The following is a 72,089-nucleotide window of genomic DNA, read 5'->3' on the forward strand; positions in this document are numbered from 1 at the left end:
AAATAACAAATACTCGCAACCCACGTGTTAAAGGGGTTGTCAATCTCTTTCGGGTTACGGTGCCAAAAATTGGTGCGTGGACGGGAGAAAGTTGTAATAGATTGAGTAAATAGATCACAAATAAAATAAAGTGCAACAAAGTATTTTTGTATTTTTGGTTTTGTAGATCTGAAAATAAATGCAAGAAAAAAGTAGCTCGCAAAGGCAAATAATATGAGAAAGAGACCCGGGGGCCGTAGGTTTCACTAGTGGCTTCTCTCGAGAAAAATAGCAAACGGTGGGTGAACAAATTACTACCGGGCAATTGATAGAACTTCAAATACTCATGAAGATATCCAGGCAATGATCATTACATAGGCATCACGTCCAAGATTAATAGACCGATTTCTGCCTGCATCTACTATTATTACTCCACACACCGACCGCTATCCATCATGCATCTAGTGTATTAAGTTCATGGAGAAATGGAGTAATGCAATAAGAACGATGACATGATGTAGACAAGATCTATTTATATAGAGATAGACCCCATCGTTTTATCCTTAGTAGCAACGATACATACGTGTCGGTTCCCTTTCTGTCACTGAGATCAAGCACCGTAAGATCGAACCCACTACAAAGCACCTCTTCCCATTGAAAGATAAATAGATCAAGTTGGCCAAACAAAACCCAAATATCGAAGAAGGAATACGATGCTATAAGAGATCATGCATAAAAGAGATCAAAGAAACTCAAATACTTTCATGGATATAAAAAGAGATAGATCTGATAATAAACTCAAAGTTCATCGAATCCCAACAAACACACCGCAAAAGAGTTACATCACATGGATCTCCAAGAGACCATTGTATTGAGAATCAAGAGAGAAAGAGGAAGCCATCTAGCTACTAACTACGGAACCGAAGGTCTACAAAGAACTACTCATGCATCATCAGAGAGGCACCAATGGAGGTGGTGAACCCCATCCGAGATGGTGTCTAGATTGGATCTGGTGGTTCTGGACTCTGTGGCAGCTGGATGAATATTTCATCGACTCCCCTAGGGTTTCTGGAATATTGGGGGTATTTATAGAGCAAAGAGGCGGTCCTGTCCCCCGGACTGCCTCTTTGCTCTATAAATACCCCCAATTTTCCAGAAACCTCCTGGTGCGCCCTGGTGGGTTGTGCTCTCCTCGAAGCACCCCCAGGCGCAGCCAGGGCCCATTACATTCCTTCTGGTCCATAAAAAATCTCCGTAAAGTTTCATGGCATTTGGACTCCGTTTGATATTCATTTTCTGCGATGTAAAAAACATGGAAAAAACAACAACTGGCACTTGGCACCATGTCAATAGGCTAGTACCAAAAATGATATAAAATGACTATAAAATGATTATAAAACATCCAAGATTGATAATATAACAGCATGGAACAATAAAAAAAATTATAGATACGTTGGAGACGTATCAGCATCCCCAAGCTTAACTCCTACTCGTCCTCGAGTAGGGAAGTGATAAAAACATAATTTTTGATGTGGAATGCTGCCTAACATGTCATATCATATTCTTTTCTTTATAGCATGGACATTTGGACTTTTATATTGTTCAAAGCAATAGTCTAGTTTTGACATGATAATTTAAATACTCAAGCATATCAACAAGCAACCATGTCTTTCAAAATATCAACGCTAAAATAAGTTATCCCTAGCCCATGATGCTCAACCATTGATCCATTCATGAAACACACTCACATATTAGCTACACTCAATACTCAAGTACGATCATATTGCCTCCTAGTTGGTGCTTTTATAAGAGAAGATGGAGACTCAAATTCAAAATAAAAATTGCATAAAGTAAAAGAAAGGCCCTTCATAGAGGGAAGTAGGGACTTGTAGAGGTGCCAGAGCATAGAGCGAAAAACTTGGAGATAAAAACATTTTGGGAGGTGTATCCATCCCACCAACGAAAACGACTTAGAGTTCCCAATACTTTCCATGCTTAGATATATCATAGGCGGCCCCCAAACAGAAAATAAAGTTTATTCTTTTTTCCACCATACTGTCACTTTCCATGGCTAACCGTATCCACGGGTGCCCTCCATACCAACACTTTCCAAGGAATTTATTATTTGACAACATAAAGTAAATTCATTTTTTTTCATTTCGGGACTGGGCATCCCTAATACCTTTGCCTTACTCTCGTGCAATGACAAGTGAATAAACACTCATATTGAGAATAACACATCTAGCATGGAAAATATTAGCCACCCCTCACCGCTCCGCGAGTGAAATGAACACACAAAAGAGAAATTTATTTTGAAAATTAGAGATGGCACATACAAATTTGCTTAGAACGACAATAGAATACCACATATAGGTAGATATAGTGGACTCATGTGGCAAAACTGGGTTAAAGGTTTTTGGATGCACAAGTAGAGATCATACTTAGTGCAAAATAAGGCTAGCAAAAGATTGAGAAGCGACCAACCAAGAAACGAAAAATCTCATAAGCGAGTATTAAGCATAACTAACACCAAATAATGCACCACAAGTAGGATATAATTTCATTGCATAACTATTGACTTTCATGCTTGCATAGGGAATCACAAACCTTAACACCAATATTCTTACTAAAGCATAATTACTCATCAAGATAACTCACATATCACATCATCATATCTCAAAACTATTACTAAGAATCAAGTTTATTTTGTCCAATGATCTTCATGAAAGTTTTTATTATATCCTTATTGGATATCTATCACTTTGGACTAATTTTCATATGTTGCTTTTCATAAGCTCAAACAAATATAAGTGAAGATCATGAGCATAATTTTTCTTTCTCTCAAATTAATTTAAGTGAAGCAAGAGAGAATCTCTTGAAAATTTTACTAACTCTCAAATAAATCTAAGTGAAGCAAGAGAGCATTTATTCAAAAATACTAAGAACACCATGCTCAAAAAGATATAAGTGAAGCACTAGAGCAAGTCCATAGCTCATAAAAGATTTAAGTGAAGCAAAGAGAGCAATTCTAACAGGTCATGACATAATTTTGGCTCTCTCAAATAGGTGTGTCTAACAAGGGATCAAGACTTAAAACACAAAGTAAAACAAGCAAAGACTCGTATCATACAAGACACTCCAAGCAAAACACATAGTATGTGATGAATAAAAATATAGCTTTGAGTAAAATACCGATGATCGTTAGAAGAAAGAGGGGATGCCACTCGGGGGCATCCCAAAGCTTAGTTGGTTGCTCATTTTTGGATAATAGCTTGGGATGCCGAGGCATCCCCAAGCTTAGGCTCTTCTACTCCTTATTCCTTCATCCATCGTAAGATAACCCAAAACTTGAAAACTTCAATCACACAAAACTAAACAAAACCTTCGTGAGATCCATTAGTATAAGATAATAAATCACTACTATAAGTGTTGTATCAAACCAATTCATATTTTGTTCTTGCATTATATCTATTGTATTCCAATTTTTATATGGCAAAAACTCATCAAAGAAAACCATAGAGCCATCAAAATAAGCACACAACACAAAGAAAACAGAATATGTCAAAACAGAACAGTCTGTAGCAATCTGACTATTTCGAATACTTCTGTAACTCCAAAAATTCTAAAAAATTAGGATGACCTGAGAAATTTTTATATTGATCTACTTCAAGTGTAATGGGTATTTTATCGCTCTTTGGTAAAAAAATGATAATTATTTTCGCGAGCGCAAAAGTTTCTGTTTTTTTTCCAGCAAGATCAAACAACTATCACCCAAGAAGATCCTAAAGGCTTTACTTGGCATAAACACTAATTAAAACATAAAAAACACAATCATAACAGTAGCATAACTGTGCTGACACTCAAAAACAGGAAGCAAAAAGAAAAAATAAATTTTATTCATTGGGTTGCCTCCCGACAAGCGCCATAGTTTTACGCCCTTAGCTAGGCATAAAGCAAGGATCTAAATTTTGTCATCTTTGGTTCGAGATCCATAAGATGCCCTCATGATTGATTCATATGTTTAGTAAAAGATTTATTTTGTTCATAAGCATGGGGTGAATTTATCATGGATTGCAACAAAGAAATACAATCAATCGAAGAGCAACTATCATAATTAAAGTCTTTGTAATCCGAAAGAGTGGGCACATCACTAGCTAAAGTTTTGACCTCTTCAAACCCACTTTTATCAATTTTCTCAACAAGATTTTCACCCTTCGAATCATTGGGACGCCTTCTAGCTAAAGTTGACTCTTCTCCAGTCCCTTTTTCATCAATACTAACTTTACTAAACAAGGAACCAATAGAAGAAACACCAATCATTTTAAGATCTTCATCACTTTTGCGAAAGAAATCACTAGAAAACGCTTTTTCTAAAAAAAATCTCTTTTTGCTCTAAGCATAGCAGCTATTTTCTTACTTTCATCCATAGAAACATAAAGAGCTTTAATTGATTCATCAACTTTAGGCACAGAAATTTTCATCTTGAGATTTTCCACATCATGAGCAATTCTATCAACACTTCTAGACAAATTATCAATCTTACTCAACTTTTCTTCTATGGAAGTGTTGAAAACTTTTTGCGTATTGATATCTTTTTATATTATTATCAAGATGAGAGGTATTCCTATTATTATTATTAGACTGATTTCCATAGGAATTACCATAATTATTAGAGGAGTTACTAGGAAAGACCTAGGATTAAAATTACCTCTATAAGCATTGTTATTGAAATTATTTTGAGCGATAAAATTCACATCTATGACATCACCATTTTGCTAAATCGAAGTAGACAAAGGCATATCATTAAAATCAATAGGAGCACTTCTACTAGCAACCAATTTCACAAGAGCATCAACTTTTTCACTCAAAGAAGAAATTTCTTCAACCGAATTAACTTTTTTACTAGTAGGAGCTCTTTCGGTATGCCATTGTGAATAATTTGCCATAATATTATCAAGAAATTTAGTGGATCCACCCAAAGTAATTTTCATAAAAGTACCACCCACGGCGGAATCTAAAAGATTATGAGAAACAAAATTCAACCCCGCATAAAATTTTTGTATGATCATCCAAAGATTTAACCCATGAGTTGGGCAATTCCTTAGCATCCTTTTCATCCTTTCCCAAGATTGTGCAACATGCTCATGTTCAAGTTGCATGAAATTCATGATATGGGTTCTAAGGGAAATAATTTTTGCAGGCAGAAAATACTTAGTGATAAAAGCATCTTTGCACTTATTCCAAGAATCGATACTATTGCGAGGCAAAGAAGAGAACCAATTTTTTCCAGAATCACGCAAGGAAAACGGAAATAATTTCATCTTCACCACATCATTGTCCACATCTTTTTTCTTTTGCATATCGCATAATTCTACGAAGGTATTAAGATGGGACGCGGCTGATACGTCTCCAACGTATCTATAATTTTTGATTGCTCCATGCTATATTATCTGCTGTTTTGGACATTATTGTGCTTTATTATCTACTTTTATATTATTTTTGGGACTAACCTATTAACCGGAGGCCCAGCTCAGAATTGCTGTGTTTTGCCTGTTTTAGGGTTTCGAAGAAAAGGAATATCAAACGGAGTCCAAACGGAATGAAACCTTCGGGAACGTGATTTTCTCACCGAATACAACTCAGGAGACTTGGACCCTACGTCAAGCCAGCTAACAGGAGCCCACAAGGTAGGGGGCGCGCCTACCCCCCCAAGCGCGCCCTCCACCCTCGTGGGGTCCCTGTTGCTCCACCGACGTACTTCTTCCTCCTATATATACCTACGTACCCCCAAACGATCAGAACCGGAGCCAAAACCCTAATTCCACCACCGTAACTTTCTGTATCCACAAGATCCCATCTTGGGGCCTGTTCCGGAGCTCCGCCGGAGGGGGCATCGATCACGGAGGGCTTCTACATCAACACCATAGCCTCTCCGATGAAGTGTGAGTAGTTTACTTCAGACCTACGAGTCCATAGTTAGTAGCTAGATGGCTTCTTCTCTCTTTTTGGATCTCAATACAATGTTCTCCCCCTCTCTTGTGGAGATCTATATGATGTAATCTTATTTTTGTGGTGTGTTTGTTGAGACCGGTGAATTGTGGGTTTATGATCAAGTCTATCTATGAATAATATTTGAATCTTCTTTGAATTCTTTTATGTATGATTGGTTATCTTTGCAAGTCTCTTCGAATTATCAGTTTGGTTTGGCCTACTAGATTGATCTTTCTTGCAATGGGAGAAGTGCTTAGCTTTGGGTTCAATCTTGCGGTGTCCTTTCTCGGTGACAATAAGGGCAGCAAGGCACATATTGTATTGTTGCCATCGAGGATAACAAGATGGGGTTTTCATCATATTGCATGAGTCTATCCCTCTACATCATGTCATCTTGCTTAAGGCGTTACTCTGTTTTTAATCTAATACTCTAGATGCATGCTGGATAGCGGTTGATGAGTGGAGTAATAGTAGTAGATGCAGGCAGGAGTCGGTCTACTTGTCTCGTACATGATGCCTATATACATGATCATACCTAGATATTCTCATAACTATGCTCAATTCTGTCAATTGCTCAACAGTAATTTGTTCACCCACTGTAGAATACTTATGCTCTCGCGAGAAGCCACTAGTGAAACCTATGGCGCCCGAGTCTATCTTTATCATATCAATATCCTACTACTTAGTTATTTACTTTGCTAATTTACTTTGCTTTTTTTTTTACTTTGCATCTTTATCATAAAAATACCAAAAATATTATCTTATCATATCTATCAGATCTCACTCTCGTAAGTGGCCCTATAGGGATTGACAACCCCTATTTTGGTTGCGAGGATTTATTTGTTTTGTGTAGGTACGAGGGACTCGCCCGTAGCCTCCTACTGGATTGATACCTTGGTTCTCAAAAACTGAGGGAAATACTTACGCTACTTTGCTGCATCATCCCTTCCTCTTCGGGGAAGACCAACGCAGTGCTAAAAGAGGTAGCAAGAAGGATTTCTGGCGCCGTTGCCGGGGAGGTCTATGGAAAAGTCAACATACCAAGTACCCATCACATACCCTTATCTCCTGCATTACATTATTTGCCATTTGCCTCTCGTTTCCTCTCCCCCCAATTCACCCTTGCCGTTTTATTCGCCCTCTCTCTCTCTCTATCCTCCCTCTCTTTCTCTATTTGCCCTTTTTGTCCGCTTGCTTTTTGTTTGCTTGTGTGTTAGTTTGCTTGTTTGTCGCGATGGCTCAAGATAATACTAAATTGTGTGACTTCACCAATACCAACAACAATTATTTTATTAGCACTCTGATTGCTCCTCTTACCGATGCTGAATCTTGTGAAATTAATACTGCTTTACTAAATCTTGTCATGAAAGATCCGTTCTCTGGCCTTCCTAGTGAAGATGCCGCTACCCATCTTAATAGCTTCGTTGATTTGTGTGACATGCAAAAGAAGAAAGATGTGGATAATGATATTGTTAAATTGAAGCTATTTCCTTTTTCGCTTAGAGATCGTGCTAAAGCTTGGTTTTCGTCTTTGCCTAAAAATAGTATTGATTCATGGAACAAGTGCAAAGATGCTTTTATCTCTAAAATCATCTCTCTTAGAAACGATATTATGAACTTTAAGCAACTTGATCATGAACATGTTGCACAAGCTTGGGAGAGAATGAAATTAATGATACGTAATTGCCCTACTCATGGTTTAAACTTGTGGATGATTATACACAATTTTTATGCCGGATTGAATTTTGCTTCTAGAAATCTTTTAGATTCGGCCGCGGGAGGCACTTTTATGGAAATCACCTTAGGAGAAGCTACTATACTCCTAGATAATATTATGGTTAATTATTCTCAATGGCATACTGAAAGATCTACTAATAAAAAGGTGCATGCGATAGAAGAAATTAATGTTTTGAGTGGATAGATGGATGAACTTATGAAATTATTTGCTAATAAGAGTGTTTCTTCTGATCCTAATGATATGACCTTGTCTACTTTGATTGCGAATAATAATGAATCTATGGATGTGAATTTTGTTGGTAGGAACAATTTTGGTAATAATGCGTATAGAGGAAATTTCAATCCTAGGCCTTATCCTAGTAATCCCTCTAATAATTATGGTAATTCCTACAACAATTATTATGGAAATTATAATAAGATGCCCTCTGATTTTGATTCTAATATTAAATAATTTATTACTTCGCAAAAGAATTTTAATGCTATGATTGAAGAAAAATTGCTTAAGATTGATGATTTGGCTAGGAACGTTGATAGAATTGCTCTTGATGTTGATTCTTTGAAACTTAGATCTATTCCTCCTAAGCATGATATCAATGAGTCTCTCAAAGCCATGAGAATTTCCATTGACGAGTGCAAAGAAAGAACCGCTAGGATGCGTGCTAAGAAAGATGCCTTTATAAAAGCGTGTTCTTCTAGTTCCTATGAAAATAATGATGAAGATCTAAAAGTTATTGATGTGTCCCTTATTAAATCTTTGTTTTGCAATATAAATCTTGATAATGATGGGACTGAACATGATCCACCTTTACCTAGAAGGCGTTCCAAGAATTCTGAATCTTTTGGCCTTGATGCTAAATTTGATAAAAGTAGGATTGAAGATATTAAAACCCTAGATGTTGCTAAACCCACTATTATGGATTTCAAGGAATTTAACTATGAGAATTGCTCTTTGATTGATTGTATTTCCTTGTTGCAATCTGTGCTAAATTCTCCTGATGCTTATAGTCAAAATAAAACGTTTACTAAACATATCGTTGATGCCTTGATGCAATCTTATGAAGAAAAACTTGAATTAGAAGTTTCTATCCCTAGAAAACTTTATGATGAGTGGGAACCAACTATTAAAATTAAAATTAAAGATCATGAATGCTATGTTTATGTGATTTGGGTGCTAGTGTTTCCACGATTCCAAAGACTTTGTGTGATATGTTAGGTTTCCGTGATTTTGATGATTGCTCTCTAAACTTGCACCTTGCGGATTCCACTATTAAGAAACCTATGGGAAGAATTAATAATGTTCTTATTGTTGAAAATAGGAATTATGTGCCCATAGATTTTATTGTTCTTGACATAGATTGCAATCCTTCATGTCCTATTATTCTTGGTAGACCTTTCCTTAGAACGATTGGTGCAATTATTGATATGAAGGAAGGAAATATTAGATTCCAAATTCCGTTAAGGAAAGGCATGGAACACTTTCCTAGAAAGAAAATTAAATTACATTATGAATCTATCATGAGAGCCACTTATGGATTGCCTACCAAAGATGGCAATACCTAGATCTATTCGTGCTTGTTATGCCTAGCTAGGGGCGTTAAACAATAGCGCTTGTTGGGAGGCAACCCAATTTTATTTTTATTCCTTGATTTTTTCCCCTGCTTACTAATAAATAAATTATTTAGCCTCTGTTTTTGTTGTGTTTAATTAGTGTTTGTGCCAAGTAGAACCGTTGGGAAGACTTGGGGAAAGTCTTGTTGAACTTGCTGTAAAAAAACAGAAACTTTAGCGCTCACGAGAACTGCTGCCATTTTTACTTGGAGAGTGATATTTAGTTAATTCTTTTTGCATATGATTAATAGATAAATTCCCCACGTCCAGAAATTTATTTTAGAATTTTTGCTGTTCCACATCTTGCGCTAGCTACAGATTACTACAGGCTGTTCTGTTTTTGACAGATTCTGTTTTGCGTGTGTTGTTTGCTTATTTTGATGAATCTATGGCTAGTAAAATAGTTTATGAACCATAGAGAAGTTGGAATACAGTAGGTATAACACCAATATAAATAAAGAATGAGTTCAGTACAGTACCTTGAAGTGGTCTTTTGTTTTCTTTCGCTAACGGAGCTCACGAGTTTTCTACTTTAAGTTTTGTGTTGTGAAGTTTTCAAGTTTTGGGTAAAGATTTGATGGATTATGGAACAAGGAGTGGCAAGAGCCTAATCTTGGGGATGCCCATGGCACCCCCAAGATAATCTAAGGACATCTAAAATCCAAAGCTTGGGGATGCCCCGAAAGGCATCCCCTCTTTCGTCTACTTCTATCGGTAACTTTACTTGGAGCTATATTTTTATTTACCACATGATATGTGTTTTACTTGGAGCGTCTTGTATGATTTGAGTATTTATTTGTTAGTTTACCACAATAATCCTTGCTGTACACACCTTTTGAGAGATCCATACATGATTTGGAATTTGTTAGAATACTCTATGTGCTTCGCTTATATCTTTTGAGTTATATAATTTTGCTCTAGTGCTTCACTTATATCTTTTAGAGCACGGTGGTGGATTTGTTTTATAGAAACTATTGATCTCTCATGATTCACTTAGATTATTTTGAGAGTCTTAATAGCATGGTAATTTGCTTAGAATCATAATAGGCTTGGTATGCAAGATTAATAATAAAACTTTCTTATGAGTGTGTTGAATACTAAGAGAAGTTTGATGCTTGATGATTGTTTTGAGACATGGAGGTAATAATATCAAAGTCGTGCTAGTTGAGTAGTTGTGAAATTGAGAAATACTTGTGTTGAAGTTTGCAAGTCCCGTAGCATGCACGTATGGTAAACGTTATGCAACAAATTTGAAACATGAGGTGTTATTTGATTGTCTTCCTTATGAGTGGCGATCGGGGACGAGCGATGGTCTTTTCCTACCAATCTATCCCCCTAGGAGCATGCACGTAGTACCGAGGTTTTTGATGACTTGTAGATTTTTTGCAATAAGTATGTGAGTTCTTTATGACTAATGTTGAGTCCATGGATTATACACACTCTCACCCTTCCATCCTTGCTAGCCTCTTCGGTACTGTGCATTGCCCTTTCTCACATTGGGAGTTGGCGCAAACTTCGCCGGTGCATCCAAACCCCGTGATATGATATGCTCTTTCACACATAAACCTCCTTATATCTTCCTCAAAACAGCCACCATACCTACCTATTATGGCATTTCCATAGCCATTCCGAGATATATTGCCATGCATCTTTCCATCATTTCGTTCATCATGACACATTCATCATTGTCATATTGCTTAGCATGATCATGTAGTTGACATAGTAATTGTGGCGAAGCCACCGCTCATAATTCTTTCATACATGTCACTCTTTGTTCATTGCATATCCCGGTACACCGCCGGAGGCATTCATATAGAGTCATCTTTTGTTCTAGTATCGAGTTGTAATCATTGAGTTGTAAATAAATAGAAGTGTGATGATCATCATTTTCTAGAGCATTGTCCCAAGTGAGGAATATAAAAAAAGAGGAAAGGCCATAAAAAAAAGAGAAGGCCCCCCCAAAAAGGGAGAAAGGCCATAAAAAAGGCCCAAAAAAATGAGAGAAAAAGAGAGAAGGGACAATGTTACTATCCTTTGCCACACTTGTGCTTCAAAGTATGATACGTCTCCGTCGTATCTACTTTTCCAAACACTTTTGCCCTTGTTTTGGACTCTAACTTGTATGATTTGAATGGAACTAACCCAGACTGACGCTGTTTTCAGCAGAATTGCCATGGTGTTGTTTTATGTGCAGAAAACAAATATTCTCGGAATGACCTGAAACTCCACGGAACATCATAGAAAAAATAATAAAAAATCCTCGCCAAAGATGAAGACTAGGGGGCCCACACCCTATCCACAAGGGTGGGGGGCATCCCCCCTAGGGTGCGCCCCTACCTCGTAGGCCCCCTGGATGCCCTCCGACGCCAACTCCAACTCTATATATTTGCTTTCGGAGAGAAAAAAATCAGGGAGAAGAAATCATCGCATTTTACGATACGGAGCCGCCGCCAAGCCCTAAAACCTCTCGGGAGGGCTAATCTGGAGTCCGTTCGGGGCTCCGGAGAGGGGGATTCGTCGCTGTCGTCATCATCAACCATCCTCCATCACCAATTTCATGATGCTCACCGCCGTGCGTGAGTAATTCCATTGTAGGCTTGCTGGACGGTGATGGGTTGGATGAGATTTATCATGTAATCGAGTTAGTTTTGTTAGGGTTTGATCCCTAGTATCCATTATGTTCTGAGATTGATTTTGCTATGACTTTGCTATGCTTAATGCTTGTCACTAGGGCCCGAGTGCCATGATTTCAGATCTGAACCTATTATGTTTTCATGAATATATGTGAGTTCTTGATCCTATCTTGCAAGTCTATAGTCACCTACTATGTGTTATGATCCGGCAACCCCGAAGTGACAATAATCGGGACCACTCCCGGTGATGACCATAGTTTGAGGAGTTCATGTATTCACTATGTGCTAATGCTTTGTTCCGGTTCTCTATTAAAAGGAGGCCTTAATATCCCTTAGTTTCCAATAGGACCCCGCTGCCACGGGAGGGTAGGACAAAAGATGTCATGCAAGTTCTTTTCCATAAGCACGTATGACTATATACGGAATACATGCCTACATTACATTGATGAATTGGAGCTAGTTCTGTGTCACCCTATGTTATGACTGTTACATGATGAACCGCATCCGGCATAATTATCCATCACTGATCCGGTGCCTACGAGTTTTCCATATACTGGTTTACGCTTATTTACTTTCCCGCTGCTACTGTTACAATCACTACAAAATACCAAAAACATTACTTTTGCTGTCTTTACTTTTGTTGCTGCTACCACCACTATCATATTACTTTGCTACTAAACACTTTGCTGTAGATACTAAGTTTCTAGGTGTGGTTGAATTGACAACTCAGCTGCTAATATTTGAGAATATTCTTTGGCTCCCCTTGTGTCGAATCAATAAATTTGGGTTGAATACTCTACCCTCGAAAGTTGTTGCGATCCCCTATACTTGTGGGTTATCAAGACCAATTTCTGGTGCCGTTGCCGGGGAGCATAGCTCTATTCTTTGAGTCACTTGGGATTTATATCTGCTGGACACTATGAAGAACTTGAGAGATCCAAAAACCAAGATTTATCCCTCAACTATGAGGGGAGGTAAGGAATTGCCATCTAGCTCTGCACTTGATTCACCTTCTGTTATGAGTAAGTTTGCGACACCTACACCTGCTTCTGCTATTCGTTCTGATATGTCGCATGTTATTGATGATGCCACTTCTGCTATGCATGATACTTATGATGAAACTGCATCTATGCCTGATACTACTGCGCCCCTTGGTGAATTTCTTGATGAACAAATTGCTAGGGCTAGAGAAAAAGAAATTATTGAATTTGAATACGATGATGATAGTGATGATGAAAATATGCCTGTTATTCCTGAGGGCTATCTTTTTGATATGGAATCTTCTGCCGCTATTTTAGCTTGCAAATTTAGATATGTGCTCAAGAGGTTATTAGTTAAATGGAACAAAGAATCACTTAGAGATAAAATGAAACCTGACCCTGCTTTTGCTACTTGACCTATATGTGTTCCTGATAAGGATTATGAATTCTCTGTTGATCCTGATATAATTACTTTGGTGGAATTTGATCCATTTTATGGCTATGAATCTGAAATTGTTGTGGCACATCTTGCTAAGTTAAATGATATAGCTACCTTGTTCACTAATGATGAGAGATCGCGTTACTTTTATATACTCAAAATATTTCCGATCTCATTAAAGGATGATGCTAAGATATGGTTTAATTCTCTTGATCCTGGTTGGGTGCGTAGTCCCCAGGATATGATTTATTACTTCTCTGCTAAATATTTCCCTGCTCATAAGAAACAAGCTGCTTTGAGGGAAATATACAACTTCGTGCAAATTAAAGAAGAGAGTCTCCCACAAGCTTGGGGGAGGCTTCTCAAGTTACTTAATGCTTTGCCTGATCATCCTCTTAAGAAACCCGAAATACTTGATATCTTGTATAATGGACTAATCGATGCTTCCAGAGATTACCTGGATAGTTGTGCTGGTTCTCTTTTCAGGGAAAGAACACGGGATGAAGCTAAAATTCTATTGAATAATATGTTGACAAATGAAAATAATTGGACACCTCCTAAGCCAACTCCTGCTCCAATTACTGAGCCTATTCCTAAACCAACTCCGAAGAAGAGAGGTATTCTATTCCTCAGTCCCGAAGATATGCAAGAGGCAAAGAAATCTATGAAAGAAAAAGGTATTAAAGCTGAAGACATTAAGAATTTACCTCCTATTGAAGAAATACATGGTCTTAATATACTGCCTGTTGAAGAAACATTTGATCTTAATTCTTTATTTACTGAAGAACCTCCTGATCCCGATATCCCGACACAGGTAGTAAAGGTAAATTCTCTCTATAGATACGATAAAGCTGAAGTCCCTCCTACTAAAATTGCTAGTCAGTGCTTGGATGAGTTTGATAACTTTATGTTTAAGCAAGACGACTTCAATGCTTATTTTGGTAGACAATTAAAAGAAAATGCTTATATGATTAGACGCTTGGGTGATTATATGGCTAATATTAAAGGTGAACTTAAACTTGTTAGCAAACATGCTTCTATGGTTACCACTCAAGTAGAACAAGTACTTAAGGCTCAAAAAGAAGTGCTTGATGAAATGAATAGTAAGAAAAATGATTATGCTGTTAGAGTGGCTACTAGAACTGGTAAAATGACTCAGGAACCTTTTTATCCTGAAGGCCACCCTAAGAGAATCGAGCAAGATTCTCAAAGAAATAATATTGATGTTCCTAGTTCTTCTAAAAAGAAGAAAAAGAAAAATGATAGAACTGTGCAAACTTCTAGTGAACCTATTGCTGAACCACCTGATAATCCAAATGATATATATGTCTGATGCTGAAACACAATCTGGTAATGAACATGAACCTAGTGAAAATATTAATGATGATGTTCATGATGATGCTCAACCTAGTAATGACAATGATGTAGAAATTGAACCTGCTGGTGATCTTGATAAGCCACAATCAAAGAATCAACGTTATGATAAAAGAGACTTTGTTGCTAGGAAACATGGTAAAGAAAGGGAACCTTGGGTTCAGAAACCCATGCCTTTTCCTCCAAAACCATCCAAGAAAAAGGATGATGAAGATTTTGAGCGCTTTGCTGAAATGATTAGGCCTATCTTTTTGCGTATGCGATTAACTGATGTGCTCAAAACAAATCCTTATGCTAAATAGATGAAGGATATCATTACTAATAAAAGAAAGATACCGAAAGCTGAGATTTCCACCATGCTTGCTAATTATACTTTTAAGGGTGGAATACCAAAGAAACTTGGAGACCCCGGAGTACCTACTATACCTTGCTCCATTAAAAGAAATTATATTAAAACTGCTTTATGTGATCTTGGAGCCGGTGTTAGTGTCATGCCTCTCTCTTTATATCGCAGACTTGACTTGAATAAGCTGACACCTACTGAAATATCTTTGCAAATGGCTGATAAATCAACTGCTATACCTGTCGGTATTTGTGAGGATGTACCTGTTGTGGTTGCAAACGTTACTATTTTAATGGACTTTGTTATACTTGATATTCCCGAGGATGATAGTATGTCTATTATTCTTGGAAGACCTTTTCTTAATACTGCAGGGGTTGTTATTGATTGCAACAAAGGCAATGTCACTTTTCATGTTAATGGTAATGAGCATACGGTACACTTTCCGAGGAAACAACCTCAAGTTCATAGTATCAACTCCATTGGAAAAATTCCATCGATTATAATTGGAGGTTTTGAATTCCCTCTTCCTACTGTCAAAAAGAAATATGATATACTTATTATAGGGGATGTGCATATCCCCGTTGAGGTAACTTAGTGTTATTCGAAATTTCTCCGGTTTCATGATTATCGGAATGAGTTTGTTAACAAGACTTGATCAACCTTGTTAGTGGATTCTTTTTGATGAGCATGAGATGGATGAAACTAGAAGCACAAACTTCTGTACCCTCTCTATACTTTCTGTTAATTAGTAGAAATAAAGTAAAAATAGTATTTTTCTGTCTGTTTCCTGACTTATTCGTGCAATATAAAAATATCCCGAAAATAAAAGTCATCAGAATGCCATGCCAATTTAATATGATTTTTCGGGAATATTTGAGGATTTACTGTGCAAAAATTACCGCGAGAGGAGCTGCCACCTGGCCACAAGGGTGGTGGGCGCGCCCCCCCCTCTAGGGCGCGCCCCTGCCTCGTGGGCCCACGGTGGCCCTCCTCCACTTATCCCAGCACCCATCTTCTTCCTCTGTCTCACACAAACCCGAAAAACCAACTCAAGCATGAGTTCCAGCCACTTTTGCTGTGATTTTCGATCTCCTTGCTCAAAACACCTCTCGCAAAACTGCTTGGGGAGATTGTTCCTTGGTATGTGACTCCTCCATTGGTCCAATTAGTTTTTGGTCTAGTGCTTTATTCTTTGCAAAATTGTGCTGCATAGGTGACCCTGTTCTTGATCTTGCATATCAAATTTATATGGTCAAAGGTAGTTTTGATGCATGATATAGGCCCTAGGCACTTTTAGGAGTAGTTGCTATCAATATTATTGAGTTTGGTTTACTTTTATTTTGAAGTTACTAAAAATTTCAGATTTTTTTTAGAAAATGATGAGGAGATTATTGAGGGGCTCATCGAGCCAAAGCTCGAAGGAAAAGGCACCAAAGCCTAAGTATAATTTGCCGCGCACCACGGAGATTCGGGCGTGTGAATGGCCTTCTGATGATTTCTTGAGAGCAGCCGGTATCTATGAAGATTTTCATGAATTGGCTCACAATGCAGGCCTCACCGCTTTCCTCCACGACCAATACGATCAGTATCTCTTACTCACAAATACCTTTGTGTAAAACTTTCATTTTCATTCTAGGAACTCACCACCTACAGTGGAGTTTCATTTATATGATGAGCATAAGGAGATGTCACTTTATGATTTTTGTCGGATTTGTTTAGTCCCTTTTGAGGGCAAGACGGAAGAACCACATCATGATGATGTGGTTGGGTTTATTGATACTATCACTGTAGGAGAAACTAGGAAGGTTTCCGATGCACGAATCACTAGCATACATTTTCCTGTTTTACGTTACTTTGCATTATTTGCTAGTCGTTGTTTAATTGGACGCGAAAACTGTGGAAACCTTAGTATCCCTGATATAATTATTCCGCTCCATGGTTTATACAGTGATAACACTTTTAGTATGGGCGGTATTATTGCTAGACGGTTAAGTATGAACCGTACCAAAGGCCCCATCTTTGGAGGCATCTATGCTACACGCCTAGCCGTACATTTTAACATACCTATTAGGCATGCTGAGAAAGAAGAAAAGGTGCTGCCCCGTGTTTATCTAGATCATAAAAGTATGGTGGCACATGATTTTATTGTTAAGAATAGGGCAGGAGAGCTTAAATATCAATTGTTCTTTAACAAACATCATCCTGGGACAATTATCCTGCCTGCTCCTTCTTTGTTTGATTTGACTGTAGGCACGTACCTTTTTCTGTTGACGGCTATTCACGCCTACCGGAACCCTGCACCAGCCGAGGAGCCAGAACCGGAACCACAATTTGATCCTTCATGGCAGTCTAACTATCAGTGGGATCCGGAGATGATTGCCATCCAGTGGCAATCGGAGCCTTCTTCTTCCTCATCGCAGTACGACCCCAACAACTATTATTATGGATATCAGTCAGGCCAGCCGTGGCAATAGACCAACTTACGCCAAAAGCCTAAGCTTGGGGGAGTACATATTTCTCACCGACATTACGTTTACATTCACACACACTCATTTCTATATGTCGGTGCTCATACTTTTTCACTGTAATATCCATGCTAGTTTATTTTCTTTTTCCTGCTTTCTTCTTGTGTGTTTGTTAAACCTTAAGAAAAACCAAAAAATTAGTAGTAGTTTATTTTTTTGATGCAGTAGTAATAATTAAAAAGAAAACCCAAAAATATTTGCCGTTCTTCTTTTGCTTGTTGGGAGCTTTCCCGTGTAAATAGTTTTATTTCTTTTCTTTTCTTTGGGGGTCAGTAGGAGAAGACCATAATTAAATTGTTGAAGCGGCTCTTATAAGTATTATTGTTGATTTAACCAAGAGCCCATATTGCCTTGTCTTCTCCTGTTTATTGAATGCTCGCAGATTCCAGCTTAGTCCAATGCACGTGCACCCTTATTATTATTCACACCGTTCGTTTGTGCAAGTGAAAGGCAATTATGATGATATATGATGGGCTGACTGAGATAAGAAAAGCTGGTATGAACTCGACCTCTTTCATTTTTGTAAATATGATGAGCCCCTCGTTCTTGATTCAGCTTATTATGAATAAACATGTTTGCAATGACAATTAGAGATCACAGTTGCTTGTGCCATGCTTGATTAGCTATGAGTTATAATGATTTACCTTGTGTGCCAACATGCTATTGCGATGATTATGATGTGGTATGATGGGGTGGTATCCTCCTTTGAATGATTTAAGTGACTTGACTTGGCACATGTTCACGCATGTAGTTGAAACAAAATCAACATAGCCTTCACGATATTTATGTTCATGGTGGATTATATCCTACTCATGCTTGCATCCAATGTTTATTAATTTTAATGCATGTACATGGCTGGTGTCGCTCTCTAGTTGGTCGCTTCCCAGTCTTTTGCTAGCCTTCACTTGTACTAAGCAGGAATACTGCTTGTGCATCCAATCCCTTAAACCCCAAAGTTATTCCAGATGAGTCCACTATACCTTCCTATATGCGGTATCTACCTGCCGTTCCAAGTAAATTTGTATGTGCCAAACTCTAAACCTTCAAATAAACATCTTGTTTTGTATGCTCGAATAGCTCATGTATCAACCAAGGCTGTCCTTATCTTCCGTGTTAGGCGGGTTATTCTCAAGAGGAGTGGACTCCGCTCCTCACTCGCGAGAAAATGGCTGGTCACCGGGATACCCAGTCCCATGCTTTATGCAAACTAAATCAAAATTAATTGCAAACAAAACTCCCCCTGGGACCTGATGTATGTTGGAGGCACTCGTTGTTTCGAGCAAGCCATGGATTGATGCTTGTTGGTGGAGGGGGAGTATAAACTTTACCATTCTGTTTGGGAACCACCTATAATGTGCTTAGCTTGGAAGATATCGCCATCTCTTAGTTGTTACGTTGACAATGAAAGTATACCGCTCAAAATACAATTTATCTCTATTTCAAAACCGAGCTCTGGCACCTCTACAAATCCCTGCTTCCCTCTGCGAAGGGCCTATCCATTTACTTTTATGTTGAGTCATCACCCTCTTATTAAAAAGCACTAGCTGGAGAGCACAGCTGTCATTTGCATTCATCACTGTTAATTTATATTGGGTATGACTATGATTGGATCTCTTTTACCATGAATTACAATGTCTAGTCAGTCCTTGATCTTTAAAGGTGCTCTGCATTTATGTTTTGCGATCTCAGAAAGGGCTAGCGAGATACCATCTTGTTATATCATATTATGATTGTTTTGAGAAAGTGTTGTCATCTGATATTTATTATTATGACTTGCTAGTTGATTATGCTATTGATATGAGCAATTATGAGACCTCGGAATTATTGCAAATGTGGTTAGTTATGATCTATGCTGAAAACTTGATTACTGGCTTGACATAGTTACAACAACAAGAGCAAACAGAGTTTGTAAAAGTTTTTCTTTCTTTCTTTCAGTTTGTCAACTGAATTGCTTGAGGACAAGCAAGGGTTTAAGCTTGGGGGAGTTGATACATCTCCGTCGTATCTACTTTTCCAAAAACTTTTGCCCTTGTTTTGGACTCTAACTTGTATGATTTGAATGGAACTAACCCGAACTGACGCTGTTTTCAGCAGAATTGCCATGGTGTTGTTTTATGTGCTGAAAACAAATATTCTCGGAATGACCTGAAACTCCACGAAACATCTTAGAAAAAATAATAAAAAATCCTCGCCAAAGATGAAGACCAGGGGGCCCACACCCTGTCCACGAGGGTGGGGGGCACGCTCCCCCTAGGGCGTGCCCCCCTACCTCGTGGGCCCCCTGGATGCCCTCCGACGCCAACTCCAACTCTATATATTTGCTTTCGGAGAGAAAAAAATCAGGGGGAAGAAATCATCACGTTTTACGATACGGAGCCGCCGCCAAGCCCTAAAACCTCTTGGGAGGGCTGATCTGGAGTCCGTTCGGGGCTCCAGAGAGGGGGATTCGTCGCCGTCGTCATCAACCATCCTCCATCACAATTTCATGATGTTCACCACCGTGCGTGAGTGATTCCATCGTAGGCTTGCTGGACGGTGATGGGTTGGATGAGATTTATCATGTAATCGAGTTAGTTTTGTTAGGGTTTGATCCCTAGTATCCATTATGTTCTAAGATTGATGTTGCTATGACTTTGCCATGCTTAATGCTTGTCACTAGGGCTCGAGTGCCATGATTTCAGATCTGAACCTATTATGTTCTCATGAATATATGTGAGTTTTTGATCCTATCTTGCAAGTCTATAGTCACCTACTATGTGTTATGATCCGGCAATCCCGAAGTGACAATAATCGGGACCACTCCCGGTGATGACCATAGTTTGAGGAGTTCATGTATTCACTATGTGCTAATGCTTTGTCCCGGTTCTCTATTAAAAGGAGGCCTTAATATCCCTTAGTTTCCAATAGGACCCTGCTGCCACGGGAGGGTAGGACAAAAGATGTCATGTAAGTTCTTTTCCATAAGCACGTATGACTATATACTGAATACATGCCTACATTACATTGATGAATTGGAGCTATTTCTGTGTCACCCTATGTTATGACTGTTACATGATGAACCGCATCTGGCATAATTATCCATCACTGATCCGGTGCCTACGAGTTTTCCATATACTGGTTCTCGCTTATTTACTTTCCTGCTGCTACTGTTACAATCACTACAAAATACCAAAAGCATTACTTTTGCTATCTTTACTTTTGTTGCTGCTACCACCACTATCATATTACTTTGCTAATAAACACTTTGCTGCAGATACTAAGTTTCCAGGTGTGGTTGAATTGACAACTCAGCTGCTAATACTTGAGAATATTCTTTGGCTCCCCTTGTGTCGAATCAATAAATTTGGGTTGAATACTCTACCCCGAAAGCTGTTGCGATCCCCTATACTTGTGGGTTATCAAAGTAGCACCATGATCTTCATAGTAGAGAGTCTCTCATGTTATCACTTTCATATACTAGTGGGAATTTTTCATTATAGAACTTGGCTTGTATATTCCAACAATGGGCCTCCTCAAGTGCCCTAGGTCTTCGTGAGCAAGCAAGTTGGATGCACACCCACTAGTTTCTTTTGTTGAGCTTTCATACATTTATAGCTCTAGTGTATCCGTTGCATGGCAATCCCTACTCCTTGCATTAACATCAATCGGTGGGCATCTCCATAGCCCATTGATTAGCCTCGTTGATGTGAGACTTTCTTATTTTTTGTCTTCTCCACATAACCACCCTCATTATATTCTATTCCACCTATAGTGCTATGTCCATGGCTCGTGCTCACATATTGCATGAAAGTTTATAGGTTTGAGATTACTAAAGTATGAAACAATTGCTTGGCTTGTCATCGGGGTTGTGCATGATGATAGCATTCTTGTGTGACGAATATGAAACATGACTAAACCATATGATTTTGTAGGGATGAACTTTCTTTGGCCATGTTATTTTGAGAAGACATAATTGCTTAGTTAGTATGCTTGAAGTATTATCATTTTTATGTCAATATGAACTTTTGTCTTGAATCTTCGGATCTGAATATTCATACCACAATTAAGAAGAATTACATTAAAATTATGCCAAGTAGCACTCCGCATCAAAAATTCTGTTTTTATCATTTACCTACTCGAGGACGAGCAGGAATTAAGCTTGGGGATGCTTGATACGTCTCCAACGTATCTATAATTTTTGATTGCTCCATGCTATATTATCTACTGTTTTGGACATTATTGGGCTTTATTATCCACTTTTATATTATTTTTGGGACTAACCTATTAACCGGAGGCCCAACCCAGTATTGCTGTTTTTTTGCCTGTTTTAGGGTTTCGAAGAAAAGGAATATCAAACGGAGTCCAAACGGAATGAAACCTTCGGGAACGTGATTTTCTCACTGAATACAACTCAGGAGACTTGGACCCTACGTCAAGCCAGCTAACAGGAGCCCACGAGGTAGGGGGCATGCCTACCCCCCAGGCGCGCCCTCCACCCTCGTGGGGCCCCTGTTGCTCCACCGACGTACTTCTTCCTCCTATATATACCCACGTACCCCCAAACGATCAGAACAGGAGCCAAAACCCTAATTCCACCCCCGTAACTTTCTGTATCCATGAGATCTCATCTTGGGGCCTGTTCCGGAGCTCCGCCGGAGGGGGCATCGATCACGGAGGGCTTCTACATCAACACCATAGCCTCTCCGATGAAGTGTGAGTAGTTTACTTCAGACCTACAGGTCCATAATTAGTAGCTAGATGGCTTCTTCTCTCTTTTTGGATCTCAATACAATGTTCTCCCCCTCTCTTGTGGAGATCTATTCGATGTAATCTTCTTTTTGCGGTGTGTTTGTTGAGATCGATGAATTGTGGGTTTATGATCAAGTCTATCTATGAATAATATTTGAATCTTCTCTGAATTCTTTTATGTATGATTGGTTATCTTTGCAAGTCTCTTCGAATTATCAGTTTGGTTTGGCCTACTAGATTGATCTTTCTTGCAATGGGAGAAGTGCTTAGCTTTGGGTTCAATCTTGCGGTGTCCTTTCCCGGTGACAGTAAGGGCAGCAAGGCACATATTGTATTGTTGCCATCGAGGATAATAAGATGGGGTTTTCATCATATTGCATGAGTCTATCACTCTGCATCATGTCATTTTGCTTAAGGCATTACTCTGTTTTTAACTTAATACTCTAGATGCATGCTGGATAGCGGTCGATGAGTGGAGTAATAGTAGTAGATGTAGGCAGGAGTCGGTCTAGTTGTCTTGGATGTGATGCCTATATACATGATCATACCTAGATATTCTCATAACTATGCTCAATTCTGTCAATTGCTCAACAGTAATTTGTTCACCCACCATGGAATACTTATGCTCTCGAGAGAAGCCACTAGTGAAACCTATGGCCCCCAGGTCTATCTTTATCATATCAATCTCCTACTACTTAGTTATTTACTTTGCTAATTTACTTTGCTAATTTACTTTGCTTTTATTTTACTTTGCATCTTTATCATAAAAATACCAAAAATATTATCTTATCATATCTATCAGATCTCACTCTCGTAAGTGGCCCTATAGGGATTGACAACCCCTATTTGCGTTGGTTGCGAGGATTTATTTGTTTTGTGCAGGTACGAGGGACTCGCGCGTAGCCTCCTACTGGATTGATACCTTGGTTCTGAAAAACTGAGGGAAATACTTACGCTACTTTGCTGCATCATCCCTTCCTCTTCGGGGAAAACCAACGCAGTTCTAAAAGAGGTAGCAGCGGCATCCTCATTAGGAGTACCAGAAAATTAATGTTTCATAACAAGATTCAACAAAGTAGTATTAATATCACAAGTCTCTGCACTAGTGGCAGGAGGAGAAAGCGGAGTTCCGATAAAATCATTGTTGTTGGTATTTGAGAAATCACATAACTTGGTCTTCTCTTGAGTCATGATGACCACACAACAAGATTGCACTCAAAAACAGATCTGACAAGAAAACTGCGAACGGATAAGAGAGGCGAATAAAACGACAAAATTTTGTGAAGTGGGGAGAGGAAAACGAGAGGCAAATGGCAAATAATGTAAATTACGAGGAGATGATATTTGTGATTAGGAACCTGGTATATGTTGAAGATCCTCTTCGGCAACGGCGCCAGAAATTCCTCTTGATGTCGCTTGAAGCTACGTCGGTATTGCCCCAAAGAGGAAGGTATGATGCAACACAGTGGCGGTAGGTATTTCCCTCAGATATGAAACCAAGGTTATCGAACCAGTAGGAGAACCAAGCAACACAACATAAATAACCCCTGCACACAAATAACAAATACTCGCAACCCGACGTGTTAAAGGGGTTGTCAATCCCTTTCGAGCAACGGTGCCAGAAATTGGTGCGTGGACAGGAGAAAGTTGTAATAGATTGAATAAATAGATCGCAAATAAAATAAAGTGCAGCAAATTATTTTTGGTTTAGTAGATCTGAAAATAAATGCAAGGAAAAAGTTGATCGCAAAGGCAAATAATATGAGATAGAGACTCGTGGGCCGTAGGTTTCACTAGTGGCTTCTCTCGAGAAAAATAGCAAACGATAGGTGAACAAATTACTGTTGGGCAATTGATAGAACTTCAAATACTCATGACGATATCCAGGCAATGATCATTACATAGGCATCACGTCCAAGATTAGTAGACCAACTTCTGCCTGCATCTACTACTATTACTCCACACACCGACCGCTATCCAGCATGAATTTGAAGGAAATATGCCCTAGAGGCAATAATAAAGTTGTTATTTATATTTCCTTATGTCATGATAAATGTTTATTATTCATGCTAGAATTTTATTAACCGGAAACTTAGTACATGTGTGAATACATAGACAAACAGAGTGTCCCTAGTATGCCTCTACTTGACTAGCTTGTTAATCAAAGATGGTTAAGTTTCCTAGCCATGGACATGTGTTGTCATTTGATGAATGGATCACATCATTAGAGAATGATGTGATGGACAAGACCCATCCGTTAGCTTAGCACTTCGATCGTTTAGTTTATTGCTATTGCTTTCTCCATGACTTATACATGTTCCTACGACTATGAGATTATGCAACTCCCGAATACCGGAGGAACATTTAGTGTGCTATCAAACGTCACAACGTAACTGGGTGATTATAAAGATGCTCTACAGGTGTCTCTGATGGTGTTTGTTGAGTTGGCATAGATCGAGATTAGGATTTGTCACTCCGTGTTTCGGTGAGGTATCTCTGGGCCTTCTCGGTAATGCACATCACTATAAGCCTTGCAAGCAATGTGACTAATGAGTTAGTCGTGGGATGATGCATTACGGAACGAGTAAAGAGACTTTCCGGTAACGAGATTGAACTAGGTATGATGATACCGATGATCGAATCTCGGGCAAGTAACATACCTATTGCAAAGGGAACAACGTATGTTGTTATGCAGTTTGACCGACAAAGGTCTTCGTAGAATATGTAGGAACCAATATGAGCATCCAGGTTCCGCTATTGGTTATTGACCAGAGATGTGTCTCGGTCATGTCTAGATAGTTCTCGAACCCGTAGGGTCCGCATGCTTAACGTTCGATGACGATTTGTATTATGAGTTATGTGATTTGATGTACCGAAGGTTGTTCGGAGTCCCGGATGAGATCACAGACCTGACGAGGAGTCTCGAAATGGTCGAGACATAAATATTGATATATTGGACCATGCTATTCGGACACCGTTAGTGTTCCGGATAGTTTCGGATAAAACCGGAGTGCCGGAGGGGTTAACGGAACCCTGCGGAGAAGTAATGGGCCTTAGTGGGCCTTAGGGGAGAGAGATAGGGCAGCAACCAGGAGGTGGCGCCCCCAAGGGGATTCCGAATAGGACCAGGGGAGGGGGGTGCGGCCCCTCTTTCCCTCTCCCTCTCCCTCTCCTTCCTTCTTCTCATACTAGGCTAGGAAAGGGGGGAGCCGATTCCTACTTGGAGTAGGACTCCCCCCCTTGGGCGCGCCCCATATGGCCGACCGGCCTCCTCCTCCTCCCCTCCTTTATATGCGGGGGAGGGGGGCACCCCATAGACACACAAGTTGATCTTTAGCCGTGTGCGGTGCCCCCCTCCACAGTTTTACACCTCAGTCATATTGTCGTAGTGCTTAGGCAAAGCCCTGCTTCGGTAACTTCATCATCACCGTCACCACGCCGTCGTGCTGACGAAAATCTTCCTTGGCCTCAACTGGATCAGGAGTTCCAGGAATGTCACCGAGCTGAACGTGTGCAGATCGTGGAGGTGCCGTGCGTTCCGTACTTGATCGGTTGGATCGCGAAGATGTTCGACTACATTAACCGCGTTACTAAACGCTTCTGCTTTCGGTCTACGAGGGTACGTAGACACACTCTCCCCTCTCGTTGCCATGCATCTCCTATATAGATCTTGTGTGATCGTAGGTAAATTTTTTGAAATACTGCGTTCCCCAACAGTGGCATCCGAGCCAGGTCTATGCGTAGATGTTATATGCACGAGTAGAACAAAAAGAGTTGTGGGCGATAATAGTCATACTGCTTACCACCAACGTCTTACTTTGATTCAGCGGTATTGTTGGATGAAGCGGCCCAGGCCGACATTACATAACTGCGTTCATCAGACTGGTTCCACCGATGTGCTTCGCACACAGGTGGTTGGAGGGTGTCTGTTTCTCCAACTTAAGTTGAATCGAGTTTGACTACGGCCAATCCTTGTTGAAGGTTAAAACATCACACTTGACGAAAAATCATTGTGGTTTTGATGCGTAGGTAAGAATGGTTCTTGCTAGAAGCCCGTAGCAGCCACGTAAAACTTGCAACAACAAAGTAGAGGACGTCTAACTTGTTTTTGCAGGGCATGTTGTGATGTGATATGGTCAAGACATGATGAGATATAAATTGTGGTATGAGATGATCATGTCTTGTAAAAGTTATTGGCAACTGGAAGGAGCCTTATGGTTGTCGCTTTATTTTATGAAATGCAATCTCCATGTAATTGCTTTACTTTATCACTAAGTGGTAGTGATAGTCGTGGAAGCAACAGTTGGCCAGACGGCAACGACACTACGATGGAGATAAAGGTGTCAACTGATGACCCACAAGTATAGGGGATCGCAACAGTTTTCGAGGGTAGAGTATTCAACCCAAATTTATTGATTCGACACAAGGGGAGCTCTCAGTGTCAAAACCGGCGGATCTCGGGTAGGGGGTCCCGAACGATGCGTCTAGGCCGGATGGTAACAGGAGGCAAGGGACACGAAGTTTTACCCAGGTTCAGGCCCTCTCGATGGAGGTAAAACCCTACGTCCTGCTTGATTAATATTGATGATATGGGTAGTACAAGAGTAGATCTACCACGAGATCAGAGAGGCTAAACCCTAGAAGCTAGCCTATGGTATGATTGTTGATGTGTATGTTGTCCTACGGACTAAAACCCTCCAGTTTATATAGACACCGGAGAGGGTTAGGGTTACATAGAGTCGGTTACAATGGTAGGAGATCTGAACATCCGTATCGCCAAGCTTGCCTTCCACGCCAAGGAAAGTCCCTTCCGGACACGGGATGGAGTCTTCAATCTTGTATCTTCATAGTCTAGGAGTCTGGCTGAAGGTATAGTTCGGCTATCCGAACACCCCCTAATCCAGGACTCCCTCAGTAGCCCCTGAACCAGGCTTCAATGACGACGAGCCCAGCGCGCAGATTGTCTTCGACATTGCAAGGCGGGTTCTCCTCCAAGTACTTCATAGAAGATTTTGAACACAAAGATAGTGTCCGGCTCTGTAAAATAAGTTTCCACATATTGCCATAGAGAGAATAATATTTACACAAATCTAATCTGCTGACGTATTCCGTAGTGTGTCATCACACCACGGCCAAGCTTTTATTCGAACCGTTTTACTGTCCCATCTTAGCGCGTTATGCGAGGCGGTTTCCTTGGCACGTCTTGTCAAAGCAGAGATCGTGTCCCCTTATTCCGGGGTTCTCATCAATACGGGCATGGGTAACCCAACCGCTTCTAGGACTCCTAGATCATATGCAAGTCCAAACAGACACGAGGAGGACGCTCGATATCCACCCTCTTTATAAAGGGACGAGGCCTTTTATTTTTCCCTCCCGTGCTCAATCGAATCCTTCCCCCACCTCAAGCTCAAACACCCAAAGTTCAGGTCAGGTGCTCCGAACCTTCAGTCATGTCCGGATCTAGCCTTCAAGGCCAATGGGTGCCTTCTTCCGTCACGGAAGAAGACATCAAAAAGTTGAGGGAGGCCAGATATTTGACCGCCGAGATTCTGCATCGGCTGCCTCCCCGGGGGCAGGCCGTCCCCTCCCCCGAACCCAACGAGAGCGTCGTGTTCGTCTCCCACTTCCTCCGAGGTCTAGGCCTTGCACTGGATCCTTTTGTCAGGGGCTTGATGTTTTACTGCGGGCTAGATTTCCATGATCTAGCTCCGGACTCCTTTCTTCATATCACGACATTTATTGTCGTGTGCGAGGCCTTCCTCCGGGTTACCCCTCACTTTGGCCTATGGCTCAAGACCTATGAAGTAAAACCGAAGATGATCGAGGGGCAACATGCGGAGTGTGGAGGTGCCTCAATACGCAAGATGACGGGAGCTGCATGGCCCAAAGGTTCCATTCCAGAGGTGTCTGAATTGTGGCAACAGGAGTGGTTCTACATCACGGCTCCTAGAAGTGCCAAGTGGGCGGCCGCCCCTGTCTTCCGCCCAGGCCCTCCACCACAACTGATGTCATGGATTAGCAGAGGATTGAGCTGGGGTCCGGCCAAGGGCGTGCCTATATTGCAGAGCCGCATTCAAGATCTCTTTAATGGAGATTTCAGTTTGGTTGCGGTAGCACAAGTTATGCTGGTTCGCCAAGTCCAGCCTTGCAAACACCGGCCTCTTCGCTTGTGGGAGTTTAATCCCGAGGGACCACGCGCCATTCAAAATTTCCTCGGCCTAACGCACGAGGAGATGTACAAGTCGTTCTTCGGACCTCAGGTGGAGTGTCCGGAAATCACCGGGGACGCGGGCCTGAGTAGCAACCGCGCCGCCGAACAGGTAAGGCATCTTCTGACCGAACATACTATCTCTCCTTTGTTACGAAGTTATTTCTGACAGTTTGCTTTTTGACCAGGACTGGCTAACAAAGGCGAAGTTGATTCGGTGTTCGGCCCCCCTCCCTGAGGGTTTGGAAAATCCGGTATTGGAGAAGATGCTCCAGACCGCACCCTGCCTGGAGCCTTTAAAGGAAAATACTATGGATGGTAATGCGGGCGGACGCGGGCCCTCAACACTGCCCATTCTAGCCGAGGGAGCGAGCGTCTCCATGAAGGAAGACAACCAGAAGAGGAAAAGAACTGCGCCCGGGGATTCGGAAGCCGAAACTTCCAAACGAGGGAAGAAGTCTCCCACAGAGGGTCCTACCTCGTGGGGCGCCGTTGCTGCACAAAGTCCGCGAGGGGATCAATTCTCCCACGAGTCGTAAGTGACCAAAAATACCTTAATAGTATAGATATGTCGTCTTTTCTTCTGAGAAGATAACCGCTGCATGTATCTTTGCAGTTCGGGCCTTAGCCCCTCTCAAATGAGCTCGTCTTCGGGGGATCTTCTTCCAGAGATGATGGAGAGCGAAACGCCCCCTCCGGACTCCTCCGCTCCGGAAGCGGGCGACCCTAAAGTGTCGTCGCGGAGGGCCTCTCCGAGTCCGGCGAGGCCAGAAGATAATCCTGTCGACCCCTGAAGTTCCCAGTGTCCGGCTCCCAAAGAGAGCAGACAAACGAGTCCGGCACCGTCTAGTGTGCGGTCAGATGTTCTGAGGGAGTTGGTGGGGCGAGCGGCCATCTCAGATGAACACCATGTGCTGATGAATACGGTGATGCAGAGAATCTCGTCCGCCGAAAGCGGATTGCATAAAGCTTTTATGAGTCTACTGACAGGGTTTGAGGTACGTAAAATAATGTATGATAGTCCTGCACATACTAGGTGTGCCCTGTGTAGATAGTAGCCCCTGAGACTCTAGTTGTCGTCGGAAACGACAACAAACAGAGGATCATATTCCCAGGTAATAACCATACTGCCTCGATGTGCAGGTGATGGAAGCTCTGGTGGCTAGCCGGACTAGCGACTTTGCCCATTTAGAACGGCAGTTGGATGCGGCAGACGCCGACATCGAGCTTGTTAACAAAAGGCTTGCCGAGGCACAGGGTAAGTGTCATTATCTGGTGAACTTCACATAGGAAGAGTAGCATGATGCCAGTATCTTTAATATGTTGTGACTGCGGATGGGGCTGCCAATGTTGAAGCCTTGCGGGCAGAACTTGCCCGAGCCAAGGAACAAGCGAGGTTGGGTAGTGCGTCTGTTTTAAAGGCAGCCGAAGAGTTGCAAGGCGAGAAGGCCACACATGGCGAGAGCCGAGATAAGATGGCCAAGGTGGCTATAGAATTAAAAGCCACCGCCGACTGTTGCCGGGTTCTTGAAAAGGAAAACCAGGCGAAGGCATCGGAGCTTGAGAAGGCTGCTGCGACGAGGAAGGACCTCCGCTCTGCTATGAGGACAAAGAAGGAGGAGTTGCGGGAAGCCGAGGATATTGTAGCTGGGAAATCCTTTATGTTGCGGAGGAAGTTCGGAGATCCATGTATGCCCCCCTGGATCGGCTGTGGAGCTCGGAGGATGTTTATATGGATTTGGCGGCGAGCGTCGCCGATGCGGCCAAGTACTTCCAGGGTCAGACGGACCGTGGGGTAGACCAGCTGTTTTGGAGACAATTCCATACTCCCGAGCGTCCACTTTCATTGACTGACCAATTAGCCGAATGGGCCGAACTAAATAGGTTGTCCGGACTCTCCATGAGGTCTGTTGTGGATCAGTTATGGCCGGAAGGGTCAAAACCGAACAACTATTTCAGCTTGGTGCAGCAGTTACTCGATGTGATGCCGCGCATTGATGTGATGAAGAGGTCGGCGTGCATAGAGGGCGCACGGATGGCCTTTGCCCGTGTCAAGGCATACTGGGCGGAGATGGATGCTACCAATGTTGCAGCGCGAGATTCGGCCATAGGTCGAAAGGCTGTTGAGCACTATTTTGAAGAAGTTCTTGAGGGTGCCCATTTGATAGAGACCCAGTGCTCAAAAAATATTATGTTTGAGTGATATGTAATCTCATTGTAAGCGAAATGCTTTTACAGAGTTTTATAAGGCTATTTTTATACTTTTGCCTGAAAGTAATATGATGCCTCCTGGGCGGCCGTTTTTGTACACGTGTGTATAACCTGAAAGATTGCAGTCGTCGGCTTCAACCCCCACGCATATAATGCGGAGGTGCTAGCAAAAAGACGCGTTCACACTTAACCCAACGTCTTGGTCCTATTAAGGAGGTGATAGCGGAGCGAGCGAGGCAACCAGACTATAATGCTTTAACACTTTCACTTAGCCATAGGAGTTTGACAGTGGGGCTACTAGATAGCCCCTGGTGGCTCCGCACTCTCCCGATCTCGGGGTGCGTATATGCCTGGCCGGAAAACGGCCATTCTTTAAGGTGGAGGAATTCTAACATTCCCACAGGTCATCGAGTGGTTGACCAGTCTCACGATATATCATGACAGTCAGTTTTCGGCTTTCTCTACTCAGGTGCTCATCCGGATGAACCAGGCACAATCGCAATAGTTCTTCTGGTGCTACCTTAGCCGGTAAAGCGGAACATAAGGCACCAAAACACAGGAGCCGGGCAAACCCAACATTTGACCAAAGACAATGATTCGGAGCTGATGCATATAGGGCCAAACTCGCGACGCCGAACACTCCCTAAGGTATTCGGTCTTTGTGGTATAAACCGGGCCTAAATAATGGCCTTTGTAAGAAGCCCCTTGTGTCCAGGTACGTGCATTGTTCTGGCGTGGCCACATGCCAAGACGTCAGCATCCTTCACAACGGTGGATATGTATCAACAAGAGACAGTAAAAAAGGTTTACGCAGGGTCTTAATCTAAAAAGAATCCTTTGAGCGGGTCCCTGCTGCATGTCTGCGCCTGTGTCTCCGTTGTGCCGTATCCTGGACGGGTGTAGCACGATGATCATTTGTAAAAGAGAGGAAGTTAAGTGAAAGAGTTGTCGTGCAAAAAGATAGTTTTTAAAGAAACCATGTATAATTGAAGATGATAAAAAGTTGCCACTTGTCTGCATGTTTTGAGCCCGTTGTATTGACTAATAGGGGTGTGATCACTTATTCGGTGTAAATATCGGCGCCGTTCTCGATCGCTGGTCGGGACGTCTTTAATGTTCGGCTGCCAAGGCAGCCTCACTCTCTTCGACGCGCAGAGAGCGCTTGATATCTCCGTGCACTGTAATGATGCCACGTGGACTGGGCATCTTGAGTGTGAGGGAGGCGTAGTGTGGTATTGCATTAAAGCAAGCGAAAGCTTCGCGTCCTAGCAGTGCTTGATAGCCACTTTGAAATGGAGCGATGTGGAAAGTTAAATGATCGCGACGGAAGATATCAGGGGAGCCGAATATAACTTGTAGTAGGAGGGAGCCCGTACAACGAGCCCCTAGGCCTGGCATTACTCCTTTAAAGGTAGTATTGCTATGGCGAATTTGTGTTGGGTCTAACCCCATCCCGCGGATTGTATCCTAGTATATTAGGTTTAGGCTACTGCCGCCGTCCATCAAGACTCGTGTGAAGTGATATCCGCCAATTACTGGGTCTAATACCAAGGCAGCCCATCCCGCGTGTCGGATACTTGCTGAGTAATCACGATGGTCGAAAGTGATCGGTTGAGACAACCATTGGCAGGACTTCGAGGTGACAGGCACTTGGGTATATTTTCCTGGGGGTGCCGCATTGTTTTTTCCCTTGATCATGTGTAGTACGTTTACTGTTTTGACTTCTGGTGGGAATTTCTTTTGTTCCCTCGTGTCTTGCTTGGGGGGCTCGTCCTCGTCTTCACTTGGTGTGTCCTCCCCTTTGAGTACGGCGTTGAGCTTGTCGGACTGCTTGAAGACCCAACATTCTCTGTGGGTATGATTAGCAGGTTTACCCGGGGTACTGTGGATCTGACATACTTGGTCCAGAATTTTGTTGAGGCTGGACAGTTCATCCCTGGTGCCTTTAGTGGGCGGCTTTTGACCTGGCCGAGAGCTTTTGAGTCCAGTGTTTACTGCCGTGCCCTTCATGCTGTCTTCTTTATTTCGGCGTTTGTTATTGCTGTTGCACCGTGATTTCCCGTTTCCATCTCTAACTTCCGATGTACTAGGGTCGCTGGTGCTGCATCTGGCTAGCCAGCTGTCCTCACCCGTGCAAAAGCGGGTCATGAGGTTTGTTAATGCGGCCATCGTTCGCGGCTTATTTTGGCCGAGGTGTCTGGCGAGCCATTCATCACGGATGCTATGCTTGTTAGCCTCTAAGGCTTCGATGTCCGGACAGTCGACAATCTGGTTCTTTTTAGTAAGAAACCTACTCCAAAGCTTTCAGGCTGACTCTCCGGGCTGCTGAGTTATATGGCTCAGATCATCCGCATCCGGAGGTCGGACATAATTCCCTTGAAAATTTGCCCGAAAGGCGTCTTCGAGCTCTTCCCAACTTCCAATGGAGCTTTCGGGGAGGCCTTTGAGCCAGTGACGAGCTGGCCCTTTGAGCTTGAGGGGTAAGTATTTGATTGCATGGAGATCATCTCCTCGAGCCATATGGATATGAAGGATATAGTCCTCAATCCAAACCCCAGGGTCTGTTGTTCCGTCGTATGCCTCTATGTTTACAGGTTTGAATCCCTCTGGAAATTCATGGTCCAGCACCTCATCGGTGAAACACAGGGGGTGTGCGGCACCCCTGTAGCTGGGTGTGCCGCGTTGTTCAGATACTTGTTGTATTGCATTGTATGCTGGGGGCGCTTGCGTGGTCCATAGATGGATCTTATTGCGCCGTCCTTTGGGTACGAACCCTCGCCTGGGTCGCGTGTTGTATTGTGAGCAACGTTGTATGCCGCTCTGTGTTGGTAGAGGGGTCAGCTATCCGACCAGGTGGCTGCTTTGATATTTGGTTGTGGGGGGTCTGCGGCCTCCTCATCGAATTCGGGTAGCAGATTCCGCTTTGGGTAGCTCTTGGAGGGGCGATTGTCGCCGTACCTCGCTGCTGTGTTGAGTATTTTGCTCCATCTAATGTGGAGTGTGTCTTGCGCAGCCTTGAGCCTTTGCTTCTATTTTTTCAGACTCCTCGTGGTGGCAACAAGCCTTTTACGGGCAGTCTGCTGCATCGAGTGTCTGTCCGGCGTTATGTCGTCCGGACCATTATCCTTGATAGGATTTGTTTGTTCGGTTTGGTTATCCGGATTGCCGTTGTCCGGCAGCGGTTCGCCCTGCTCCAATTCTGGGTCTGTGTGATCGCTATTTCTGTCAAGGCGGGATTTGGGGCGGCGCTTGCGTCGCCACTTTGACTGCTTTTCGAGGGAACAAGCCTTCGGTGCGTCCTTCCGCTCCTCGTCGTCATCTTTTGGTGCGTCCACCATGTATACGTCATATGACGAGGTGGCGTTCCAGGGCCCAATAGGCGCTGGTTCTTCACCGTCTCCTTCATCGGCGTCCATACCGTCGATGTCTTCTGAGCCAAAGTCGAGCATGTCGGTTAAATCGTCGACAGTGGCTACAAAGTGGGTGGTGGGTGGGCTTTGAATTTCTTCATCGTCCGAATCCCCTCCTTGCTGGCCGCAATCCGGTCAGGGCTTTCCTGATAAAGAGAGAGACTTCAGTGACTTTAGAATCTCGCCAAAAGGCGAGTGCTGAAAGATGTCCGCGGTAGTAAACTCCATGATCGACGCCAAATCAGATTCGATTGGCCAGGGCGCGGAGGGTTCGAAGTCCGGAAAGGGGTCCGGCTCCTTGGAGTCATGAGTCTCGTGGAGTGCAGGGCTGATGTTCGGCTCAATCGCTGTTGGGATCGCAGCCCCCGAGGTGGCGTCCTACCGCCCATCCTCGATCGGCGCAGTCGGCTCCGAATTAAGGATCGGAGCCGATGCGGGTGCGGCCTCCAGGGCACTGTTCGGCGGCAGAGCTAGATCATGCTCGTCGGGACAGTGCGGCGCGCTCGGCAGTGGCTCGAATCCGCCGAGGATCAAGTCCCCGCGGATGTCAGCGTGTAGTTTAAACTTTCAAATCTGACCTGACGGCCAGGGGCATAGCTTTCGATCTGCTCCAGGTGGCCAAGTGAATTGGCCCGCAGTGCGAAGCCGATGAAGACGAAGATCTGTCTGGGGAGGAAGGTCTCACCCTGGACTACATCGCTATCGATGATCGTAGGAGCCATCGAGCCTGACGGCGACGACATAGAGGAACTCTCAATGAAAGCACCAATGTTGGTGTCAAAACCGGCGGATCTCGGGTAGGGGGTCCCGAACTGTGCGTCTAGGCCGGATGGTAACAGGAGGTAAGGGACACGAAGTTTTACCCAGGTTTGGGCCCTCTCGATGGAGGTAAAACCCTACGTCCTGCTTGATTAATATTGATGATATGGGTAGTACAAGAGTAGATCTACCATGAGATCAGAGAGGCTAAACCCTAGAAGCTAGCCTATGGTATGATTGTTGATGTGTATGTTGTCCTACGGACTAAAACCCTTCGGTTTATATAGACACCGGAGAGGGTTAGCGTTACATAGAGTCGGTTACAATGGTAGGAGATCTGAACATCCGTATCGCCAAGCTTGCCTTCCACGCCAAGGAAAGTCCCTTCCGGACACGGGACGGAGTCTTCAATCTTGTATCTTCATAGTCCAGGAGTCCGGCTGAAGGTATAGTTCGGCTATCCGAACACCCCCTAATCCAGGACTCCCTCATGAGCCAAAGAATATTCTCAAGTATTAGCAGCTGAGTTGTCAATTCAACCACACCTGGAAACTTAATATCTGCAACAAAGTGTTTAGTAGCAGAGTAATATGATAATAGTGGTAACAGTAGCAAAGTAATATTTTTGGGTTTTACAGTGATTGTAATAGTAGCAACGAAAAAGTAAATAAGCGAAGAACAATATATGAAAAGCTCATAGGCATTGGATCAGTGATGGAGAATTATGTCGGAAGCGATCGATCATGCAACAGTTATAACACAGGGTGACACAGAACTAGCTCCAGTTCATCAATGTAATGTAGGCATGTATTCCGAATATAGTCATACGTGCTTATGGAAAAGAACTTGCATGACATCTTTTGTCCTACCCTCCCGTGGCAGCGGGGTCCTATTGGAAACTAAGGGATATTAAGGCCTCCTTTTAATAGAGTACCGGACCAAAGCAATAACACATAGTGAACACATGAACTCCTCAAACTACGGTCATCACCGGTAATGGTCCCGATTATTGTCACTTAGGGGTTAACGAATCATAACACATAATAGGTGACTATGGACTTGCAAGATAGGATCAAGAACTCATATATATTCATGAAAACATAATAGGTTCAGATATGAAATCATGGCACTCGGGCCCTAATGACAAGCATTAAGCATAGCAAAGTCATAGCAACATCAATCTCAGAACATAGTGGATACAAGGGATCAAACCTTAACAAAACTTACTCGATTACATGATAAATCTCATCCAAGCCATCACCGTCCAGCAAGCCTACGATGGAATTACTCATGCACGGCGGTGAGCATCATGAAATTGGTGATGGAGGAAGGTTGATGATGATGATGGCGACGGATTCCCCTCTCCGGAGCCCCGAATGGACTCCAGATCAGCCCTCCCGAGAGAGTTTAGGGCTTGGCGGCGGCTCCGTATCGTAAAACGCAATGAATCCTTCTCTCTGATTTTTTTTCTCCCCGAACACGAATATATGGAGTTGGAGTTGAGGTCGGTGGAGCGTCAGGGGGCCCATGAGGCAGGGGGCGCGCCCAGGAGGGTAGGCACGCCCCACCCTCGTGGACAGGGTGTGGGTTCCCTGACATGGATTCTTCTTCCAGTATTCCAAAAATAATCTCCGTTGATTTTTAGGTCATTCTAAGAACTTTTATTTCTGCACAAAAATAACACCATGGCAATTCTGCTGAAAACAACGTCAGTCCGGGTTAGTTCCATTCAAATCATGCAAGTTAGAGTCCAAAACAAGGGCAAAAGTGTTTGGAAAAGTAGATACGACGGAGACGTATCAACTCCCCCAAGCTTAAACCTTTGCTTGTCCTCAAGCAATTCAGTTGATAAACTGAAAGTGATAAAGAAAAACTTTTACAAACTCTGTTTGCTCTTGTTGTTGTAAATATGTAAAGCTAGAATTCAAGTTTTCAACAAAGATTATGAACTAACCATATTCACAATAACATTTAGGTCTCATGTTTACTCATATCAATGGCATAATCAACTAGCGAGCAATAATAACAAATCTCGGATGACAATATTTTCTCAAAACAATTATGATATGATATAACAAGATGGTATCTCGCTAGCCCTTTCTGAGACCGCAAAACATAAATGCAGGGCACCATTACAGATCAAGGACTGACTAGACATTGTAATTCATGGTAAAAGAGATCCAGTCACAGTCATACTCAATGTAAACTAACAGGAATGGATGCAAATGACAGAGGTGCTCTCCAACTGGTGCTTTTTAATAAGAGGATGATGACTCAACATAAAAGTAAATAGATAAGCCCTTCGCAGAGGGAAGCAGGGATTTGTAGAGGTGCTAGAGCTCGGTTTTGAAATAGATATGAATACTATTTTGAGCGGTATACTTTCATTGTCAACATAACAACCGAGAGATCTCGATATCTTCCATGCTACACACATTATAGGCGGTTCCCAAGCAGAATGGTAAAGTGTATACTCCCCCACCACCAAAAAGCATCATTCCATGGCTCGCCCGAAACAACGGGTGCCTCCAACTAACAACTATCCCGGGGGAGTTTTGTTTGCAATTACTTTGATTTGATTTGAGCATGGGACTCGGCATCCCGGTGACCAGCCATTTTCTCGTGAATGAGGAGCGTAGTCCACTCCTCTTGAGAATAACCCGCCTAGCATGGAGGATACAGACAACCCTAGTTGATACATGATCTATTCGAGCATACAAAACAAAATGTTTATTTGAAGGTTTAGAGTTTGGCACATACAAATTTACTTGGAATGGCAGGTAGATACCGTGTATAGGTAGGTATGGTGGACTCATATGGAATAACTTTGGGGTTTATGGAATTGGATGCACAAGCAGTATTCCCACTTAGTACAAGTGAAGGCTAGAAAAAGACTGGGAAGCGACCAGCTAGAGAGCGACAACAGTCATGAACATGCATTAAAATTAATCAACACCAAATGCAAGCATGAGTAGGATATAATGCACCATGAACATAAATATCGTGGAGGCTATGTTGATTTTGTTTCAACTACATGCGTGAACATGTGCCAAGTCAAGCCACTCAAATCATTCAAAGGAGGATACCACCCTATCATACCACATCACAACCATTTTAATAGCATGTTGGCACGCAAGGTAAACCATTATAAGCTCCTAGCTAATTAAGCATGGCATAAGCAACTACAATCTCTAATTGTAATTGCAAATATGTTTCTTTCATAATAAGCTAAATCGGGAATGATGAACTAATCATATTTACAAAAACAAGAGAGATCGAGTTCATACCAGCTTTCCTCATCTCAATAAGTTCATCATATAATCATCATTATTGCCTTTCACTTGCACGAGCGAATAGTGTGGATAATAATAATAGTGCACGTGCATTGGACTAATCTGGAATCTGCGAGCATTCAATTCAAGAGAGAACACAAGGTAATATGGGATCTTTGTTAGATCAACAATAATGCATATAAGAGCCACTCAACATTTTCATCATGGTCTTCTCCTCTCGGCCCCCAAAGGAAAGAAAAGAAACAAAACTATTTACACGGGAAAGCTCCCAACAAGCAAAAGAAGAACGAGAAATCTTTTTGGGTTTTCTTTTTAATTACTACTACTACAGGCATGGAAAGTAAACTAGCTAAAATCTAGAACTAATTTTTTTATTTTTCTTAAGGTTTTTCAAACACACAAGAAGAAAGCTTAAAAAGAAAATAAACTAGCATGGAAATGAAAGTTTTGCACAAAGATATTGGTGAGTAAGAGATAATGTTCGCGCTGGTCGTGGAGGAAGGCGGTGAGGCCTGCATTCTCAGCCAAATAATAAAAATCTTCATAAATCCCGGCCTCTTTCAAGAACTCATCACAAGGCCATTCACATGGACGAACCTCCGCAGTACGAGGGAGATTATACTTGGGCTTCTTGTTCTCTTCACTTTGCTTATCCTTTGAGCTTCGGCTCGATGAGTCCCTCAAAAGTCTCTTCATATTTTTCTGAAAATTTCTGAAATTTTTAGTAACTTAAAATAAAAGTGAACCAAACTCAACAAAATGATAGCAACTACTCCTAAAAGTGCCTAGGGGATATATCATGCATTAAAACTACTTTTGACCATATAAAATTGACTTGCAAGCTCAAGAACAAGGTCACCTAAGCAGCAAAAATTTGCAATGAACAAAGCACTAGAACAAAAACTAATTGGACCATTGGAGGAGTCACATACCAAAGAACAATCCCCCAAAGCAGTTTTGTGAATGGAGCTTTGAGCAAGGAGATCGAAAATGGCAGCAAGATGAGCAAGAACTCGGGTTTGAGCTGGCTGGTGATTTTTTGGGAGGAAGGAGTGTGTGGTGGCTGGAATAAGTGGAGGGGACCCACATGGGGTCCACGAGGCAGGGGGCGCGCCCTCCACCCTCGTGGGCACGTGGCTGCTCCCCCTGCTGTGTTTTCAGTGCCAGATATTCTAAAATATTCTAGAAAAAATCATATTTAAATTTCAGGGCATTTGGAGAACTTTTATTTTTGGGGTATTTTTTTATTGCATGGATAATTCAGAAAGCAGACAGAAAATACTATTTTTGCTTTATTTAATATAAATAACAGAAAGTAAAAATACGGTACAGAGAGTTGTGTTTTCTAAATTCATCCATCTCATGCTCATCAAAAGGAATCCACTAACAAGGTTGATCAGGTCTTGTTAACAAACTCATTTCGAATAACATGAAACCGGATAATTTTCGAATAACACTAGGTTACCTCAACGGGGATATGCACATCCCCAACAATAAGAATATCATATTTCTTCTTGACAGTAGGAAGAGGAAATTCTAAACCTCTAATAGTAATTGTTGAAAATTTTCCAATAGAATTGATACTGTGGACTTGAGGTTGTTTCCTCGGAAAGTGTACTGTATGCGCATTACCATTAACATGAAAAGTGACATTGCCTTTGTTGCAATCAATAACAGCCCCTGCAGTATTCAAGAAGGGTCTTCCAAGAATAATGGACATACTATCGTCCTCAAGAATACCAAGAATAACAAAGTCCGTTAAAATAGTAACGTTTGCAACCACAACAGGCACATCCTCACAAATACCGACATGTATCGCAATTGATTTATCAGCCATTTGTAAAGATATTTCAGTAGGTGTCAACTTATTCAAATCAAGTCTATGATATAAAGAGAGAGGCATAACACTGGCTCCAAGATCACATAAGGCAGTTTTAACATAGTTCCTTTTAATGGAGCATGGTATAGTTGGTACTCCTGGATCTCCAAGTTTCTTTGGTATTCCACATTTAAAAGTATAATTAGCAAGCATGGTGGAAATTTCAGCTTCCGGTATCTTTCTTTTATTAGTAACAATTTCCTTCATATATTTAGCATAAGGGTTCATTTTAAGCATATCAGTCAAACGCATACGCAAAAAGATAGGTCTAATCATTTCAGCAAAGCGCTCAAAATCCTCATCATCCTTTTTCTTGGATGATTTAGGAGGAAAAGGCATGGGTTTCTGAACCCATGATTCTCTTTCTTTACCGTGCTTCCTAGCAACAAAGTCTCTTTTATCATAACATTGATTCTTTGATTGTGGGTTATCAAGATCAACAGCAGGTTCAATATCTACATCATTATCATTGGTAGGTTGAGCATCAATATGAACATCATCATTAACATTATCACTAGGTTCATGTTCATTACCAAATTGTGTTTCAACATCAGAAATAGAAATATCATTGGGATTCTCAGGTGTGTCAACAACAGGTTCACTAGAATCATGCAAAGTCCTATCATTTTTCTTTTTCTTCCTTTTAGAAGGACTAGGTGCATCAACATTAGTTCTCTGAGAATCTTGCTCAATTCTCTTAGGATGGCCTTCAGGATACAAAGGTTCCTAAGTCATTTTACCACCTCTAGTAATAACTCTAACAACATTATCATTCTTCTTATTATTTAATTCATTGAGCAAATCATTTTGAGCTTTAAGTACTTGTTCTAATTGAGTGGTAACCATAGAAGCATGTTTACTAATAAGTTTAAGTTCACTTTTAACATTAGCCATATAATCACCCAAGTGTTCAAGCATATCAGCATTGTGTTTCAATTGTCTACCAACATAAGCATTGAAGTTTTCTTGTTTAACCATAAAGTCATCAAACTCATCCAAGCATGGGCTAGCAAACTTAGTTAATGGGATTTCACATTTATCGAATCTATAGGGAGAATTTACCTTTACTACCTATGTCGGGTTATCAAGACCATGTATTTCTTCAACAGGCGACAAATTAAGACCATGTATTTCTTCAATAGGTGGTAAATTCTTAACATCTTCAGTTTTAATACCTTTTTCTTTCATAGATTTGTTTGCCTCTTCCATATCTTCGGGACTGAGAAATAGAATACCCCTTTTCTTCGGAGTTGGCTTAAGAGTTGGTTCAGGAAGTGTCCTATTATTTTCATTAGTCAACATATTATTCAATAGCAATTCAGCTTGATCAACAATTCTTTCCCTGAAAACACAACCAGCACAACTATCCAGGTGGTCTCTGGAAGCATATGTTAGTCCATTATAAAATATACCAAGTATTTAATTTTTCTTGAGAGGATGATCAGGCAAAGCATTAAGTAATCGGAGAAGCCTCCCCCAAGCTTGTGGGAGACTCTCTTCTTCAATTTGCACAAAATTATATATTTCCCTTAAGGCAGCTTGTTTCTTATGAGCGGGAAATATTTAGCAGTGAAGTAATAAATCATATCCTGGGGACTACGCACACAACCATGATCAAGATAATTGAACCATGTTTTAGCATCACCCTTTAATGAGAACGGAAACAACTTAAGGATAAAGTAATAGCGATTTTTCTCATCATTAGTAAACATGGTGGCTATATCATTTAATTTAGTAAGATGTGCCACAACCGTTTCAGATTCATAGCCATAAAAGGATTAGATTCAACCAAAGTGATTAGCCTAGGATCGACAGAGAAATCATAGTCCTTATGAGTAATAAAGATAGGTGAAGTAGCAAAAGCAGGGTCATATTTCATTCTAGCATTCAAAGACTTTTCTTTAAGCTTAGCTAATAATGTCTTAAGATCAGATCTATCATTGCAAGCTAAGAAGTCTCTAGCAGTTTCTTCATCCATAACATAACCCTCAGGCACAACAGGCAATTCATATCTAGGGGGAGAATCTTCATCATCACTTTCATCAATATTATCACTTTCAATAATTTCATTCTCTCTAGCCCTAGCAAGTTGTTCATCAAGAAATTCACCTAGTGGCACAGTAGTATCAAGCATAGAAGTAGTTTCATCATAAGTATCATGCAAAGAAGAAGTGGCATCATCAATAACATGTGACCTATCAGAATCAATATCATGTGTAGGTTTCGCAAGTTTACTCAAAACAGAAGGTGAATCAAGTGCAGAGCTAGATGGCAGTTCCTTACCTCCCCTCGTAGTTGAGGGAAAATCTTGGTTCTTTGATTTTTCAAGTTCTTCATAATGATAAAAGATATAAATCCCAAGTGACTCCAAGAATAGAGCTATGCTCCCCAGCAACGGCGCCAGAAAATAGTCTTGATGACCCACAAGTATAGGGGATCGCAACAGTTTTCGAGGGTAGAGTATTCAACCCAAATTTATTGATTCTACACAAGGGGAGCCATAGAATATTCTCAAGTATTAGCAGCTGAGTTGTCAATTCAACCACACCTGGAAACTTAATATCTGCAGCAAAGTGTTTAGTGGCAGAGTAATATGATAATAGTGGTAACGGTAGCAACATAATATTTTTGGGTTTTATAGTGATTGTAATAGTAGCAACGGAAAAGTAAATAAGTGAAGAACAATATATGAAAAGCTCGTAGGCATTGGATCGGTGATGGAGAATTATGTCGGATGCGATTGATCATGCAACAGTTATAACATAGGTGACACAGAACTAGCTCCAGTTCATCAATGTAATGTAGGCAAGTATTCCGAATATAGTCATACGTGCTTATGGAAAAGAACTTGCATGACATCTTTTGTCCTACCCTCCCGTGGCAGCGGGGTCCTATTGGGAACTAAGGGATATTAAGGCCTCCTTTTAATAGAGTACCGGACCAAAGCATTAACACATAGTGAATACATGAACTCCTCAAACTATGGTCATCACCGTTAATGGTCCCGATTATTGTCACTTCGGGGTTAACGGATCATAACACAGAATAGGTGACCATGGACTTGCAAGATAGGATCAAGAACTAACATATATTCATGAAAACATAATAGGTTCAGATCTGAAATCATGGCACTCGGGCCCTAGTGACAAGCATTAAGCATAGCAAAGTCATCGCACCATCAATCTCAGAACATAGTGGGTACTAGGGATCAAACCCTAACAAAACTAACTCGATTACATGATAAATATCATCCAAGCCATCACCGTCTAGCAAGCCTACGATGGAATTACTCATGCACAACGGTGACCATCATGAAATTGGTGATGGAGGAAGGTTGATGATGATGATGGCGACGGATTCCCCTCTCCCGAGCCTCGAACGGACTCCAAATCAGCCCTCCCAAGAGAGTTTAGGGATTGGCGGCGGCTCCGTATCGTAAAACGCGATGAATCCTTCTATCTGATTTTTTTCGCCCCGAACACGAATATATGGAGTTGGAGTTGAGGTCGGTGGAGCGTCAGGGGGCCCACGAGGCAGGGGGGTGCGCCCAGGGGTAGGCGCGCCCCCACCCTCGTGGACATGGTGTGGGCCCCTAACGTGGATTCTTCTTCCAGTATTTTTTATATATTCCAAAAATAATCTCCGTTGATTTTCAGGTCATTCTAAGAACTTTTATTTTTGCACAAAAACAACACCATGGCAATTCTTCTAAAAGCAGTGTCAGTCCGGGTTAGTTCCATTCAAATCATGCAAGTTAGAGTCCAAAACAAGGGCAAAAGTGTTTGGAAAAGTAGATACGACGGAGACGTACCATCAAGCCGGTGACAATGGAGATCATGACGGTGCTTTGGAGATGGAGATCAAAGGCACAAGATGATGATGGCCATATCATGTCACATATATTGATTGCATGTGATGTTTATCCTTTATGCATCTTATTTTGCTTAGTATGGCAGTAGCAATATAAGATGATCCCTCACTAAATTTCAAGGTACAAGTGTTCTCGTGAGTATGCACCGTTGCTATAGTTTGTCGTGCTGAGACACCACATGATGATCGGGTGTGATAAGCTCTACGTTCACATACAACAGGTGCAAGCTAGTTTTGCACGTGCAGAATACTCGGGTTAAACTTGACGAGCCTAGCACATGCAGATATGGCCTCGGAACACTGAGACCGAAAGGTCGAGCGTGAATCATATAGTAGATATGATCAACACAGTGATGTTCACCATTGAAAAGTTCTCCATCTCAGGTGATGATCGGACATGGTTTAGTTGATATGGATCACGTGATCATTTAGTTGACTAGAGGGATGTCTATCTAAGTGGGAGTTCTTAAGTAATTTGATTAATTGAACTTTAATTTATCATGAACTTAGTACCTGATAGTATTTTGCATGTCTATGTTGTTGTAGATAAATGGCCCGTGCTACTGTTCCTTTGAATTTTAATGCGTTCCTAGAGAAAGCTAAGTTGAAAGATGATGGTAGCAACTACACGGACTGGGTCCGTAACTTGAGGATTATCCTCATTGCCGCACAGAAGAATTACATCCTAGAAGCACCGCTAGGTGCAAAGCCCGCTGTAGGAGTAACTCCAGATGTTATGAACGTCTGGCAGAGCAAAGCTAATGACTACTCGATAGTTTAGTGTGACATGCTTTACGGCTTAGAACCGGGACTTCAATGACGTTTTGAATGTCATGGAGTATATGAGATGCTCCAGGAGTTGAAGTTAATATTTCAAGCAAATGCCCGGATTGAGAGATATGTAGTCTCCAATAAGTTCTACAGCTGCAAGATGGAGGAGAATAGTTTTGTCAGTGAACATATACTCAGAATGTCTGGGTACCACAACCACTTGACTCAACTGGGAGTTAATCTTCCTGATGATAGTGTCATTGACAGAGTTCTTCAATCACCGCCACCAAGCTACAAAAGCTTCATGATGAACTATAATATGCAAGGGATGGATAAGACAATTCCCGAGCTCTTCACAATGCTAAAGGCTGCGGAGGTAGAAATCAAGAAGGAGCATCAAGTGTTGATGCTCAACAAGACCACTAGTTTCAAGAAGAAGGGCAACGGGAAGAAGGGGAACTTTAAGAAGAACGACAAGCAAGTTGCTGCTCTAGTGAAGAAGCCCAAGTCTGGACCTAAGCTTGAGGCTTAGTGCTTCTACTGTAAAGGGACTGGTCACTAGAAGCGAAACTGCCCCAAGTATTTGGCGGATAAGAAGGATGGCAAAGTGAAAGGTGTTGGGGAACGTAGTAATTTCAAAAAACTTCCTACGCACACGCAAGATCATGGTGATGCATAGCAACGAGAGGGGAGAGTGATGTCCACATACCCTCGTAGACCGTAAGCGGAAGCGTTATGACAACGCGGTTGATGTAGTCGTACGTCTTCACGATCGACCGATCCTAGTACCGAAAGTACGACACCTCCGCGATCTGCACACGTTCAGCTCGATGACGTCCCACGAACTCTCGATCCAGCAGAGTGTCAAGGGAGAGCTTCGTCAGCACGACGGCATGATGACGGTGGTGATGATGCTACCGGAACAGGGCTTCGCCTAAGCACCCCTACGATATGACCGAGGTGGATTATGGTGGAGGGGGGCACCGCACACGGCTGGAAACAATCAACTTGTGTGTTCTAGGGTGCCCCCTGCCCCGTATATAAAGCAGCAAGGGGGGAGACCGGCTAGCCCTTGGGGCGCGCTAGGAGAGGAGGAGTCCTCCTCCTAGTAGGAGTAGGACTCCCCTTTCCTACTCCTACTAGGAGGGAGAAAGGAAGGAGGAGAGGGAGAAGGAAAGGGGGGCGCCGCCCCCTTCCCTAGTCCAATTCGGACCAGAGGGGGAGGGGGTGCGTGGCCTGCCCTGGCCGGCCCTGTCTCTCTCCACTAAGGCCCATGTGGCCCATTAGTTCTCCGGGGGGGGGGGGGTCCGGTAACCCTCTGGTACTCTGGATTTCTACGAAATCACCCAGAACACTTCCGGTGTCTGAATATAGCCGTCCAATATATCAATCTTTATGTCTTGACCATTTCGAGACTCCTCGTCATGTCCACGATCACATCCGGGACTCCGAACTACCTTCGGTACATCAAAACACATAAACTCATAATACCGATCATCACCAAACGTTAAGTGTGTGGACCCTCTGGGTTCGAGAACTATGCAGGCATGACCGAGACACGTCTCCGATCAATAACCAATAGCGGAACCTAGATGTTCATATTGGCTCCCACAAATTCTACGAAGATATTTTGTCGGTCAAACCGCATAATGATATACGTTGTTCCCTTTGTCATCGGTATGTTACTTGCCCGAGATTCGATCGTCGGCATCTCAATGCATAGTTCAATCTCGTTACCAGCAATTCTCTTTACTTGTTCCGTAATGCTACATCCCGTAACTAACTCATTAGCTACATTGCTTGCAACGCTTATAGTGATGTACATTACCGAGGGGTCCTAGAGATACCTCTCCGACAATCGGAGTGACAAATCCTAATCTTGATCTGTGCCAACTCAACAAACACCATCGGAGACACCTGTAGAGCACCTTTATAATCACCCAGTTACGTTGTGACATTTGGTAGCACAAAAACTGTTCCTCCGGTATTAGGGAGTTGCATGATCTCATAGTCATAGGAACATGTATAAGTTATGGAGAAAGCAATAGCAACAAACTAAAATGATCATCGTGCTAAGCTAACGGATGGGTCAAGTCAATCACATCATTCTATAATGATGTGATCCCATTAATCAAATGACAACTCATGTCTATGGTTAGGAAACATAACCATCATTGATTCAACGAGCTAGTCAAGTAGAGGCAAACTAGTGACACTCTGTTTGTCTATGTATTCACACATGTACTAAGTTTCCGGTTAATACAATTCTATCATGAATAATAAACATTTATCATGATATAAGGAAATATAAATAACAACTTTATTATTACCTCTAGGGCATATTTCCTTCAAAAGGTATATTTGATATACATGTTATTGATGTGTACCTTACTAATGCTCGCAGTAGCGCTTGGGTATTTGATACTAGTTATGTTGCTCATATTTGGAACTCGAAACAGGGGCTACGGATTATGCGAAGATTGGCTAAGGATGAGGTGATGATGCGCGTGGGAAATGGTTCCAAAGTCGATGTGATCGCGGTCGGCACGCTACCTCTACATCTACCTTCGGGAATAGTTTTAGACCTGAAAATTGTTATTTGGTGCCAGCATTAGGCATGAACATTATATCCGAATCTTGTTTGATGCGAGACGGTTATTCATTTAAATCAGAGAATAATGGTTGTTCTATTTATATGAGTAATATCTTTTATGGTCATGCACCCTTGATGAGTGGTCTATTTTTACAGAATCTTGATAGTAGTGATACACATATTCATAGTATTGAAGCCAAAAGATATGAGTTTAAATGATAGTGCAGCTTATTTGTGGCACTTCCGTTTAGGTCATATTAGTGTAAAGCGCATGAAGAATCTCCATGCTGATGGGCTTTTGGGATCACTTGATTATGAATCACTTGATGCTTGCAAACCATGCCTCATGGGCAAGATGACTAAAACTCCATTCTCCGGAACAATGGAACATGCAATAGACTTATTGGAAATAATACATACTGATATATGCGGTCCGATGAGTGTTGATGCTCGTGGCGGGTATCATTATTTTCTGACCTTCACAAATGATTTGAGCAGATATAGGTATATCTACTTGATGATACATAAGTCTGGAATATTTGAAAAGTTCAAAGAATTTCAGAGTGAAGTGGAAAATAAACGTAACAAGAAAAATTAAGTTTCTACGAACTGATCGTGGAAGTGAATATTTGAGTTATGAGTTTGGTCTTCATTTGAAACAATGCAGGATAGTTTCGCAACTCACGCCACCTGGAACACCACATCGTAATGGTGTGTCCGAACGTCATAACCGCACTTTATTAGATATGGTGCAATCTATGATGTCTCTTACTGATTTACCGCAATCGTTTTAGGGTTATGCTTTAGAGACGGTTGCATTCACGTTAAATAGGGCTCCATCGAAATCCGTTGAGACGACACCATATGAACTGTGGTTTGCCAAGAAACCCAAGTTGTCATTTCTTAAAGTTTGGGGCTGCGATGCTTATGTGAAAAAGCTTCAACCTGATAAGCTCGAACCCAAATCGGAGAAATGTGACTTCATAGGATACCCAAAGGAAATTGTTGGGTACACCTTCTATCACAGATCCGAAGGCAAGATATTCGTTGCTAAGAATGGATCCTTTCTAGAGAAGGAGTTTCTCTCGAAAGAAGTGAGTGGGAGGAAAGTAGAACTTGATGAGGTAACTGTACCTTCTCCCTTATTGGAAAGTAGCTCATCACAGAAATCAGTTCCAGTGATTCCTACACCAATTAGTGAGGAAGCTAATGATGATGGTCATGAAACTTCTGATCAAGTTACTAATGAACCTCGTAGGTCAACCAGAGTAAGATCCGCACTAGAGTGGTACGGTAATCCTGTTCTGGAGGTCATGTTACTTGACCATGACGAACCTACGAACTATGAGGAAGCGATGATGAGCCCAGATTCCGCAAAATGACTTGAGGCCATGAACTCTGAGATGGGATCCATGTATGAGAACAAAGTGTGGACTTTGGTTGACTTGCCCATTGATCGGCAGGCCATGGAGAATAAATGGATCTTCAAGAAGAACACTGACGCTAACGGTAATGTTACTGTCTACAAAGCTCGACTTGTTGCAAAAGGTTTTTGACAAGTTCAAGGAGTTGACTACGATGAGACCTTCTCACCCGTAGCGATGCTTAAGTCCGTCTGAATCATGTTAGCAATTGCCGCATTTTATGATTATGAAATTTGGCAAATGGATGTCAAAACTGCATTCCTTAATGGATATATTAAAGAAGAGTTGTATATGATGCAACCAGAAGGTTTTACCGAACCTAAAGGTGCTAACAAAGTGTGCAAGCTCCAGCGATCCATTTATGGACTGGTGCAAGCCTCTCGGAGTTGGAATATACGCTTTGATAGTGTGATCAAAGCATATAGTTTTATACAGACTTTTGGAGAAGCCTGTATTTACAAGAAAGTGAGTGGAAGCTCTGTAGTATTTCTGATATTATATGTAGATGACATATTGTTGATCGGAAATGATACTGAATTTCTGAATAGCATAAAAGGATACTTGAATAAGAATTTTTCAATGAAAGACCTCGGTGAAGCGGCTTATATATTGGGCATCAAGATCTATAGAGATAGATCAAGATGCTTAATTGGACTTTCACAAAGCACATACCTTGATAAAGTTTTGAAGAAGTTCAAAATGGATCAGGCAAAGAAAGGTTTCTTGCCTGTATTACAAGGTGTGAAGTTGAGTCAGACTCAATGCCCGACCACTTCAGAAGATAGAGAGAAAATGAAAGGTGTTCCCTATGCTTCAGCGATAGGCTCTATCATGTATGCAATGCTGTGTACCAGACCTGATGTGTGCCTTGCTATCAGTTTAGCAGGGAGGTACCAAAGTAATCCAGGAGTGGATCACTGGACAGCGGCCAACAACATCCTAAAATACCTGAAAAGGACTAAGGATATGTTTCTCGTTTATGGAGGTGACAAAGAGCTTGCCGTAAACGGTTACGTTGATGCAAGCTTTGACACTGATCCGATGGCTCTAAGTCACAAACCGGATACATATTTATATTGAATGGTGGAGCTGTAAGTTGGTGCAGTTCCAAGCAGAGCGTCGTTGCGGGATCTACGTGTGAAGTGGAGTACATAGCTGCTTCGGAAGTAGCAAATGAAGGAGTCTGGTTGAAGGAGTTCATATCCAATCTAGGTGTAATACCTAGTGCATCGGGTCCAATGAAAATCTTTTGTGACAATACTGGTGCAATTACCTTGGCAAAGGAATCCAGATATCACAAGAGAACAAAGCACATCAAGAGACGCTTCAATTACATCCGCGATCAAGTCAAGGAGGGAGACATAGAGATTTGCAAGATACATACGAATCTGAATGTTGCAGACCCGTTGACTAAGCCTCTCTCATGAGCAAAACATGATCAACACCAAGACTCCATGGGTGTTAGAATCATTACTGTGTAATCTAGATTATTGACTCTAGTGCAAGTGGGAGACTGAAGGAAATATGCCCTAGAGGCAATAATAAAGTTGTTATTTATATGTCCTTATATGATGATAAATGTTTATTATTCATTCTAGAATTGTATTAACCGGAAACTTAGTACATGTGTGAATACGTAGACAAACAAAGTGTCCCTAGTATGCCTCTACTTGATAGAAGGTTAAGTTTCCTAGCCATGGACATGTGTTGTCATTTGATGAACTAGGTATGATGATACCAATGATCGAATCTCGGGCAAGTAACGTACCGATGACAAAGGGAACAACGTATGTTGTTATGCCTTTTGACCGATAAAGATCTTCGTAGAATATGTAGGAACCAATATGAGCATCCAGGCTCCGACATTAGTTATTGACTGGAGATGTGTCTCGGTCATGTCTACATAGTTCTCGAACCCGTAGGGTCCGCACGCTTAACGTTCGATGACGATTTGTATTATGAGTTATGTGATTTGATGTACCGAAGGTTGTTTGGAGTCTCGGATGAGATCATGGACATGACGAGGAGTCTCGAAATGGTCGAGACATAAATATTGATATATTGGACCATGTTATTCGGACACCAGAAGTGTTTCAGATAGTTTCGGATAAAATCGGAGTGCCGGAGGGGTTACCGGAACCCCCCGGGGAAGTAATGGGCCTTAGTGGGCCTTAGGGGAGAGAGAGGGCAGCAGCCAGGTGGTGCCCCCCCAAGGGGAGTCCGAATAGGACTAGGGGAGGGGGGCGCGGCCCCTCCTTCCCTCTCCCTCTCCCTATCCCTCTCCTTCCTTCTTCTCCTACTAGGACTAGGAAATGGGCGAGCCGATTCCTACTTGGAGTAGGACTCCCCCCCTTGGGCGTGCCCCCTAGAGCCGGCCGGCCTCCTCCTCCACTCCTTTATATATGGGGGAGGGGGCACCCCATAGACACACAAGTTGATCTTTAGCCGTGTGCGGTGCCCCCCTCCACAGTTTTACACCTCGGTCATATTGTCGTAGTGCTTAGGCGAAGCCCAGCGTCGGTAACTTCATCATCACCGTCACTATGCTGTCGTGCTGACGAAACTATCCCTCGGCCTCAACTAGAACAAGAGTTCGAGGGACGTCATTGAGTTGAACGTGTGCAGATCGAGGAGGTTTCGTGCGTTCGGTACTTGATCGGTTGGATCGCGAAGACGTTCGACTACATCAACCACGTTACTAAATGCTTCTGCTTTCGGTCTATGAGGGTACGTAGACACACTCTCCCCTCTCGTTGCTATGCATCTCCTAGATAGATCTTGCGTGATCATAGGTAATTTTTTTGAAATACTACGTTCCCCAACAACATCTAGTGTATTAAGTTCATGGAGAAACGGAATAATGCAATAAGAACAATGACATGATGTAGACAAGATCTATCTATGTAGAGATTGTTGGGGAACGCAGTAATTTCAAAAAAAATTCCTACGCACACGCAAGATCATGGTGATGCATAGCAACGAGATGGAAGAGTGTTGTTTACGTACCCTCGTAGACCGTAAGTGGAAGCGTTATGACAACGCGGTTGATGTAGTCATACGTCTTCACGATCGACCGATCCTAGCACCGAAGGTATGACACCTCCGATATCTGTACATGTTCGGCACGGTGACGTCCCATAAACTCACGATCCAGTAGAGTGTCGAGGGAGAGCTTCGTCAGCATGATGGCTTGATGACGGTGATGATGATGCTACCGGAACAGGGCTTCACCTAAGCACCGCTACGATATGACCGAGGTGGATTATGGTGGAGGGGGGCACCGCACACGTCTAAGAGATCAATGATCAACTTGTGTGTCTATGGGGTGCCCCCTTGTAAGTCCATCTAGTGCCCCTTAGTGATTTTGGTGTATTGAAGACTTATAGGTTAAGGGACTAATGTGTTTATGAGTGTACACAGGTCTATAAGTCTATGAGGAGTTTGATATTTACAGAGAAAGTCGACCCCTAAAAATGAAGTTCTTCGTCTGAAGACTTTGGTATTCTGAAGACTTTCTGAAGACTTTGAAAGTGAAGAAATTGGTGTGACCTTGAAGACTTGGTATTCATTCGAGGAACATGAAGCGTGAAGACTTTTGTTTTCGTAGTTTCATTTTCTATTTCTTGAGTCATAGGAAACACCGTACTGTTAAAGGGGGTCGAGGAAATACTAAGGAAAAATTTCCATGTGATGCTCAACTCAAAATCCTACACCTACCAATCCCTTCGAGTGAAGCCATTGGAAATCTCATACAGTCCAGTCATATTCTTCAGTGACAGAGACGAAGTTCTTCTGGTCTCTGAGGAATTTGTTCTGACTGAGGAGTTAGGAATTCGCCAGTGCGGATTGCCTACACAGTGAGGAACATGATAGCCCTGAGGATTTTGCTACTCAAAATTCCGACCGTTGCTGTGCTATGCGCCAGCTGTCCCAAAATATCTATCCACCTAACGGTCATATCATTGAAGGGCATTTATGTCTTATCATGTCGGGCTGCTCCCTAGGCTATAAATAGCCGCCCCCTACAACCACTAGCTGGTTGGCTGCTCCGAGAGAAACTGACACTTGTCATTTGAGAGCAACCCATCCTCCGAGGACTTTGAGCGAAAATCATCAAGTGAGGAAAAACCCAAACCCAAACACCTACAAACCCCAAGTGATTGAGCATCACTGAAGAGATTGATCCTGCGTGGATCCGACGCTTGTTACCTTTGAAGACTGTGCTTCTTCCAGACGGTTAGGCGTCATGGTCTAGAGCATCCAAGAGGAATTGTGGATCGCCGAGTGACCAAGTTTGTGAAGGTTTGGAAGTCGCCTGAAGACTTACCACGAGTGATTGGCGAGGTCTGTGTGACCTTAGCTCAAGGAGAATACGGTGAGGACTTGGTGTCCTGAGCTGCGTGCTCAGGACTGGGTGTCCGGGACTGTGTGTCCTCGAGTTTAAATACTCAGCCGCTCCAACCAGACGTACAACTGAGACAGCAGTTGGAACTGGTCTACCAAATCATTGTCTTCACCAAGCTTACTGGTTCTATTTCCTCAACTCTTTCATTTCCTCATAACTGTGTTGTGTGCTTGTTCATATCTGTGTTTGAAGACTTTGACTGAAGACTTTCTCAATTTCCTCAGTTCAATTTCTTCAGTCTGTTTGTCTTCATCCTGTGTTATCCTGTGCTTACGCTTCCTGTACTCTGTGCCTGTCTTCATTTCATCATGATGACTATGCTTGTATTCTGTTATGTTTACTTTTGAGTACTTATTCCGCTGCTAGTAGTTCTTCGCTAAGGAATTTCCTCACCGGCAAATTCCTCAGTGAAGAATTTCATAAAAATCGCCTATTCACCCCCCTCTAGTCGATATAACGCACTTTCAATTGGTATCAGAGCAAGGTACTCCCTTGTTCTGTGTGATTTTGGTTTAACCGCCTGGAGTTTTAGTTATGTCGACCGCAGGTATGATCAAGGTCTCTGCTGGGTGTCCTACCTTCGATGGGACGGACTACCCCTACTGGAAGAATAAGATGCGAATGCATCTTGAGGCAATTGATAACGATCTCTGGTATGTTGTGGAAAATGGTGTTCCCTCAGTCACACCTTCTCTGAATGCTGCTGATGTGAAGAGATTCAAGCAACTCGACTCTCAAGCGAAGAATATCATATGTGGCCATCTGAGCAAAGGACAGTATGGCAGAGTGAGTGCTTTGGAGACAGCGAAGCTTATCTGGGACAGGTTGTCCAAAGTGAATGAAGGAGTCTCAACACAGCGTGACTCTCGAGTTGATGTTCTTCGCAATCTCTTCAACCGCTTCAAAAGACTCGACAATGAAAATGTTCAACAAACCTTCGATCGCCTCACTGACATCTCAAATGAGCTTCAAGCACTTGGTGCCACTGACATCACCGACCATGAGGTGGTGAAGAAATTGCTGAGATCGCTTGATTCCTCATTTGACACTCTGGCATTGATGATACAAGAACGTGCTGATTACAAGTCACTTGATCCCGCTGATATTCTCGAGAGGCTAAATACTCATGAGTTCCAACTTGCTGAAAAAGAGATCTCTATGGTTCGAGCTATGGCAGATCACGTGCACTGAAGGCCAAGGCAGTATCTGAGTCCGAAGATGAAGACTCTGGTAGCAGCCTTGGTGATCCTGAAGAACTAAGCCATGATCTAGCTCTGCTCGTGAAGAAGTTCCAAAAGTTCTCAAGACGTGGTCGCTTTGGAAGACCCTCAAGGAGCAATGATTCCTCATCCAGTGACTACAAGAGGAGGCTCTGTCACAAATGCAAGAAACCTGGACATTACATTCAAGATTGTCCTCAGTGGGAAAAGGAATCAAAGAAGAAGAAATACAAGGATTACAGTTCTGATGATGCGAAGAAAAAGAAGAAATCCACAAAATCTTCATCATCAAAATCCTCAAAGCCTTCATATCACAAGAAGAGCAGCTCCAAGAAGGCTAGGGCATTCATTGGCAAGGAAATGGACTCTGAGGCTGAATCTGAAGAAAATGAGGAAGAGGAGACATCTGAGGAGTCCGAATCCGGAGTGGCGAGCCTAGCTCTCGCTACTGCATTCGTCAGCAAGTCTATCTTCAACACTGAAGAAAATGACCTCACCAACAAGGCTGATGAAGGCGATGATGACTACGCTCCCACCTATTGCTTCATGGCAAAGGGTGCCAAGGTACTCAAATATACCTCCTCTGAATCAAGTGAGAATGAATCTGATGAAAACCTTAAGCCCAGCTATTCTAAACTTGCTAAGATTGCTGTAAAACAACAAAGGGCTCTTGAAAAGGTTCAAAACATGCTAGACAAAAGTGATGATATGTTGGGTGAAGAAATGGATCGCACTAAAGCCTTGACTGAAAATCTTCAGAGACTTCAGACTAGGTTTGACAATCTTCAAGGTCATCATAACACTCTCTTATCTGATCATGAGAAGCTTTCTTATGAATTTCTTCAAAGAAAGCAAGACCTTGAGAAGCTAAGAGTGAGTTATGAAGATCTTCAGAAGGAGCGCGATTCATTACTTGCTCAACAAATCAGCGCTTCTCAGGAAGAATTTGTTCCTCCATGTTTGAAATGCATTGAACGTGAATCTGCTAATTCTTCACCTGAATGTTCAAATGCTGCTAATGTTTCAAATTCTTCACATGCCTCTGCTATCACTAATTCCTCATCTGAGGACATTGCTAGTATCACTGATGATGCAGGGCTGAAGGAATTGTACATGACAGGCATGTACAAAAGCCTCAAAGGGCATCAGACTCTTTGTGATGTGCTTAAAAAGCAGATCCTCAACAGGAACCCTAGGAAAGAGGGTATTGCTTTTGAGAGGAAACTCAATGCTGATGGTACATATTGGAAGCCTGAGCAGTACCCCAAAACTACATGGGTTGCTGCAAAGGGACCTCCAGTTGATCCATCTAACTTATATGGATTTGCATGTGAATCTCCTCATTCTGATGATGAGTCATTTGACTCCAACTACAAACAGTTCAAAAATCAGAATGGTGAAGTATTTGCTAGCTATGTTGGCACTAACCGCAGGAATGGTCCCCCTATGAAGAAAATCTGGGTTCCCAAAAGATGCCTTGAAAATCTTCAGGTGAATGTCATCATGACGCCACCTGTGAAGAATAGGAACCCCAGATCAAATTCTTCATATGGACCAAATTCTTCATATGGATCCAAGTCCTCATACGGACCAAACTCCTCACATGGATCATATTCCTCAAAAGGATCAAAGTCTTCATATGAACATCATTGTGCTAACCCGTCTATTTCGCATGGAAGATCTAAGGATTATGGATATGTGCATTATTCTTCAAATCATTATGTCCATAAGTCCTCGAAGAATTTCTCTGCTTACTCTTATGCTTATTCTAACCCCTCTTATGTGAAACGAAATGGACTGGCTTCTATGCCATCCTTCTCGTATGGAGCTCACAGAGTGATGAACTCTTTGCCACCCCTTCAGATGTGGGTGGTGAAGAAAAAGAACTAATCTCTTCTACAGGGTCGGGTCTCCAGACGTACGTAATCGTCTGAAGAATTTGCTGGAGACCTGAGTGTGCCTGATAAGACGTAGGCTAATCATGAAGAAATGAACTTTCATTTCTCACGTCCTCATATTGCTTTATCTATTCTTTTGCTTGATAAAATTGATTTGATGAATTGATGTCATATTCTTCACTGATGAAGTATATGAGTTTGTAAGCTGCACTAATTCATCTGCAGGATGATCAACCCAAAGCCACTGAGTGGGTCCTAGATAGTGGATGTACAAATCACATGACTGGTGACAAGAATCTATTGATGGATGCTCCATTATCTCCGTCGCATCTAAAGCATATCATCTTTGCTGACAAAGGCAAAAGTCAGGTATTGGGTCTAGGTAAGGTTGCGATCACAAAGTATCGACACATGGACAAAGTCATGCTTGTTGAGTCCTTAGGATACAACCTTATGTCTGTCTCAATGCTTTGTGATCTTGATATGGTTGTTGTCTTTGGCAAGTACCGTTGTGTTGTGGTTATGGAAGCTGACAATTCCAAAGTCTTCGAAGGCTTTAGGAGAGGAGACCTGTATATTGTTGATTTCTCTACAGGACCACAACCAGCCGTGTGCCTACTTGCAAAAGCTTCAGAAGGCTGGCTCTGGCATCGACGACTTGGTCATGCAGGCATGAGGAATTTGCACACGCTTGCGAAGAAGAAGCATGTCATTGGCATCGAGAATGTCAAATTCCTCAAGGATCACCTATGCGGAGCCTGTGAAGCTGGGAAGATGACAAAGGCCAAGCATCCAGCGAAGACTATCATGACCACTACTCGCCCATTTGAATTGCTTCACATGGATCTCTTCGGTCCTAATCATTATTCTGCTGTTTCAAATGAAGCATCTCAATATGGCTTTGTTATTGTTGATGATTACTCTCGTTACACATGGGTACACCTTGTTACTTACAAACATGAAGTGCAGGAAGTCTTCAAACGATTTTCCTCGAGGGCTTCAACCAACTTTGGTGTGAAGATCAAGCACATCAGAAGTGACAATGGCACTGAGTTCAAGAATTCTGGTCTCGATGACTATCTTGATGAACTTGGTATTACTCATGAGTTATCTGCTCCTTATACTCCTCAGCAGAACGGCGTCGTGGAGCGCAAGAACAGGACTCTTGCTGAGATGGCTCGCACTATGCTTGATGAATACAAAACGCCTCGTCGTTTCTGGACTGAGGCAATTGATACTGCGTGCCACATCATCAACAGAGTATATCTTCACAAATTCTTCAAGAAGACTGCCTATGAACTCCTCACTGATAAGAAACCCAATGTAAGTTATTTCAAAGTCTTCGGTGCTAAATGTTGGATAAGAGATCCTCATCACAACTCAAAATTTGCACCGAAAGCACATGAAGGTTTTATGCTTGGTTACGGAAAGGACTCGCACACCTACAGAGTCTTCAACAACGTTCTTCACAAGGTTGTTGAAACTGTAGATGTGCGGTTCGATGAAACTAATGGCTCGCAAAGAGAGCACCTACCTACTGTGATAGATGAACCAGCACCTGAGGAAACTATCAAGTTCAAGGCTACTGAGGATGTCATTCCTACTGAAGAATCTGCTGAAGAATTCATTCCAGAACATGAAGAACGTCGAGCTAATGCACCTGAAGAAAATACTGAAGAAAATGGTGCTGAAGAGAATGCTGATCAAATTCTTCAACGACAACCAGCTCATCCTCGCATTGCAAAAGAAGTGCAAGTTGAAAAGATCATCAATGACATCAAAGCGCCAGGTCCTCTCACACGCTCAAAAGCTTCACATTTATCTAACTTTTGTGGGCACTATGCTTTTGTCTCTATTACAGAGCCCACTAAGGTAGATGAAGCATTTCTGGAGCCTGAGTGGATTCAGGCCATGCAAGAAGAATTACATCAGTTCGAGCTCAACAATGTCTGGGAACTGGTCAAACGTCCAGATCCTCGCAAGCACAATATCATTGGCACAAAGTGGATCTACCGCAACAAGCAAGATGAAAATGGCCTTGTGGTGAGGAATAAGGCACGGCTTGTAGCTCAAGGCTACACACAGGTTGAAGGAATTGATTTCGATGAAACTTTTGCACCTGTTGCTAGACTTGAGGCTATTCGCATATTACTTGCTTATGCTAACCATCATGATATCACTTTATATCAAATGGATGTGAAAAGTGCATTCCTCAATGGTAAGCTTGAGGAAGAAGTATATGTTGCTCAACCCCCAGGTTTTGAAGATCCAAAGAATCCTGACAAAGTCTTCAGACTCAACAAGGCCCTCTATGGCCTCAAGCAGGCCCCACGGGCGTGGTATGATACCTTGAAGGAATTCCTCATGAAGAAAGGCTTCAAACCCGGTTCACTCGACCCTACTCTTTTCACTAAATCTTATGATGGTGAATTGTTTGTGTGCCAAATATATGTTGATGATATTATCTTTGGCTGTACTGACCAACGTTATAGTGATGAATTTGCCTATATGATGAGTGAAGAATATCAAATGTCTATGATGGGAGAGTTGAAATTCTTCTTAGGTCTTCAAATTCGTCAACAACGCAATGGCATATTCATATCTCAGGAGAAATACCTCAAGGATGTACTGAGGAAATTCGGCATGCAAGATTGCAAAGGCGTCAAAATTCCTATGCCCACAAATGGCCATCTGTGCACTGATGAAAATGGTATTGACTTCGATCATAAGGTATACCGCTCCATGATTGGTTCTTTATTGTACTTATGTGCATCTAGGCCAGATATAATGCTTAGTGTTTGCATGTGTGCCCGATTTCAAGCTACACCGAAGGAATCACACCATAAGGCTGTGAAGCATATTCTTCGATATCTAGCTCACACACCAACACTTGGATTATGGTACCCCAAGGGCTCGGCTTTTGATCTCATTGGATATTCTGACTCTGACTATGCTGGTGATCGTGTGGACCGCAAGTCAACATCTGGTACATGTCATTTCCTCGGACGATCTTTGGTCTGTTGGTCCTCGAAGAAACAGAACTGCGTATCACTATCTACTGCTGAAGCTGAGTACATTGCCGCTGGTTCTTGCTGTGCTCAATTGCTATGGATGAAGCAAACTCTCAAGGACTACGGCGTCAACATGAAGAATGTGCCTCTCTTCTGTGACAATGAGAGTGCCATCAAGATTGCTCACAACCCAGTTCAGCACTCGAAGACAAAGCACATTCAGATTCGTCATCATTTTCTTCGTGATCATGTGTTGAAGGGCGACATTTCTATTGAGCATGTGAAGACTGAAGAACAGCTAGCCGATATCTTCACAAAGCCCTTGGATGAGAAGAGATTTAGCAAGTTGCGGTGTGAGCTAAATATCCTAGAATCTTCGAATGTTCTTTGAAAAGGACACTCATCCTAACACTTATGCAAAATTGATGACTTAGATGTGCAACACATGAAGAAACATTTTTCTTCAATCAATGAAGAATAACACTCTTAGTGTGAAGAAATTAACGAAGAATTTGATTCTCAGAACCCTACGATAATTGTACGCAGTGTCTGAAATCATCATTCTTATACGGTGGGTCACGCCACCACCAAAAGTTGAAATTCCTCAATTGATCATATTCTTCAACTTTACACTGCCTTCATTGTTTCTGTCGTTTTTCTTCATTGGCTATATATATAAGTTTATGTCCTCTACATCATTCACTTATTGCTAATTCTTCAAGTTGGTTTTTCTGCCAAGTGAATGTGATCGGACCCTTCCCCTCTATGCTATACTCAACTCAATCTGTTCACAAATTCTTCATGTGCGTTCTATTTGAAACTCGTTCAAAATCTTCACTGTGTCCTTGTCAGCTGAAGAAATTGCGAACGGAACGTTAAAACCTATATTATCTAAATTTTTGACTTTTGCCGCTCAAACCGTTCTGCATCCCACGATACACTTATCCATTCACCCACAATCGCATACGATCTCCACCTCTCAGTACGTGGGTGACACATGTCAAGCGAATGAGAAGGGTCAGGGGCACGTTCGTTCAATTTCTTCGGGCGAACAGTTTTTCACCGTGGCTATAAATACCCCTCCTTCCCTTCCTCACTTCTTTTACTCCGCTCGATCTCTCTCCAGCTCGAGCTTCTCAAACCCTAGCGGTGCCGCTACTTCATCGTCGCCGATGAGGAAGAGCTTCACTGCCTCAACCTCGTCGCTGACGTACTCGCGCCGACCGCGGAAATCTTCACTCCCCGCCACCGTAGCCGTCTTCCTCCGCCGAGTTAGGGCATGGAAGATCTACACAGACGAACTTCACCTCTCCTCTTCACTGTTCGTCGTGTTCTTCATCCAAGGTAATTAAAAGTTACTTTTACTGCCCTCATTGATTCGAATGATTATCTACAAAATCTTCAAAGGTGTTTTTCTTCATATCTTCACACACTAAACACCTCACAAGTCATCTGTTCTTGATTCGTTTCTCTAAGCATCATCTTTCTTCAAGATTCCTCAATTGTGTGGATCTTCGATCTATACAACTCTGGAACCTAAGACAAAGAATGCTTAGTGAAATTCTTCAAGACTCATCTGGTCAAATTCCTCAAACTTGTTCTTTTTAAAAAACCTTCTGAGAACGCATATGACCTCTCCAAATTCCTCGCAACTATACTCTGTTCACAGGTACTCATGTCTGCTGCTGAATCACTAGGTTCTCATCAACTTAACTCATTTGCAGCGTTCCTCGAAGAAAAGTTGCATACTTCTTTAGAGAATTCAATTGTCCAAATTCCTCAAGTGAAGAAAATGGCTGACGGTAAGAAGCCACAGAAAGGAGGAAAGAGGCCTGAAGTCAATACAGCGTTTGAGATCCCTGATGAAATATATGCTGGGTACTGCACACCTACTGAGGAAACCAAGAATGAGCACAAGGTGCGCATTCAGAAGATAGAGAGGAGATGGGCTAGAGAGTGGAGGGAGTACAGATATGTCACTCCCAAGTACATGAAGAAATTCACACTCAATCCTCCATGCCCAAGACCTCCATTGGCACCTGGCCAAATAGCTGATCCCACCAGCCTCAAGCGCAGTGAGGACTATCCTGACAAATGGGCCAAGCGCCAAGCCAAGTTGGCTAAGCAAGCCAGAGAAGCAGTGAGGAAATTCAATGAAGACACTGCTGCTGTTGCCTCTGTTGAGGCCTCTGCTGTCAAGCCGGAGAAGGCTATGTCAAAGAAGTCTGCGCGCAAGCCAAATGCTTCACCAACAATGCCCTCAAGGCCAAGCTCCTCAGCAATGCTCTCACGGCCAGAATCCTCAAAGCCCTCACAGCCAATTCCTCATGCTGCTCCTGCTCCCTCAAAATCCTCAGCTCCTCCAAAGTCCTCAGCTGTTCCAACAAAGTCCTTAGCACCTGTGCATCTTGCCTCGTGCTAAAGGACTGCAGGCATGTCCATTGCCTCAGGAGCTTCAGCTAGTTCCTCAGCTACACCAACTTCCTCAACGGGACCCTCTCTACTGAAGACTAAGGCCACTGCTGGATAAGGTCCTCGCCCTATTCCTCAGAAGAAGCAAGTCGCTTTCCAAGTGCCGTCTGATGAAGATGAAGCTGATGATGATGAACTTGCAGAAATCATCAGAGATAGGCAAGTCAAGGCCGCTAGAGCCAAGGGAGCAGATGTGCCACTGCTTTTGGATCCCAAGTTGATCCTCGAATACATTGACGTTTGGCACAAGGACCCCAACACTCCCAAGCCTGATTTCAAGCTGACTCCTGGCCAAAGTCACATGCTGACTCACTTCATACAAGAAGAGAAGTGGAAATTTGAACAGGGGAGGAGGGTGAAGAAAGCTCAGTACAAGAAAGAGTGCTTTCTAAAGCAAAACGTTCTGAAGCTTTTACCTGAAGAACTTGTTGCTCTCCAATCAGAAATCAAGAAACTGAGTGATGAATTTGATCGTTATTATGCTGACTGGCTGGGAGCCAAAGTCAGATTTGTAAAGATAACAGAATAGTTCACCTCCAATGTTGCAGCCCCAATGCAACAGGAAATTCCTCAGGCTGAAGCATCTGCTCAGCCTACTGAAGAAAATGCCAGCACCGCTGATGACAATCAGGCTGCTGAAGAAAACGTGAGTTCCATGGCTGATGACTGCATTCCAGCCGCTGAAGAAATTGCCAGGGCACCCACTAGTGGTGCGCCTGAAGAAAATGAAGAAAATCAACCAGATTCCTCTGCTCCTCCTACGCCTACACCAACTCCAATCCTTCCATCTGCATCAGATGTGAAGAAGACCAAGGCTGCGGAGCGTGCAGCAGTAAAGAAAAGGAAAACATCAGCTCCTTCAGATTCTTCAGCTTCGAAGAAGATGAAGCCTATGACAAGTTCATTTGCTAATCCCATTGATGTTGTTCCCATCTCGACCAGGCCATCAAAGGACCTTGTTGCTTTTGGTGAAGAATATGAGATCCCTAGCGGATTTGATGAAGAAAATCATTTTGCTGCTTCATCAGAGCAGATTGATGAAGAAATTGAAGTGGATACGATCCCTTATACACCTGTCATCTCCTCGCCCATGCCTCAGTTCACAGCTGAAGAGACTGGCGTTGAAGAAATGGAAGATTAAGATGTGGACGTTGGCTGCTCCACACCAGTGATAAGTGATGAATTCTGGGAAAGTCAGCATCCAAACTCTCCAATGTTCACACCGTTGCAGCAAATACCTCAGTCGCCTGCATAAACTGTTCAAATGGGCTCTGAAGAAACTCACCCCACTCCATGTGTACATGAGGAAATTCCAGCCACTAGTGCTGAAGAAACTGCTGCTGCTGAACATCTGAAGACGCAGACTGCCACTGAAGAGGAACCAGCAATTCCTCAGCCTGAAGAACCTAAGATTGCGATTCCTGAGGTCGTGATGCAACTCACTGACACTCCTCTGCCCAAGCCAAAGGATCCATTCTCACGCAAGCAAAAGTTCAAGGCTGATGATTTCTTCGGCGAGCATGTATTCTTCGAAGACTACAACCCTTATAACTCCGCTCGCATTAGGAAGAGGCGTTTCTGGACTGCTAGTCAAGCCAATTTCTATTCCTCAGTGCTGTTCGACAAAGAGAAAATCTTCTACCATGAGCATATTCCTCACGTGGATATGGAATCTCTATCGTGCTTCACACCAGTCCTTAGTGTTCTTCACGATGCTGGACTGTTAAACTTTTGCTCTGACATCTGCGATTGGAATGAAGAACTGATTCTTCAATTCTATGCAACGCTGCACATCACAGGAGATTCTGAAGATGTGAATTCATGGGTGCTGGACTGGATGTCTGAAAACACTCACTACACTGCACCAGCTTCTGAATTGCTTCGTGCTTACCACTCAGCCCTCCCCTTGAAGAAGCTCATTGCATCTACAGTGAACCTGAGCTTACAAATCACTACATGCAGGTACTGATGAAACCTTTAAAGCCAGGTCAGGCACAAAGAACCAAATTCCTCGTGAAGGAATTGCTGTATGTGCCTAGAACTGTCTATCGCATTCTTACAAGGACAATGAGTCCTATCAAAGGCCACGACTCATCTGATGAGGAAATTGTTGGCATCATGAAGAATCTGGTATTCAACATCGTTCATGGCATTCCTGTCAATTATCACGATTTCTTCATGAGGACTTTGGCAAATGTTGCACTGTCTCCGTTTGAGCTGAAGCCTTATGCACCTTGGATTATGAGATTCCTCAGGACAAGGTCTTCACTCAACTACAAAGCTGATTTTCAGAATCATCTTAGCTACCTGCCCCCCATTGAAGTCCTCAAGCAGACCTATTCCTCAGTTGATGGAAAGGGCAAGGCACCAGCTGTTATAGATGAAGGCATTCGTCCATTGGATGGTCAATTTCGCAAAGCCGCCTCTTATTCCACCAATGATGACTCTGCCACACATGACTCTGCCAATGCACCCAAGTCCACTCCTCTAGCCACTGCTCCGTGCGTGATCAGTGACCGTGAACTTCTGCTTAGTCTGCACCAGAAGGTGGATCGAAATCACAAATGGGTTAAGCGTTAGTTTGGTTCATTTCTTCACAACATGACTGAGGGAGTCCTGGATTAGGGGGTGTCCGTATGGCCGGACTATACCTTCAGCCGGGCTCCTGGACTATGAAGATACAAGATTGAAGACTTCGTCCCGTGTCCGGAAGGAACTTTCCTTGGCGTGGAAGGCAAGCTTGGCGATACAGATATGTAGATCTCCTACCATTGTAGCTGACTTTGTGTAACCCTAACCCTCTCCGGTGTCTATATAAACCGGAGGGTTTTAGTCCGTAGGACAACATACAGAACAACAATCATACCACGGGCTAGCTTCTAGGTTTAACCTCTCCAATCTCGTGGTAGATCTACTCTTGTACTACCCATATCATCAATATTAATCAAGCAGGACATAGGGTTTTACCTCCATCAAGAGGGCCCGAACCTAGGTAAAACTTCGTGTCCCTTGCCTCCTGTTACCATCCGGCCTAGACGCACAGTTCGGGACCCCCTACCCGAGATCCGCCGGTTTTGACACCGACACTAGTGCTTTCATTGAGAGTTCCTCTGTGTCGTCGCCATCAGGAAGGATGCCTCGCCCCGTCTTTAAAGACGGCACCATTGCTAAGGGAGCTTTGGCTGTCGGCCAAACCCTCCGGCTAGGTGGTTTTCTTATGACCGCCTGTTCGGCTTCTGCGCCGACGATGACCTCTCGAGCCATCGAAAACAATCTTCATGTCAGCTCGGAACTCGCCGAGCAGTTAGATCAAATGGAGCTCTCCTCCATAAACGAGCTCTTGGATCGCATCGCCACCCTGGGAGTCACTACAGATTACGACCAGATTGGGCCTAAACCCGATCTGAGAGAGATTAACTCTCCCCAAGTCACCCATCACGTTGTCGTGGTAGAGGGACAGTGCGGCGACCCTTCATCTATATTAAGGACTAGCTACGTCCGGATTCCCGATCCCTCCAAGCCGGATACCCGCGGAGGGGAGGATATCACTCAAGACCTAAACTTAGAGTCAAGAATAGGATAGATATGTCAAAAGCAGGTCTGATTACACCTATTCCTAATCCTAAATAGAATGTAAGGACGTAGGGATTTCTATGTAAACAGAGTATCCTATTTCCATAGGCTCGAACGACCCCTTCTCATAATAAGAATGTGCACGGTCTGGTTCGGTATGGAATGAACTTATAATCTGATGATCGAGTCGATTCCATGATTATAAGTTCATAACCCTAGCGCCCATTCCCATTTTGGGCGGAACAGATCTACTAATTCTTTTATTCCAGTTAGTAGAGGGATCTTGAACAAAGAAATAGAACTAGCAGCTAAAAGAGGGTATCCTGAGCAATTGCAAGAATGGGGTTCATTGATATTCCTGGTATAGTAGATGCTATCACACATACAGTCATACTCAATTCGATGGAATTGTTTGATCTTAAAGGGGATCTTCTATAATTTCGCACATAAGGGGTTATTTCTTGGTTTCGTCCAGTCATTAATAACTTGATTATTTTTAGATAATAGTAGATAGAAAGAACGCTCGTAAGGAGTCCTATTGAAACCAAGAAATATAGGCCTGCTTGCCATCCACACCAGAATAGATAGAGTTTTCCGAAGAAACCTGCTAGTGGAGGAAGGCCTCCTAGGGATAAGAGACATAGGGCGACGGGCTGGATTCATTGGACAACATCCAGGAATCCAAATTTTCAAGTTCGGGAATTCCTCGGCCTCTGAGCCTCAGATTGGGTGAGGCTTCGGATTTAATTCCACCCACCCACCCGAACATAAGCGATCTATGCCAAATAAGATAAGAGCCCGATGAAACAGTACATCATTAATGGGCTAGATTCCTCCTGGTTAGGAACAGGATAAGGGACTGCCGTGAGGAAGACACAATCTCAATCTTCTGCAATAATTGCACGGACAAGGGAATCCTCAACGCCATAAGTCGTCGTGATATTACACGCTTCGCTGACTTAGTGTCCATTGTACGAAAGTACTGTGCGATGGAAAGCGCCTAGAAAACCGAAATAAAATTTTCGGACGATCCGGCCATGAATACAAACCCAGTCCAAAATAAAAGGGTGCATCATCGCCAGACACCCGGGTCAAACACCAAAAAGCAAAAACCCTCTACAGGGCATGGAACCGTACTGGAAGGATGGCTTAATGGACCCTGTAAAATTCACAGTACAGAGGATGCCACACCAACTCACAGCCTTAGAGCATGTTGGATACTCTGGCAGGTGGCCAAAATTGGCGAAGATCTCCTAATTCCGGAGGCCACAGAAAGCCACCCTAGAGACACCAATACGGTATTAACAGTCTTCGAGACTTTCGCATCAAATAATATGCGAAAAAGGACACTTCGCAGCCTTGCTGAAGTCTACCAAGTAGCAACAATAAACCCATGGAGTGACACGACTATTACCTTTAACGCAGTGATGAACCTAAATTCCGAACATCCCGAGCACCAGCCGCATTGGTCCTCAGTCCAATAGTGGACGGCTTTCGTCTTACCAAGGTACTCATGGACGGCGGCAGCGGATTGAACCTCATTTATGAGGAAACCCTTCAAAAAATGGAAATAGACTGGAACCGCATTGAGCGAAGCAGCACAACCTTTAGAGGAATAATCCCCAGTCGGGAAGCGCGTTGTACAGGAAAAATAACACTAGATGTGGTGTTCGGCACGCCGGATAATTACAGGTCCGAAGAGGTCATGTTCCATGTGGCTCCGTTCAGCAGCGGTTATCACGCTCTGCTAGGGCGGGAAGCGTTTACAATCTTCCAAGCAATACCCCGTTACGGGTACATGAAGCTCAAGATGCCCGGGCCTAATGGGATCATCACTCTCGCTAGTGATCCGGACATATCACTCCGCGCCAAAAACAAGATAGCCGCACTGGCCCTCGAGGCACTATCCGAAGCCCTAGCGGCTGAGGAACTGACTGCGTTGCACTCTAAGGTGAATAGGGACGATGTGGTACTCGACAAAAGATCCAAGTCCACCTCCTTTAAACCGGTGGACCAAATAGTCAAATTCCAGGTCCATCCAACGAACCCCAATAAAACATCTTCCATCGGGGCACAGTTAAACCCTGATGTAGACGCCACACTGCGAGAGTTCCTACGAGAGAACTGGGACATTTTCGCCTGGCACCCTTCAGACATGCCAGGAATCCCACGCAGGCTGGCCGAGCACAGCTTAAATATCCTAAAAGGATTCAAACTTGTCAAACAAGCTCTTCGGCATTTTTCCAAACCTAAGAGACATGCCATGGGAGAGGAGCTAGCAAAGCTATTGGAGGCCGGATTCATCAGAGATATAAAACAGCCGGACTGGCTAGCAAACCTGGTGATGGTACCAAAGAAGGACAAATCCTGGCGCCTGTGCGTTGATTTTAAAGACCTTAACAAGGCTTGCCCAAAGGATCCCTTCCCCCTCCCCCGCATTGATCAAATTATCGACACTACCACAGGACACGATTCGTTGTGTTTCCTCGACACATATTCTGGCTACCATCAAATCAAGATGGCAGAATCAGACCAAGACGCAACGGCATTTATCACACCATACGGCCCATTCTGCTTCAACACAATGCCCTTCAGGCTCAAAAACGCCGGTGCAACATATCAGCGCATGATTTAGACATGTCTGGCAAACCAGATCGGCAAAACAGTGGAGGCATATGTAGATGATGTGGTCGTCAAAAAAAAGACATGTCGAATCTCTAGTAGACGACTTGAGGCTCACATTTGATAACCTCCGAACATACGACATCAAGCTCAACCCGGAAAAATGCGTTTTCGGCGTCCCAGCCGGAAAGCTCTTGGGCTTCATTGTATCCGGTAGAGGAATTGAAGCAAATCCAGCCAAGATCCGAGCTCTGTCACAATTGGATATCCCAAAGGACCTCAAACAAATACAAAAGTTAACCGGATGCATGGCGGCTCTAAGCCGCTTTATCTCCCGCTTGGGAGAAAAGGCCCTACCCCTTTACCGCCTCCTTTGGCGCACCGAACACTTCGAATGGACGGATGCAGCCACGGCCGGACTCGGCGAAATAAAATCCATATTGGCAACAAACCCAGTCCTAGCCGCGCCAAACATTGGCGAACCAATGCTATTGTACATTGCGGCAACACATCAGGTTGTAAGCGCAGTGCTCATCGTCGAACGAGAAATGGACGGACACAAATTCCCCCTTCAAAAGCCGGTCTATTATGTGTCCACTGTCCTCACTCCGTGCAAATCACGGTACCCGCATTATCAAAAGATTGCTTACGCGGTATTCATGGCATCCCGGAAGCTACGACACTACTTTCAAGAGTGTTCAATAACAGTAGCCTCGGAAGTACCACTTAACGATATTATAAACAACTGTGACGCAATGGGCCGGATTGCAAAATGGGCCACTGAGCTCCTCCCGTTCGACATAACTTATAAGCCATGGCGAGCCATCAAGTCGCAAGTTTTGGCCGACTTCGTTGCAGAATGGACGGAGGCCGAACTCCCTAATGGCAGCTTACCGCAACGCCGTCCTAAAAATGTTAGCTCGGTTCGAAGGGCTTGAATTTCACCATATAGCCCGGGAAAATAATCAGGCGGTAGATGTCCTGGAACGCATCGGTGCAAAACGCGATGTAGTCCCCCCCCCAACATCTTCTTGGAAAGGCTGTTCAAGCCATCCATAGTATGGGAAGGGGAGCCGAACAATAACAGCCCGGACCCAACCACACTGCCCGACACCGAATATTCTGACACAATCGGAGGCTCTGCCAATGAAATAACACCTTCAGCCCATGTAATAATGGCCGTCATCGCCCCGTGGGCAAAACCATTCCTCGCCTACCTTACTAGGCAGGAACTCCCCGAGGACCAAAATGAGGCACGCTGCATAGTGCAGCGATCCAAAGCCTACAAAGTCCACGAGGGAGAGCTTTATAAGAAAAGCACTATCGGAGTCCTCCAAAGGTGCATCTCCGAAGAGGAAGGGCGGAACCTCCTGGCAGAAATTCATGCCGGACTCGGCGGTCATCACGCTGCAGCTCGGTCCCTTGTAAGCAAGGCCTTCCGTACAGGCTTTTATTGGCCGACGGCCCGGGCAGACGCCCAGGACTTAGTCCAACGATGCGTCGGTTGCCAGCTCTTTGCAAACCAAAGCCATATGCCACCCACCGCCCTCCAAACTATCCCCATCACTTGGCCCTTCGCGGTTTGGGGGCTTGACATGGTTGGACCCCTTAAAGGCGGAACCCACAAGCAAAAATACTTACTGGTCATGGTGGATAAGTTCACCAAATGGATAGAAGCCAAGCCTGTTAAGACGACTGAATCCGGACTGGTGATAGACTTTATATCTGGGGTTGTACACCGTTATGGCGTCCCCCATAGCATCATCACTGATAACGGCACGAACTTTACGGCCGATGAGGTAAAACTCTGGTGCAAAAACATGGGCATCAAGCTCGATTATGCTTCCGTCTATCACCCACAAACTAACGGCCAGGTCGAACATGCAAATGGTCTTATCATGAGCGGCATCAAACCCAGATTAGTGCGGTCCCTCAAGGAATCTAACACGCACTGGGTAGAGGAGCTCGACTCCATACTCTGGGGACTGCGGACCACGCCGAATCGCACCACCGGATACACACCATTCTTTATGGTGTACGGCGCAGAGGCAGTTTTGCCTTGCGACATAATTCATTACTCACCTCGAGTGCGCATGTACGAAGAAAGAGAAGCTGAGCTCGGTCGGCAGGACAGTTTGGACGCATTGGAGGAGGAGCGTGACGTGGCAAAAGCCCGTACCGCATTCTATCAACAGCATACCAAAGCAGAGAAGTACGGGCCAAAAATTACAACGTTGGCGAATTAGTTCTACGCCTGCCGGACAAGAAAAAGGACAAACTCAAGCCCAAGTGGGAAGGTCCTTTCATAATTGACCAAGTCCTGACTGGTGGAGCGTACCGCCTGCGAGATGCATCGGATAACCGACTCGAGCCGAACCCATGGAACGCAGCCCGTCTCCGAAGATTCTATGCCTAGCGCCGGACTCTGTGTTCGTCTCCTTCCTCTGTCCATTTTTTATATACTGTTTGTCTTACATTTCTCTCCTTCTCCCCTTCCTTTCTCTTATAGACTTTAAATGCTCATCAAATGACGTGCTATTCGCACTCATTAAACCTGGGGGCTTCTTTAAACAGAAGCTTATTTATATGGGCTTCATGCCCAACACATGTGTTACACTTCCGCATGTACCTTTTATTTCACCATTATATGCATCGATATGACTTAAGTTTTGGCCAAGCTGGGTTGCCTGGCTCCTGTGCTTACCCCTATGTTCCCGATTATTCGGCTAGGCGGTAAAGGGAGCACCTCTGCGATTGTTACTGCCGGATCACCCGGATGTGTACCTCAGACTGGGTGAAGCCGAAAGCTAGCGTTCTTAAGGGAATATTCGATCGGTGGCCTAAAAGATGATCTTTTCACTTATTTATTTATGCGCCCCCAGATGCTTTTTCCCGCGTCTTTTTTGCAGAATGGGCATGCACTTTAGGGCATGCCTCCCAGGGAAAGGAACCCCTAACGGAACTATTCTCCCTGGAAGATGTTTCTTACTAACCATGTAATATAACATAACTAGTCGGACACTTGTCTGTTCACGCACTATTGACCCCTACGCCTGGTCTCCATGCATTCCTCGGTTCTTATATAATCGCATGGGAATTCGGACACACTCCGGACCGTCAGGTCCCGAGGCTGAAGCGAAAATGTGGGCCATAAAAAACGATCTACAATTTCAGCTTGGTGTTGGCATCTTGGAGATTGTTCTTCTCCCGCCTCACCTTTGTCAGTACCTTCTCACCAGCCTTCAGCTGGCGTAGGAGTTGTTGCCTTTCCGGACTCAATCCGGCGCCATCTGCAATTTCATTTGTCAGATTCGCACCCATGTCGCGCTTCGCAAAATACTTATCTTTCAAAGTGTATATTACTAGAGGGGGTCTCCTTGGGCTCCCCTGCCGCGGCTAGTGCGGCCTCAAGTTGGGCTTTGCACTCTTCCAGCTCCTGGGACAGTAGGGAATTCTTTTCTGTAAGAACCTACATAACAAATGATCCTTAAATCAGTTATTCTAACTGTTTCAAGTCTCGGGGGCTACTGGTATATATATATAATTACCAAAATTTTCTTACCCGTATGTCTTTTACATATTGCTCCGTGGCTCTGGCTAGACCATTTTGAGCGGCACGGAGGTACGCATCTCCCGAATTGAAGGCATCTAATGCCTCTCGGGAGAAACAAGCGTCGTGAAGAATTATCCGGCGATGCATGTGGTTCATGGCACTCTCCACCTCAGAGTTGGTGGCAGACAACCTGTCCACATCGTCCGTCGGAGGAGCGTCCGGTGTGCACCTCGTGTTCGCCTCCGCCTCCGGACCAGGCTTTGGAGCCTGGCTGGTGGAGGCGCGATTGGCAGCCTCTCCGGATATAGTCCGGCGAGGTCTCTTTGTCCTGAAGAGAGCACGAGCGTTAATATGCCTTGAAGGTATAACACCTGGGATAAGGGGGCGCGCCATACCTTTGCGTTGACGCCTCGGTCCGGACTGCACCTCTTCTCTGCCCACGGGGCCCTGCGGCCCCTCGTTGGCTTGTCGCCGCAGGTTCGGCCTCCTGTCTCAAAAACCTCCCCTGCAAAGCTTGGTTGTAATCGGGAAACTGAAAACACGACAGGGCGGACCCCTATTCGGGGTGCTGGGACTTCGA

Source organism: Triticum aestivum, chromosome 7A (genome assembly GCF_018294505.1).
Source record: "Triticum aestivum cultivar Chinese Spring chromosome 7A, IWGSC CS RefSeq v2.1, whole genome shotgun sequence".
Lineage (NCBI taxonomy): Eukaryota > Viridiplantae > Streptophyta > Magnoliopsida > Poales > Poaceae > Triticum > Triticum aestivum.